The 71547-nt window shown below is 43.2% G+C and overlaps 2 protein-coding genes and 1 pseudogene across 4 annotated transcripts; 2 read left to right on the top strand and 1 right to left on the bottom strand.

Annotated features, from left to right (window-relative positions):
• Positions 1 to 26133: 26133 nt before the first annotated feature.
• On the top strand, positions 26134 to 26869 carry LOC308354583 (malignant T-cell-amplified sequence 1-like; annotated as a pseudogene). The gene is made up of 2 exons: positions 26134 to 26211; positions 26420 to 26869. The product of its transcript is annotated as a malignant T-cell-amplified sequence 1-like (transcript).
• Positions 26870 to 36427: 9558 nt separating this feature from the next.
• On the top strand, positions 36428 to 49993 carry ZNF502 (zinc finger protein 502). The gene is made up of 3 exons (XM_080806373.1): positions 36428 to 36511; positions 46020 to 46130; positions 46670 to 49993. The coding sequence occupies exons 2-3, from the start codon at positions 46076 to 46078 to the stop codon at positions 48241 to 48243; spliced, it is 1629 nt and encodes a 542-aa protein (XP_080662499.1). The 5' UTR covers positions 36428 to 36511; positions 46020 to 46075; the 3' UTR covers positions 48244 to 49993.
• Positions 49994 to 53403: 3410 nt separating this feature from the next.
• Positions 53404 to 69214, bottom strand: KIAA1143. Of its 2 annotated transcripts, none has more exons than XM_080818175.1 (4): positions 69046 to 69210; positions 64424 to 64568; positions 63533 to 63743; positions 53404 to 54224 (listed from the first exon to the last, which is right to left on the bottom strand). In XM_080818175.1, the coding sequence occupies exons 1-4, from the start codon at positions 69151 to 69153 to the stop codon at positions 54035 to 54037; spliced, it is 654 nt and encodes a 217-aa protein (XP_080674301.1). In that variant the 5' UTR covers positions 69154 to 69210; the 3' UTR covers positions 53404 to 54034. The 2 variants fall into 2 exon arrangements, with proteins under 2 accessions (XP_080674301.1, XP_080674302.1); XM_080818176.1 differs by lacking the exon at positions 53404 to 54224 and adding an exon at positions 60292 to 61166 and having other exon boundaries at positions 69046 to 69214.
• Between the last annotated feature and the right edge of the window lie 2333 nt (positions 69215 to 71547).

Raw genomic sequence — 71547 nt, 5'->3', positions numbered from 1 at the left:
CTTTTCCAGTAATACTTACCTGAATGGACTGCAATCTTTAGGATAACCTTTTGTTTTATATAGTGATAAAACTCAGTCAAAGATGATATCAGTGATTTGTTTCCCTGCTCTTATCAAGCCCACAGTTACTGTGATTCTTGGTGTCGTTCCTATGTGAATCAAGCTAAATCATTGTCTCAACTAAAGCCTTTCAGCATGGATTTTACTTATTAGGTGTTTTGACTTGTATGGATTAGTTTCAAGGTCTCCAAAACGGGGGGGGGGGTGTTTGTTTTTGGTAGACCAGCTATGGGTCAATCGGTCTTTGTATATATAAACTAATCATATGCTATCTATGTCCAAAATGTCCATTATGTCTATGTCCAAAATGTTCATTATTTTTGAACATTCTAGAGCGCACTGAATGTTATGATAAATCTACCTTTCTCAGAGACAATTGTTTTTAAACACCTAGGTAATTTGAAATTGTGAAATCAAAGATTCCAAAGTTTCTTTATTCAGAAAGAAACAGAATATCCTGTTTAATTGGACCATCTTTTTTTTAAGATTTTTTATTTTTTTATTTGACAGAGATCACAAGTAGGCAGAGAGGCAGGCAGAGAGAGGGGTAGGGAAAGCATGCTCCCTGCTGAGCGGAGCACCCGATGTGGGGCTCGATCCCAGGACCCTGGGATCATGACCCAAGCGGAAGGCAGAGGCTTTAACCCACTGAGCACCCAGGTGCCCCAACGTTTTGAATTCCGAAGCAATCTTATTTCAAAAAATGAGTCTTTTTTTTTCTGTACGAATATTTAGGGACAGTTGCTTCATCCCTCTCTGGGCTCCTATGGCCTCTTCAAAGATCATCAAAGTGTTTTGGAGAAACAGAAAGTAAATTTCTACTTTACTATAATTGTTTTCTCCGTTCTAGTCTTCAATGCATTTCCAAATTAGAGTACTTCTTCTTGTCACACTTTGAAACTGTGATCTTATGGCAGGCCAACTTAAAAAAAAACCCAACTTTATTTTATTAGAGCAGTTTTAGGGTTAGGCAAAATTGAGAGAAGGGTACAGCAATTTCCTATACATCCCCTGCCACCATACATACACAGCAACCTAATTACCAACATCTCTCACAATTGTTACTAATAAACCCATTGCGTATAGTTCACCTTAGGGTTCGCTCTTGGTATTGTACATTTTATGGATTTGGACAAATACAGAATGAATGTATCCATCATTATAGTATCATACAGGGTAGTTTCACTGCCCTACAAGTCCCCTGTGATCTGTCTATTCATCCCTCCTCCCTTCAACTCCTGGGAACCACTGATCTTTTTAGTGTCTCCATAGTTTTACCTTTTCCAGAATATCTTATAATTGGAATCGTGTGGTATGTACCCTTTTCAGATTGCCTTCCACTTAGTAATATGAATCTATGGATCCTCCTTATCCTCTTATGGCTTGATATCTCATATTTTTTTTTTTTAAGACTTTATTTGACAGAGGTTACAAGTAGGCGGAGAGGCAGGCAGAGAGGAGGAAGCAGGCTCCCCACTGAGCAGAAAGCCTGATGCGGGGCTTGATCCCAGGACCCTGGGACCATGACCTGAGCTGAAGGCAGAGGCTTTAACCCACTGAGCCACCGAGGTGCCCCGATATCTCATTTCTTCTTAATGATGCATAATATTTCATTATCTGGATGTACACCAGTTTATCCATTCATGTACATCTTGGTTCTTCTGAGTTTTGAGTTATGAATAAAGCTGCTATAAACATCTCTGTGCAGATTGTTTATTAATGACTACACGGTGACTTCTAATTAATTTTCAGTTTTGAGAAATAGACATGTAGCAGTGTGTAAATTTAAGGTGTATAATGTGACTTGCTTACCACAATATAGTTAGTGAACACCACTTTACCTCACCACTTTTTTGTTGTTGTACTTATGGTGAGAACATTAAAGCTCTACTCATAGCAACTTTCAAGTATACAATATTGTTAATTATAGTCACTAGGCTGTACATTAGATACCCAGAACTTATTCATCTTGTAGCTTAAAGTTTGTACTCTGACCAACGTTATCTCCACCACTCAGCCCCTGGCAACCACCATTCTACTCTCTCCAGTTCATGTTTTTAGATTCCACACATAAGTGAGATCATACAGTAGTTGTTATCTGCCCGACTTATTTCACCTAGCATAATGCCTTCGAGGTCTAAAGGTCCATCCATATTGCCACAAAAGGCAGGATTTCCTTCTTCTTTATGACTAATATTCTAATACATACATATCTAATACATTATGAATTATATTACAAAGTGATAGTAATTCATATAATCTGAATTATATGAATAATCTCACATTCTAGTTAGTTGTATGTATCACATTTTCTTTATCCATTTATTTGTTGATGGACACTTTGGTTGTTTCCATGTCTTGGCTATTGTGAATAATGTGGCAATTAACATGGGTGTGGCTATTTCTTTGAGAGAGTGGTTTCATCTCCTTCGGATACATACCCAGAAATGGGATTGCTGATTGTTCTATTTTCAATTTTTTTCGAGGAGCCTTCATACAGTTTTCCATAGTGGGTGTGTCAATTCACAATTCCCACCTACAGTGTACAGGGGTTCCATTTTCTCCACACCCTTGCCAGCATTTTTTATCTTACGTCTTTTTTATAATAGTTATTCTAACAGGTGTGATGTGATATCTCAGTGTGGTTTTGATTTGCACTTCCCTGATGATTAGTGATGTTGAGCATCTGTTGGCCATTTGTATGTCTTCTTTGGTAAAATGTCCATTCAAGTTTTCTGCCCATTTTCTAATTGGATATATTTGCTTTTCAGTTGTATGAGTTCTTTATATATGTTGGATATTAACCGTGTGTGTGTGTGTGTGTGTGTGTGTGTGGTTTGCAAATATTTCCTCTCATTCCATGGATTGCCTTTTCATTTTATTTCTTTTGCTGTGCATTTTGGTTCGGTATAGTCCCCCTTGTTCATTTTTGCTGTTGTTGATTGTGCTCTTGGTGTCATAACCAAAATATCATGGCCAAGACCAATGTTGAGGAAATTATTTCCTATGTGTTCTTCTGGGATCTTTATGGTTTCAGGTCTTGTTAAGTCCTTAATCCATTTTGAACTAATTTTTGTGAGTGGTATAAGACAGGGGTCCAACTTTATTCTTTTCCATGTGGTTATCCAGTTGGTCCCAGCACCATTTATTGAAGAGACTATCCTTTTCCTCTTGACTATTCTTGGCTGCCTTGACAAATATTAGCTGACTGTATATGTGAGGGTTTATTTCTGGGCTGTTTCTGATCCACTGGTCTTTTTTTTTTCCTCAAAGATCTTATTTATTTGGTGGGTGGGGGGAGAGGGAGAGGGAGAAGCAGACTGCCTGCTGAGCTGGGAGCCTGAGATGGGGCTTGATCCCAGGACCCTGAGATCATGACATGAACTGAAGGCAGATGCTTAACGGACTGAACCACCCACGCACTCCTCCACTGGTCTATTTGTTTGTTTTTATGCCAGTATCATACTGTCTTGATTACTATCACTTTGTAATATAATTTGAAACCAGGAATTGTGATGTCTTCTGCTTGGGCCTGTTTTAGGATTGCTTTGGCTATCCAAGGACCTTTGCAGTTCCACACTACTTTTAAGATCATTTTCCTACTTCTGTGGAAAATGGCATTGCAATTCTGATAGATTTTGCATTGAATCTCTAGATGGCTTTGGGAAGTATAGACATTTTAACAATATTAATTTTTCTGATCCATGAACATGGGCTATCTTTCCATTTTTCTGTGACTTCAATTTCATAAATCTAGTTTTCAATGCATAGAGCTTTCACTTCCTTGGTTACATTCATTCCCAGGTATTTTAGAGTCTTTAATGCTATTGCAGATGTTGTCTTTCTTTTTTCAGATAGTTTGTTGTTGGTGTATAGAAATACAACTGGATTTAGTATACTGATTTTGTATTTTAAAACTTTCTTGAATTTGTTTTAGCTTTTTTAAAAATAGAATTTAGGATTTTTTAATGTAAAAGATCGTATCAACAAACACAATTTTACTTATTCCTTTCTGATTTGGATGCCTTTCATCTCTTTTTCTTGCCTGAGTAGGACTTCCAGTGTTATGTTGAAAAGGAGTGGTGAGAGTGGGCATTCTTGTTCCTGATTTTAGAAGGAAAGCTTTCAAACTTTCATCATTAAGTAAGATGTTGGCTGTGCATTTCAATATATATAGCCTTTATTATGTTGAGGTATGTTTCTTCTATATCCAATTTGAGGGTTTTTCTAGCATGCAAAAATGTTGAATTTTGTCAAATGCTTTTTCTGCATCTGTTGATATAATCACATGATTTTTGTCTTTCCTCCTATTAATGTGGTATATCATATTTATTGATTTGTATGTGTTGAACCATCCTCTCATCCCAGGGAAAAATCCCATTTGATCATGGCGTATGATCCTTTTAATGTGGCTGTTCAGTTTGGTTTGCTAATATTTTGTTGAGAATTTTTGCATCTTTATTCATCAGAGATACTGGCCTATGTGTGTACATATATACTTGACAGGTGGCAAAACAACACACCAGGCATTTCTTAGGCTGCATTTTTATTGTTTAAGTCAATACACAGTACTATGTCATATTTGATAGATTCCATGCTTCTATAATCAGTTAATATTTGTTGGAAAACACACAAAGATTAACAGTATTTATTCATCCTAACTGAAGTTCCTTGGGTAATAAGTTTTTCCATAATTTTAAATGAACATATTAAATTAACAACTTGTTCACTTCAATATTTTCAATAATTCCTGTTCTTTTTTAAAAAATATTTATTTATTTATTTATTTATTTATTTATTTATGTAATCTCTACACACAATACAGGGTGTAGAGATTACATACAGGCTGGAATCTACATCCCTGAGATCAAGAGTTCCATGAAGCTCCCCTGACTGAGCCAGTCTGGTGCCCCACCCCCTCTCTTTTTTTTTTTTTTAAAGACTTTATTTATTTGACAGAGAGACACAGCGAGAGAGGGAACACAAGCAGGGGGAGTGGGAGAGGGAGAAGCAGGCTTCCTGCCAGAGCAGGAAGCCCAATGTGGGGCTCAATCCTAGCACCCAGGATCATAACCTGAGCCGAAGGCAGACACTTAATGACTGAGCCACCCAGGTACCCCACCCTCTCTCTTTTCAATTTCAGATAGCCATAACAAATCTTTGTTGAGCAAAGTAAACTTCAGTTTAGTCCAAGTGGAATAATTAGAAATATGGGACAAGCAGTGTGAATTAATGAGTGTTTACTGTGTTCAATATAATTCTAGAGTATGAGAATATAAGAGATCTTAGTTTAATGTGTTAGATTCCTTCAGGTTAGCTAAGGAGACAGGAAGAGAAAGAAAAGAACACCAAGGGCCCTAACCAGGCCATGTGGGGCCTAAAAGGAAAGTCATTCACAGAGAGCCCTGGTATGGCTTTCTGACAGCAGCTCACCCCAACCCTAACTCTCACTTTAGAGTACTGTATTCCCCAACAATGAAGGTGAGCACCCCAGGATATTGGGCCACAAGGCAGTTTACTGTAAGAAAGATAATTCTGACCTCCTGTCCATCTGGGAATGAACCAGCATTCAGATATGCTTAGAAGCAGCCCTTCTGCTCAGATGCCTGATGGATAGTTCAACCTTGGATACTGATTGACCTACAGATAAAATGAGTGTCTGGGCTGCTTCATGCCTGCTCTGGTAGAATGGCTATTGTATTTAGTCTCAGAATAATATACTTTTTATGAACTGAAATTAAAGTAGTTATCATACTAGTAATTTGTAAGACAGGAACAGATTTTCCTAAAGGTATATTCGTATTATTGTGGTCATCTTATCTTCTTAAACATAATAATGCCAACCGTTATTCAAGTCTGGTAGGTGACTTTAGAGCTTATTGACACATAACACACTGGGCAACGTAAAGCCATCGTCTAGTAGTTGTTTTACATCAACCAGGTGAAGTGAGACTTCAAGTTTCTGGTAAATCTGAGACTCTTGATACGGAAACATCAGGAAATTTATATACCTGGATTTCCTTATTGTGATTTTGGGCAGAGAAATAACATGACTTGGTTATAAAAATAAGTGTCATGTAGAAGGAGCAAAATACACTTACCTTGAACCCAATGGAGAGCCAAGAAATATCCCATGCATATATTGTCAACTAACCTTTGACAAGGGCACCAAGAATGCACAATAAGGAACGGATAGTCTCTTTAGCAGCCTATTAAAAACTAGGTATCCACATGCAAAAGAAGGAAATTGAACCATTATCTTACACCATCCAAAAATTAACTTGAAATTGATTAAAGACTTTAGTGTAAGACATGAAACTATAAAACTCCTAAAAGAAAACATAGGGACAAAGCTCCTTAACATTGATTGGTCTTGGCAATAAACTTTTTGGATCTGACATGAAAAGCACAGGCAAGAAAATCAAAAATAAGCAAGAGGAACTGCAAAATAAGCCTTTCTCATTTTTTTAAAGAATACCGCCAAAACAAAGCATTTAAAAATATTTTTAATATAATATTATATATTCATTTTATATAATATATAATATATATTCTATATATAAAAATATATTTTATATTATATTCTATATATATATAAATATATATTCTATATATATTTTAAGATTTTATTTATTTATTTGAGAGAGAGAGCACACAAGCAGGGGGAGTGGGAGGCAGAGGGAGAAGCAGGCTCCCTGCTGAGCAGGGAGCTATATGCAGGACTTAATCCCAGGACCAAAGGATCATGATCTGGGCTGAAGGCAGAAGGCTGAGCCACCCGGGTGCCCTAAAAATATTTTTGATAAATTTAGGTTGAGAAGTTTATCTATAGATCCTGGGAGTTTTGAAAAACCTGCCATAGTTTGCTTCTGTAGAAATAGTCAAGCACTCCATCTGTCATTCCCAGGACTTGGAGATTTCCGTCAAATGCCAAACTGACCCACCAATCTTGACTGTTTATGCTAACAAGTGTGTTTTAATGACCAGTTATAAACATTAACTAAAAGGTATTTTTTCTTGCAGGAGATGTTAAGCATTTAAAAGATTACATGAAATACTGCTCCTGATGTCTGTTAGTAATATTGCTGTCATCACCTACAAAACCTCACCATAATAATAAAAATCAGATAAAAATAAAATGACCATTGTGGAAATAATAAGATTATTTTGACACTAAATATGGGGCATCTGGCTGGCTCTGTTGAAAGAGCATGTGACTCCTGATCTCAGGGTCTTGAGTTCCTGCCCCTCATTGGGTGTACAGATTACTTAAATAAAAAACTTTTTTAAAAAATCTAAAAAAAAAAAAAAAACTAATCAAAATTCCTGCACAGTTCTGAAAATGGAAATTGAAAATCTGATTCTAAAATGCATATGAGATGTAAAGGCCCAAGAAGAGCCAAGTTGTTAGAGAAGAACTATATAAGAAAGACAATTCTATAAATCTAAAAACTTAATAAAAGGAATAACAGTTAAAGCAATGATATTGAAATGAGACTAGAAAACAGAACAATGGAAAGGATTACAGCCCCAAAACAGACCAACATTTATGGGGACCTGTGAGCTATGACAAAAGTACTGTAGATTACAGAAAAAAATGCATTTAAAAAATTAATGGTGCTAGGTTAATTGGACAGCTGTATGGAAAGGCAAATCTATCTATCTATTTATTTATTTGAGAGAGAGAGAGTATGCAAGCAGGGTGGTGGCAAGAGGAGTAGAAGGAGAGGGAGAAAGCTCCATGCCCAGTGCAGAGCCTGACATGGGGCTCAACCTCAAAACCCTGAGATCATGACCTGAGCCGAAATCAAGAGTTGGACGCTTAATCAACTGAGCCACCCAGGTGCCCCAAAAGGCAAATCTTAAAACTATCACATACCATTCACAAAAATCAATTCCAAGAGAAATGTACATTTAAGCATGAATGTTAAAAAATAATCTTTAATAAATTATTCTTATGATCAAGAGTTAGGGAAAGATTTCTTAAAAAAAATTCTTCCTTTTTTTAAAATTTTTTAAAGTAATCTCTACACCCAATGTGGGGCTTGAACTCACGACCTTGAGATCAAGAGTCGCATGGTCTTCCAACAGAGCCAGCCAGGTACCCCTAGTTAGGGAAAGATTTCTTAAACAGATCACAGGAAGCAATAGCTATAAAGGAAGAGCTTAATAAATTGAACTACATTCAAATTAAGAATATGTGCCTATTGAAAGACACCATGAAGAGAGTGAAGAGGAAAGTAAAGAGAACAGATATGTATAACACATATAACTGATAAAGGGCTCACATTCAGAATATGTAAATAACTCCTGTAAGTCAATAGGAAAAAGACACTCTAATAGAAAAATGGGCAGAAGACCTGAATATGTAATTTACAAAAAAAGATACCAAAGTGAGTTCAACTTCCTTAATGATCATGTACATCTGAATTAAAATCACAATGAGACCCTACTCCACATCCTCCAGAATACCAAGATTAAAAAGACTGTCAGCACCAAGGGTTTGTGAGGATGTGGTGCCATGAGTACTCATTTGCCGTAAGAGGGAGTGCACTGTGTTTGACATTGTACACTAGATCTAACAGTGAACATAGCTTAGGACCAGGTATCTCACTCCTGAGATAACAGAAAAGCATGTGTGTCAAGAGACATGTACAAAAATATGTGTAGCATCGTTATTTGACATAGGAAAAAAAACCTGGAAAAATATTTCAATGAGACATCTGCTTTCAGCTTGGAAGCGGTCATTCCTGTCCTCACCATAAGAAAAAAGCTAAACAAACTGAAAATCAACAACTCTTTTTTTAGATCCATAAGGAAAAAGATAGCAGGGCAAACTACTATCCCCCCCAAAATGGAGAGAGGTGAACACAATCAGCTTGCAAGGGTCACAAGCAGCTGTTAAGAGACAGTGGTGGGGTAAGAAACTTACCCTGTAATTCACGAATTAGCATGCCAGAGGCTCCCTATGCACAAGCTCAAGAGTTAAAAATTAAAGGGGTGGATCCCATACTTTCATGAGCTTACTTCTAGAAGCCCCCTCGGATTCTCCTTGAAGATCAGAGAAAAACTTCCTGCTTCCCTCAGGGGAAGGGAAAAAGTAACCATTTTGAAATATGCCCAGAGTATTCTGTTCCCCTTAAAAAAAAAAAACCCTGCCCTCAAGGAAACTATTTTACCAAGGTCTAACCATTCTGTATTTTACCAGACCCTCACAAACATGGGAAATGGGAAATAACCAACTCCAGTTCCCTGTAGCTTTCCAGTCTCACTGAAGCAGAGGGTGGGGAGTGGCCAAGAAGCGGTTGTAAAGGTCTCAGCCTGAGGCACTGGCTCACTAAAAGTTAACTGACTTAATCATAAGACTAGAGGACACTTCTCCTCCCTCCACCCCTCATCACCACATTGTTATGTATAGCTCTGAACGACAAGAGAGGATTACAATGGAAAGAATTGCAAGCCTCAGACTTTATTTCAGAAGCAGTCTCTAAGAAAACCCAAAGACAATAGAGGGCGGTGGGGAATCAAAGGACACCAGAGGACATTCTAGCCTCTAACACCAAAGCTTCAGCAGATGGTAAATAAACAACTTCTACACGAATAAATGTAGAACCTCACACTAAACGCATATTTACCTCAGGTCTTTTACCTGGTACATCATGCTCAGCTTTCAACAAAAACTACAAGACATACTAAAAGGCAAAAACCTATCATTTGAAGACACAGAGGAAGCATCAGAACCAGGATCAATACGGAAGAAATTTTAGAATTATCAGAGCAGGAACTTAAAATAACTATGATCACTATTCTAATGGAAAAAGTGGACAACACAGGAGAACATATGGGTAATGTAAGAGAGAGATGGAAACTCTTAAGAATCAGAAGGAAGTGCTAGAAATCAAAAACACTAAAAGAAATAAATAATGTCTTCGATGGGCTCATCAGTAGGCTGGACACAGTTGAGAAAAGAATCAGTGAGCTTGAAGATATGTCACTAGAAACTCCCCAGACAAAAAAGCAAAGAGAAAAAAGAATGAAACATTATATCTAAGAACAGTAGGACAATTTTAAAAGTGTTATCATGGGGCGCCTGGGTGGCTCAGTGGGTTAAGCCTCTGCCTTCCACTCAGGTCATGGTCTCAGGGTCCTGGGATCGAGCCCCACTTTGGGCTCTCTGCTCAGCGGGGAGCCTACATCCCCCTCTCTCTGTTTCTGCCTGCCTCTCTGCCTACTTGTGGTCTCTGTCTGTCAAATAAATAAATAAAATCTTTAAAAACATAATAAAAGTGTTATCATACTTATAATGGGAATACAAAAGGACAAGAAAGAAGGAATATATGAAGTAAAAATGGGTGAGAATTTTCCAAAATTAACGACAGACACCAAACTACAATGAGGAAGCTCAAAGAACAGTAGGCAGACAAATACCAAAAAAAAGTCTACATTTTGGCGAATCATATTCAAACTGCAGAAAAATCAAAGACACAGAGAAGATCCTGAATTGTAAGAAGGCAGGTGGGGGGAATATACATCTTATTTATAGAAAAACAAAGAAAAGATTTTCACTAGACTTCTCTGCAGAAACCCGCCAACCTAGACTTGTGTTCAGCAAAATATCTTTCCAAAAAAAAATGTAGGAAAAATACTTTCTCAGACAAACAAAAATTGAGGGATTATATAACCAGTAGATCAGCCTGTCAAGAAATGTTAAAAGAAGGTCTTCAGAGAGAAGGAAAATGATAACAGGTAAGAAACTCAGATATACATGAAGAAAGGAAGAGCATTAGAGAAGAAATAAATGGGCTTCTCCCACCCCTCACATTTTGGTGCCAAGCCCATACCTGGATCCCCAGGCCCGTGCTGAAGGATACAGACATGGAGCATGTGGCTCTGTGGGCTTAAAAAGAAAAAATAAAGCAAGACTTGCTTTCGTGCTCCATAGCTGCAACCACTACACTTAAAGACACCACAATGGACATAACAAGTTCTCACAGCAAGCTCACGGAAGGGCGAAATCTACTCCAAAGACTTGCGCAAAATTTGGAAATAAGAAACAAAAACCTGATGAACGCTATCTTCTCTTCAGCTTTACCGAAGCTGGTAATGTACCTTATTGTGTCTTATGCAACAGAATGATGCCCTACAGTGTTAAAGAAAAAACAATTTGGAAGAAAAGAGAAGAACCGGAGCTGGACACTAGTAGTTAAAGCAGGAAGAGCAGATTTTATTCCAGTAACTGAATATTGCAATAGGGGAAAAAGGGGCCTCAGTGTAGAACTGGGCCCCATCTCCAGGACAGCACGAAATGGGGATTTATAGCCAACAAACAGGGTCAGGGTGAGGGGATGGAAAATTGCTAAGAGGAAACCACAGGAAGAGAAAGATTCTAGTTAAACAGACCTGACAGGATTCTTGCCAAAGGCAGGTCAGAGCGGTCAGATGCTGCACCAGGGAAAACCCACAGCCCTTTCACCCGTGAGTCTTTCTCCTTCGAGTCTCCCTTACTACTCACACGAAACACTTCACTTCTGGTCACCAAATGCGTGGTTTTTTCCCCCTGCATGAAGCAATCCTCCATGACACCAGCTGGGGTGTTCTACAGTTCAACTCAATTCTGACATCGTCTGTCCAGAGACAGCATCAAGTTCAACAGGTTAAGGGTTCAGTCCCACACAACAGCCTCCCCACCTCACCCTCCCCAACTTCAGACGCCAAGTTCAGGTTATCACCTGTGCTTCTGACTGGTCAGCTCTAGTGGGGAAGTTCCAACAACCCCTTCCTTAGGTTCAATTCATTTGCCAGAGTGACTCACAGAGCACCATTTTATTAAAGGTTGTGATAAAGGATACGTGAATAGTTAGAGGAAGAGATGCACTGGGTGAGGTCTGGGAGGGTCCTGAGCACAGGAGCTGGGGTGCATCACCCTGCCAATGTGGATGTGTTCATCCATGTGGAAACTCTCTGAACCCCATATTATTGGGATTTTTATGGAGGCTTCCTCATGTAGATCAATAACTCCATTTCTGGCCCCTCTCCCCTCCCTTGAGGACTGGGCGGGGGGCAAAGGGGTAGTGGTGTGGAGCTGCATGTCCCAAGATCTAATCATGGCTTGGACTTTCTGATGACAGTCTCTGTCCAGGAGTCATCCAGGAGCCCACCCAGAGTTGCCTCATTAGAACAAGACATTTCTACCAAGAACAAGACATTCCTACCACCCAGGAAATTGCAAGGGATTTAGGAGCCCTGTGTCAGGAGCTGGGGTTGAAGACTAAATACTGAACAAGAGATGCTCCTAATGCTCTGAACGCTTGGGAAATTGTAAGGGTTTCAGAAGCCTGTGCCCAGAACCGGGGGCAGCGGGAAGGTGAGGCCGGAGACCAATATATGCGTTTTATTTTCTCAGATACCAAAGGGGGGAGATGAAGAATATTATCAGATATTGAGGGCAGGGAGTTCTCTCTAAACTGATTTGGCAAGATTCTTGCTATAGTTGGGTGGTATAGGATAGCCAAAGACAGACTACAAGGTTCAGGCCTAGAGGAGAATGACTGAGGTTTAATCAAGGAGAGTCTTTGCCCATAGCTTTTGTGAAGCCAGTTAAATTGTGGTATTATTTTGACACTGATCAGCCAGAGTTTCAAGAAAAAGAAACTGAATTCTTTTAAGTATGGACATCATGGCTTTCTTTAAACACCAAAAATCATGGTGGATTTCCAAACTAGACGTGAAAAGGCCACCAAAGCATCCTACAGGTTTTAATTTTTAGCACGGTAAATACCAATCACTATAAGCCACATAAACAAACAGGCCTTTGGGGGTGTTCCCCTCCCCCTTAATAAAGAGTAAAGGGTTCCTGAGACCCAAATGAGAGAACCATTGTGAATTATCCCTAGCTTTAATACGTCCATTTCTATCAAAAGAGAATCCTAAGTACCTCCCTGTATAAGCTCTTGGCCAGGCTTATGTTTTTTAGTTCTTTTAGGTCAGGGAGCCAGTGTTTGGTGAGCTGAGGGACTTTTGACCACCGTTAGCTTTTCCCCTTTGTTCTCTTTCTCTTTTGGTTCTTTTTTTTCTCATCTTGATGTAGTATGTTAGTACTGTTAGAGGGCGTTTCTAGTTAGTATTGCTAGCGGTAAGTCACTGAGCAGAGGGACCTCAGAGCCATCCGGGCGACCAGGAGACCCGCATTGACAACTACTGGCTCCTCCAGACCCTCAGCCAGGGCGGCTTTGACAAAGTGAGGTTGATCTGGCACAACCTGAGTGGGACAGAGGTGTCCATGAAGGTCATTAACAAGAGTCAGCTGAGCTCCTCCGGCCTCCACAGACTATTCCTTGAAGTCCAGAGCACGAAGGCCCTGAATCATGACCCTCAAGTCATGATACCACGCGAGGTGACTGACACCACGGAAACACTCTATCTGGTCACGGAGTACGCCATAGGCACTTGATCCCCCCCACACTGGACCATGCCTGCATGAGAGAGGAGCAGCCCTGGAGGCAGATTCTGCCAGATAGTGTCCACTGTGTCGTACCATCACCAGGAGGGTATCGTCCACAGGGACCTAAAGCCAGAGAACCTGCTTTTGGAAGCTGACCTGAACATCAAGGTTGCAGACTTTGGCTTCAGAAACGAGTTTGCTGTCGGCCATGAGCTGAACACCTTCTGTGGTAGTCCCCCTTATGCCAAAATACAATAGCCTCGTGGGGGCCGTGCGCAGCCTGGAGCCATCCTCCATACAATGACTATCTGGCGACCGGCAGGTCCCTGCCTTTACAGCACCTCAAGAAGCTGTGGGAGTGGGTACTGCACGCAACAGGCCACATTCCCCTTTATATGCCTGTGGAGTGTGAAAACCTACTAGAGAAATTCCTGACCCTCAGTCCCAGTGAGAGAAGCACTTTAGAGGAAACCATGAAGGACCCATGGATGAACATGGTCCATGAAGAGGAACTAAAGCCTTACATTGAGCCACTCCCTGACTACAAGGACCCCTGGCAGAATTGAGGTGACATTATCCCTGGGCTCCAGGTGGGACCAGATCCAGGACCTGTCAGTGGGCTGGAATGGACGTGATGACCCGATGGCCAACTACTTGATTCTAGGCTACAAGAGCCCCAAGGTGGAGGAGTGGACCACTGCTGTGAAGCCCCGGCCTTCAGCTGATCCTACCAGCAGCTGCTGTCCTCCCCCATCCTGTATGCTTCAGCCTAGGGCCTCTGCCAAGGCAACCACACTCTGCCAAGTGTGGTTTTGGGGAGACTGTCATTCCCACCTTTGTGGTATTCTGTAACTCAGAAAGCTGGCGGCACCAGGCCTGGAGACGAGGACCACCCCATTCCCCAGCAGAGTCCTGGGGCCTCCCCTCCACCCACAGCATCAGCCGCAGTGGTAGAACCCCATAAGGACCCAGTCACCCTCAGGGTTTATCCTATAATGGAAACTCCCTCAATGCTGAGTGGCCCAGTGATGGGACCCCAACCTCCCCCTCTGGCTGACAGGCGGTTGTTGGGAGCTTTTTCAACACCCTACTCAGACAAGATATCCGTGTTTCAGGCTGCCCGGAAAGAACTGGTGTGGCCCTTAAAACACAGTGAAGCCAGCGAAAGCTCACACGGTGGATAGGCGAGGCAGGGATATAACCAAAGATTGCTTTTAAAGAGGGAGCCAGAAGATCCTGAGTTCCACAGAGCCCCGCGACAGGTGTGGGAGCCGAGCCAGGACTGAGGCGACAGCTGTGGGGATGGGAGTGGTGCAAGGAGCTTAACGGCGCGTGTGCAGGGAAGCCAGGACTGCATGCAAGGGAGGAGAGCAGGTGAGGACTGCCGAGGTGCTGTGCATGGGATTCAAATCAAGGGAGTACCTGCGCTTCCACAGCATTCAAAGGCAATGAATCCAAAATGCTGGTGAGCTTAAAGGATGGCTGGGAGCCACCGGGGAGATAAGAGGAAGGGGTGGCCCTTTGCCCCAACCTGGATGAATCTTCAGAGACCAGACTGTTGTCCTGGGGCACTTTTTCCCTCCTGCTCTTCTGTCTCTTCCTCCATTGTTTGTCAGGGAAGGGAGATACTGCTGTGGAAATAAACATAATAAAAAAAATTTAATAAGGAAGCATTTAACAGCTATTTTCTGAGTTGCTACTTATTTATTTATTTATTTGACAGACAGAGATCACAAGTAGGCGGAGAGGCAGGCAGAGAGAGAGGAGGAAGCAGGCTCCCTGTTGAGAAGAAAGCCCGATGCGGGGCTCAATCCCAGGACCCTGAATCACGCCCTGAGCCGAAGGCAGAGGCTTTAACCCATCGAGTCACCCAGGGACACCTTCTGAGTTGCTTTTAAAGCTGGATTGTGGGAGGTGATTATTGATTCAACTGGTTCTCATTCATGGTTGTCTTACACAGGATTGTCACTCCCTTGAGCAGGTTTGACAATAATGGTATTAATACCAACAAATAACAATAGCATTTACTAGTGGCCACCGACTTTCTAGACCATTTCAGTTCCTTTTAGGTACAAGTGCCCAATGAATAGATTAGGAAATCAATGTTGAGTGGGGTTAGGCACTTGGTACAATCATGAAGCTGGTGAGTGGCAAAACGCGTGTTGGGAGCTTGTCCTCTAGGGCCTCTCGTGGTTCAGGCCCGGGGGCCCCCACAGTCCTGGTTTTGACATCCTGCCTGAAAGTGGGAGTGAATGTGGAGGGAGGCAAATCCAGAGAGAAGTTTTTAGATGGAAGAAGTTCTCGATCGTGTTTCAAAGGCAGCTGAAAGACTGAGAGAACAACCACTTAATCTTGAATTTAGTACAATGGCAATCATCGGTGACGCCCCTGAAAACCATTTTGGTGAAGTGGTGTGGAGGGAAGCTGGACTGGAATGGGTTTAGGTGAGGAGCTGAGGAGAGGTAACTTGAATGGAGCAGAGAAGAATGGGAAATGGAGGGGGGGGTCAAAGGAGATCTGCGTTTAATACACAACATTATGGCACGATTGTATGCTAAGGTTGGCAAAGGATCACCACTGACTTGGGACTGCAGAACTCTGAGGTCAGAATCTGAAAGGACTTCTTAGCCCCAACTCTACTAAATCTTTAAAAAGTTCCTTACAACTTACAGCCCACTGACAAGTCCTTGAGACAGGCAGAGCGACCTTCTTTTAGGAACTTAACTCAATACCTTGCTAGAAGCAAAAGGCAATCTTAGCCTAATGTTAGCCCCACCTCCAAGATCTCGTAAATCTTCTTTAATATATAAAAATTCCTTTGAAAGTTTCCTGTATCTCTACTACCCACCCCCACCCTGCCAAGATACATGTTTGCAATCATCCTCCAAGCATATGGCCCACTGATATACATCTGATGGGTCTCATGACTAAGGTTTCACCAGACAGTAGTAAATGCCCTTTTCCTAACAACAGCTGACCCCTGGCTTCCAAATTCCTTCAAGACTTAAGCTCTCTTTATCTCCCTCGCAACTTGAAAGTATTTAACCGGCTACTCCTCACCAGTGCAATTCTGCCTAAGGATCCTGTCCCCTGTGCTTTAATAAAACCATCCGTTTTGCAACAAAGACGCCTCAAGAATTGACTGTTCACTCTGAACCCCAACATTTTCACATCAAGTAAACTCTACCCCCAACATGGGGTTCGAACTCACAACCTGCAAGAATTGCAAGCTCTTGTGACTGACCCAGCCAGACGCCGAGAAATTGACAGGGTTTTTATTTGATGGACTTACTATGCCTTATAATTTTTTCTTTTTTTTTTTTTTTTAAACATTTTATTTTTTAATTTTTTTTAAATATTTATTTATTTGACAGACAGAGATCACAAGTAGACAGAGAGGCAGGCAGAGAGAGGGGAAGGGAAGCAGGCTTCCCGCTGAGCAGAGAGCCCGATGCGGGGCTCGATCCCAGGACCCCGGGACCATGACCCGAGCCGAAGGCAGAGGCTTTAACCCACTGAGCCACCCAGGTGCCCCGCCTTATAATTTTTTCTATTTAAAATAATGGGAAGTAAGATCTCCTTAGAATTTCTTCTCAGAGAAAGTCCTGACATTTCAGGCATAGACTATTAACAATCACTAATGGCATATGACTTCCCAGCTTCGCCTTAGTTTTAAGTTTTAATTACTTACCTTGGAAATTACTTAACTTCATTTCTTCCAAAACTGGCAGTAGGATTGATGCTCCAGAAAGTCGTACCATGGATATTTTGCTTTCTTTGCCTCCTCCCTGCACAGAATTGGAGCTTTGCATAAGTGAGTTTGAGGCGTGTGTAGTGATGGAGTAATTGTAGTCAGAAAAACTAAATGGAAAAATAACTTGGGAAATTATCACTATAACCCCCAGCAGCAACAAATTGTTCAATTATTTTGTGGTTCTGAAAGGATATTAGGGGTTCCAAAGGAACGGGACAGCAGGGCAGAACCTGTTGTTCTACCTTCCTCCACGAACTTCCCTGATCTTTTGGGAAGGACTAAAGGGAGTTTGTGGTCCTGCTGGCCTATGTGAATGAGGCCAAGAGGGCCACTATAGGTTAACCAGACCAGAGCGGGGAGTCAGAGAAGTGGCTTGGGCATGGTCCCCAAGAGGATTAGGAGGTCACTGACCTGCCCGCCTAACTTTCCCAACTGCACCATGCAGCATTGGGCCTGTCCACCGTCCTGTTTCTCCTTTTTCCAACACCGGATTGGGCAGTCCCCCTAAGAGGACTGACGAGATACGGTCTGTTCAGCCAGCCCAGGGGTACAAGGGGCACTCTGGGCAGCCACACCACTTAGGGTCCATGGAGACGATTATGGTAGCCCCGACGCACAGAAGTGACGGCGGGAAAGGTGCCTTTGAAAAGGTTAGGTTTCCAGGTACCGGTATTTCCATCGTAGTCGGTGAGTTTACGTTTCAAATACCGGCTTAGGAGTTTCCACGCGAGTTCCACGGACCCTTACCAACCGCCAGGTCTGCTCCAGTCGTTAAGCCCCACCCCCACAAGGGGCGGCCTCAACGTGCGCGGCCCCGCGGTACAACGCATGCCCGAAGGGGCGTGGCTCGGAGGGCGTGGCGAGTAGAGGAGGGTGAGAGGAGGTGGTAAGGGCGGTGCGTGCTGAGCCCTGGAGACTGGGTTGCACCCATGGCCAACCCCTCTCAGGGTGTCCGGTGTGCCGGCCTGCGAGAAATCCGGCTTCGGCCGCAAGAAGTGGCGCCATCCGCAATTCGTGAAGATGCTCTATCACGATTACAGCGCTACTCAGGCGGTCCGCTGGGCCGCGCTGTGTCTCTGGGGGCAGGGCTTGGGGGAGATACGCGCTCCTCTGGGCGTGGCGGGACCGCCCCTGTACGCGGAGGGGCGGAGCAGAAGGAAAGGTGAACCTCCGGGCATTCTGGGAGCTGTAGTCTTTCAATTGCCCCCAGCCGGCTGCTTTCAGGGTTGCAGGACTACAACTCCCAAGATGTGCTGGGGGCGCTGGGCGCTCTTTGTGGTTCACTGTCCCCGACTGAGATTTTGTGGCTCTCTTTCTTTACCCCATTCCCATTCAGTTGCTTTGTTTGTCGTTTCCTAGGAGCCGTTTGGTTGTTTCTATATCTTGCAGTGTTTTTAGGGAGTCTGCGCTCAGTACGGAAGTCACTGTACAGTAAGAACAATAGTTACCTAGTTGTAGCTCTCATGTTTGTCCTCTCCAATGGAGATGAGAAGAATCTTTGTGGCTCAGTTCTCATTCCCATGCAAATAGAGCCACTTACAAAGCTGGACATTTCATCTTGGGTCTCATTGATGTTATTCTTTTCATCTATTTTGAAATATACTTTGCTAATAACATGGACACTGACAGGCATTTTTACCTAACATCTCTATGAAGGAGGTCTATGATCCCCATTTTACAGTTGTGGAAACTGAGGCTCAGAATGGTTAAGTAGCTGCCTAAACCTCACATAATTTCTTTGCACGTTTTGAATCTTAACCTGGAGCTCTGCCTCTCTGGTGTATACACTCTGTGTGAAAGAAGATGAGTGTTTGCAGAATTTTGGCGGAAGGAGCTGAAAGCAACTTAAATGATTTTAATTTGAATACAGCTTTGCACAAGTTCTTTATGTCTTATTTTAACCTCCTGAATGCCTGTAACTCTCAAATATGCATTGGGTGTTTCAGGAATTCACACACTTTTTTTTTTTTTAACATATTCAAATGGCCTTACATGTTGTGTTTTAAGGTGCAGGAGAATCAACAGTGATGTTATAATTTTTCAATTATCAAATTTAGGGCCATCAGCCAACTTAGTACTTTGCAGCTGGACAGATCTGCAGTGCCTGATGCTGCTGGGCAGTGAGCTCTGGGAAAGGGAGAGATGTCTTATAGCGCTGGCAGCTGCTCCTCTGGTTGGGCACTGTCTTCAGTGGCCTATGGGTATGTGAGCTCCTGGATCTTATATGGCTCTGGCTGGCTTCTTGTTTTGTTTTGTTTTTTAAATAATGTTTTCTTTCTTTCTTTCTTTCTAAGATATTTATTTATTTATTTGACGGGAGAGTGAGACAGCGAGAGAGAGAACACAAGCAGGGGGAGTGGGAGAGGGAGAAGCAGGCTCTCTGCTGAGCAGGGAGCCTGATGCTGGGCTTGATTCTGGGACCCCAGGATCATGAACTGAGCTGAAGGCAGTTGCTTAATGACTGAGCCACCCAGGTGCCCCTTGTTTTTTATTTTTATAAGGAAAGTGAAGTTTAGATGTTTTGTTATTTATTTATTTATTTGACAGAGCGAGATAGCTCGGAGGGAAAGGGAGAAGCAGACTCACTTGCTGAGCAGAGAGCCTGACCTAGGACTTGTTCCCAGGATCCTGAAACCGAAAAGTGATCATGAAAGTGATCATGCGGTAGATATGTGTTTTCTTTTACGTGTGTGTGTGGGTGTGTGAGAGAGAGAGAGAGAGAAATAATGAGCCCAGTAATTTCATATGAACCCATGGCTGTTCTCAACCGAGGACAGTGGTGGAAAAGTTGATTTATGTATAATCACCGCCTTCGTACTTCATACAGAGAAGACTTGTCTCCTACTGGAACAGCTGTGGTGAGAATTCTTTGCCGTTTATATCTTGCTCGTCTGTGCCTATGTGCTATTTTAGGGGCAGTGCTAATGGTTCAGCTTGTAGAGTTCCCTCACATACATTTCCAGTTTTTCCCTTGTTTGGGCTTAAAATGCAACAACATTATTATCTTAAATGGCATAAGTATCTTTGTTGATGAAGAAATTCTATTGCAAAATACTTGTCCTTTTAAAATATTTATTTATTTGACAGAGAGAGAGAGAGAGCACAAGCAGGGGGAGGAGCAGAGAGAGAGGGAGAAGCAGTCTTCCCTCTGAGCAGGGAGCCTGCCGTGGGACTCCATCCCAGGACCCTGAGATCATGACCTGAGCTGAAGGCAGACACTCAACCGACTGAGCACCCAGGCAGCCTCAAACACTTGTCCTTATGAAAAGAAAAAGCAGAGTCAGAGAATCTTGATGCAGTGTCCTGCATTCTGCATGACCAAACAGGCTTTATATACTGAAGGATGGTCCTAGCCTGGCCCTTTCTGAAGACAGGTCTCTCTCTCCTATTTTCTCTGGGACCTTACAGCTACCACTGTCACTGTTTCTTTTATAACTTCATCCTCTCTGTTCACAGAGTAACAGAAACCTTTTTCAATGAATTCAGGTCTCTCCATTCCTTCAAAACTAGCCAAAAAAATTTTTTTTGTTGGGGAGGGACAGGGGGGAGAGAGAATCTTAAGCAGGCTCCACACCCAGCTCAGAGCCTGATGCAGGGCTCGATCTGACAACCCTGAGATCATGACCCAAGTGAGCTGAAACCAAAGAGTCAGATGCTCAACTGACTGAGCCACCCAGGTGCCCCTGGCCACATTTTCTAAATTTTCTTCTACCTATTATATTTCTTCTCGATGCACTTCCAAAATTAAAAAAAAAAACTATCTATAGATTACTGCCAGTTTCAGAACAAAGATTAGTTATAAAGGGGCAAAAATGGGTGGTTTGGAACAAGGATAAAGAGAAGTATTTTCTTTATATTTTTTAGAGTTTTGCCAAATATTCAGCTGTATTCTAAGAAAACAAAATTAAAATTGAAAAAAAAAAAGCAAAACTGACCCTTTATTGCCCATTCAGGCCCAGTCCTTCAGAAGTGCCTCTCTTCCTCCTGCTCCCTCCATCCTGCACAGACTTCATGGCAGCACATGGAACCCTGGACTGACAGAACTCACCTGCCGATGCACCTGCCTGCCCAACTAGACCTTGAGTATCTGCACTTACTCATTCTTCCCACCTGTGTCCAAAACATGGCCTAGCTCACTGCAGTCAGAGATGTGGTTAAGGAGTCTGTCATTTCTATATCAAGGCCATGATCTAGAGAGAAAATCTAACCTCTCATATTCCCTCTTTGCAAGCATAGCCTTCATGGAGACTGGGGACACCTTAGTACAAATGTTGGAAAGGAACTGATTTCCCCATCAGTCCCTGACCCAGTACAATCATCACAGAGACATGGGACAATGACCGTAGCTCAGAGCCTTGGACACCTTCCAGATGCGCTTAGAAGATGTATTTGATCCAAGTGGAGACACCTTCCTATCTACTGGAAACAAGTTTTCAATTCAGGAGAAGGAGAAACGCCCTGCTGACCTGTATGTGACAAGATATTTCATGGATAGAAGTAGAACTACAGATGAGTTGAAGAGAGAGACATCCCAAGGACAAGAGCTCTATCGGCTCAGTCTGTCACCGTCCTCAGGAAGCTCAGGCTCATCTTTCTCTCTCTCATTGAGTCCATCTGCTGGTGTCTCTGTTACTGTTACTGACCTCTCTTCCCATATGCAACTTTCCCCAGTCCATGCCCTTCTTGTCTTAAAGGCCCCTTGGGCTTCTGAGACTCTTCCGCCTCATTGACCTCAGGTTTATGCCTCAGAAAAGGTGTGTGGGAAAGTATTTTTTTAAAAATATCTTAATTTATTTATTTATTAAGATTTTTTTTAAGATTTTTATTTATTTGACAGAGAGAGACACAGCAAGAGAGGGAACACAAGCAGGGGGAGCAGCAGAGGGAGAGGGAGAAGCAGGCTTCCCGCCGAGCAGGGAGCCTGATATGGGGCTCAATCCCAGGACCCTGGGATCATGAACTGAGCTGAAGTCAGACACTTAACGACTGAGCCATCCAGGCGCCCCAAGATTTTTATTTATTTATTTGACAGACAGATTACAAGTAGGCAGAGAGGCAGACAGAGAGAGAGGAGGAAGCAGGCTCCCCGCTGAGCAGAGAGCCCGATGTGAGGCTTGATCCCAGGACCCTGAGATCATGACATGAGCCGAAGGCAGAGGCTTTAACCCACTGAGCCACCCAGGCGCCCCGGGAAAGTATTTTTGAGCAGGGATTTTTCAAATGGCCTCAGGACAAGTCAGGTTAACCCTGCTTCAGAGGGAGAGACTTGGAGCAGGTGACAGTGATCCTTTGAGCATGTTAGTCCTCAGGGTAAAGCCCAGAACTTGATATTGGAGCAGATCTCTGACACTGAATGAGCCCATTTAACTTTATGTATGAGAAAACTGAGCCCAGAGAGGTCAGGTTACTTGCCCATCCTCACACAGCCTGTATATGACCTTGCACCCAGGAGTAAAGTGCCCTTCACACTCCATTGGCCTGTGTGCTTGTCTTCTTCCACACCTTTACCTGCTAAAATCAGATTGAGATGAAAACTGGTTAAGTTCTGGGGTACAACAGTGGTTCTGAAACTTTGTTTCAGACTAGAATTACTTGGAGAGCTTAAAATAATATTGACATCTGGCTGCATACAGGATCAGTTAAATCACAACTTCTGGGCTGAGCTCCAGGTGACTGGGTACCGGAACCAAGGCAAATAGCTTGACTTGTCTGTGCCTGGGAGTGGGGAAGGGTAGGAGAGGACAAGTGGCCTGGAGGGTCCAGTCCCCTTCTGGCATCCTGTGGGCCTATGATTCTGGTAGAGGGGAGCAGTGAGGCAGGGGGATTGCTTTGGTCTACTGGGATTTAGGACTGTTTTCAAGTGGGATCTGCACCTACCAGAGAATTTTGATGGTCTACAAATTATTTCTGCATCCAGAGGAATTAGACCAGTCCACCAGGCTCTCTCAATGCTGCCATTTAGAAATAAACACCCTCACTGCTTGGGGATAGAGGAAGGGCTGAGTATGTGACAGGAAATTTCTCCTTGACCTCTGGAGAATATTCTGACAGTGTCTCTGAAGATGGAGACAAATGTCTTCTTTGGTTAAGAAGCCTTTAGATGAGGGGCGCCTGGGTGGCTCAGTGGGTTAAAGCCTCTGCCTTTGGCTCAGGTCATGATCCCAGGGTCCTCCTGCTCTGCTCAGCAGGGAGCCTGCTTCCTCCCTTCTCTCTCTCTGCCTGCCTCTCTGCCTACTTGTGATCTGTCTGTCAAATAAATAAATAAAATCTTAAAAAAAAAGAAGCCTTTAGATGATTTGAACATAGGTTTACAAGTACTTTTTTATTAAGGTAGAAAACTGTAGTATTTAAAAATTAAGAGCCAATTTTATGATTTTAGAACCAAACATCCTTAGATTGATAAATTGTTAAATGCAGACACTGGTAAGAATAAAAGCTAAGGGATAAGGGACTTTAACAGTCATTTCTATTTTTGTAAATTTTACATTCATTATAGTCTAAAACTGGAGCCTATCTACCTCTATATATTTCTATGTATCTCTGTATCTCTATGTGGCTTTGAAATGTGTCACTATATGGTAGGTGCCAATTCTCCTGCCTCACCCATATTTTCTTCCCTTTGGAGAAGTTGTCACACTTGTTCATACTAGTGTAAGTAAAGAGATAATGTTTGGAGTGGGCTAGGGCCTCTGTAATGTGGCCAAAGAAGAGAGGGAGTTGGCTAAGAGGGCTGATCCCTGGCTCTCTGGGCTTCTGCTTGGACACCCGGGAAACCCTTATTCATTCTTGACCAAGTACCAGGGCACCTAGAGGAGTGGGGTGAACAGCCCTAGCCAGCCAAATGTCCTCCATGCAATTCTCTCAACTTACATCATAGATGTGGATTACCCTCAAAGATCTTCAAAGTTCTGGGTTCTTCTGATTTTTTTAGTTTTCCTGGGAGTCTTGCTAGGGATGTCACAAACTAAACCAGTCTACCGTAAGATTTTGTAGAGTGATTATATATTTCCATGTCTGCCATGATCATCTGCCCTCTCAGTCTCTGAGTTAGCTCTTTGCTCTTGGTGAGAAAATATGTTAAAGAATGGTTATATAGGGACGCCTGGGTGGCTCAGTTGGTTAAGCAGCTGCCTTCGGCTCAGGTCAAGATCCCAGCTTCCTGGGATCGAGTCCCACATCGGGCTCCTTTCTCCGCAGGGAGCCTGCTTCTCCCTCTGTCACTCTGTCTGCCTGTGCTTGCTCGCTCTCTCTCTCTCTCTCTGACAAATAAATAAATAAAATCTTTAGAAAAAAAGAATGGTTATATATTATTTTACAATGTACAATTTTATATAGTGATTATCTTATGTTATTAGTCTCATCTTTTTTTTTTTAAAGATTTTATTTATTTATTTGACAGACAGAGATCACAAGTAGGCAGAGAGGCAGGCAGAGAGAGAGGAGGAAGCAGGCTCCCCACTGAGCAGAGAGCTTGATGCAACCTGAGCCAAAGGCAGAGGCTTTAACCCACTGAGCCACCAAGGTGCCCCTTAATCTCATTTTCTAGAGCAATTATGTACATATGTATTTTTGACAGAGAGAGGGAGACCACATGAGTGCTTCCTGGGGGTGGGGAGGATGGGGTAGAAAGAGAGAGAGAAAGAAACAGAGAGAGACAATCTGGGTGGGGCTGGATCCCACGATCCTGGGATCATGACCTGAGTCAAAATCAAGAGTGGCATGCTTAAACTGACTTAGCCAGCCAGCCACCCCAATTAATATTATATAATAATATTATAATATTATAATATTACAGACTTTGCTGCAGGCTTCCTTCAAAGTCAGCTTCCATCCACAGGGCAGCTTCACCCAGGGATGGGGCCTTTCCTGAGGCTACTGAATCCAATGGTCCAGTGTGGTGTGACAGTGGCCCAGTTGCAAAACTGTCAGCTGTGATGGCTACAGGAGTCAGCCTTCCATAGGCTGCACCACAGATTAACTTCACCCTCTGATCAATCCTGCTTCCTCCCTGCCCTGCCACAGAGGTCGAGAGCTAACCCATATCCTGCTTGCCAAACATCAATCTCAAAATCTGCTTCCAGAGAAACTAACTCGAGACAGCTGAGAGTGGGAAGGAAGGCAATTTGGAGGCATTTTGAAGCTAGCTTGCATCCCATCTGGCTGGCAACGAGAACCCCTTCATGGACTAGGTGGAACAACTATGGCCCAGATACAGCTGGTAGTCTAAGCATTAACACTGTCACGGGCAACGGGATAGTAATTGCTCATTGCCACTGAAGCCAATAGAGATGCTTTGTGTAGCAAGAAAGCTGAGACCCAGACCCAGGATTAATTAGAGTGGTCAAGCTCTGCTAAGGTTAGTCAGCTACCCACAGGAGACCTGTTAGGCTGTGCGGGGTGTGTGTGTGTGTGTGTGTGTGTGTGTGAGATAGAGAGAGAGAGAGAGAGAGAGAGAAAGGGAGAGGCCCTAAAACTTGCTCTGGGGTCTTCAGGTGGATGCCAACCACCTCCTCTGAGCCTGCGGCAATGGCCCACCACGTCCCTATTAAAAACAAGTGCTGTCTCTCCATTTTCTTCCTACAACCAGAACGATTGCTCTAGCTCTTCTTTATTCCTCAAATCCTGCCCTTTGAGCTACCGGTTAGGGAGGGAAATTGGTACCCCCACATAAGCAAGCGAAACGGGGTCGGATTCAGAGGAGCAGAAGTAGAGTTTTCGTTAGAGCCGTAAAGTGCGACTGACTGTTTCCCTTTCTGGATAATGACATCTCCCACTGTCACTGTGGGCTTTCCGGTGTCAGGGGAGCTGCCTGACCCTTGCAAATTCCGTTTTTCCCATTCCAGTCTTCTCCCTATCGTCTCCCCCTTTGCCCTGGAACATGCTCAAGAAATTTGATGAGAAAGAAAATGTGTCTAACTGCATCCAGGTGAAAACTTCAATTATTAAGGTTATTAAGAATCATGGAGTGCCTGGGTGGCTCAGTGGGTTAAAGCCTCTGCCTTTGGCTCAGGTCATGATCCCAGGGTCCTGGGATTGAGCCCCGCATCAGGCTCTCTGCTCAGCGGGGAGCCTGCTTCCCCCTCCCTCTCTCTGCCTGTCTCTCTGCCTACTTGTGATTTCTGTCTGTCAAATAAATAAATAAAATCTTTAGAAGAAAAAAAAAGAATCAATTGATAGAGCAATTTCCAGTTGTGGAACCATGGCTTAATCATAATGCCTAAGAAAGCGGCTGTCAAAATAGTGTGGTGCCATGAACATATAGAAATCCTTACAGTGAATGGAGAGTTACTATTTTTTAGACAAAGAGAAGGGCCTTTTTATCCAACCCGAAACTTACTTCACAGATACCCTTTTATCTTGCAGCACCAGCAGGTTGATAAAGGAGCTTTCAAATTTGTACTCAGTGGAGCAAATATCATGTGTTTGGGCTTAACTCTTCTCCTGGAACAATAGGTAGGATTGTCGCAATCATGGCAGAAGGAGAACAGCATGCTCTGTGGGTTGGAGTCATGAAGATGTCTGCAGAAGATATTGAGAAAGTCAACAAAGGAGTTGACATTGAAGATGACCATTGTTTAAATGATGGACTGTGGCATATAAAAATATATAAATGAGCCTCAGAACAAATACAGTTGGGCAAACTGTGGATATGGTGCTTTATCCGTGTTTTTGTCTGTGTGTGACAGCATGAAGACAACACTCCTGTGGTTATGCTGGATAAATTCAATGGATGCTAAAAAAGAAAAAAAAAAGAACTTGTTATCACCTTGCTTGGAGACAATGCAGGCATCTCTCTGCAAGGCAGCATCACTTTCTATAAGACCTGTACCTGTCTTCTCTCCCAGCCATCCGGCTATACTCCCCCAAAAGAGCTGCATGACCCAGCTGGGAGAAGACATGTGGGACTGAATTCTCAGGGTACTTGACCTTTGTGGCCATACCACAAAGATGGGAAGCTCTCCTGAAATACAAGATTTAACACCTTGGCAAATGCCCCAGAAGATAGTGTGATCTCAGTACTGGGGATGGCTCCTGGAAGGAGGGGGCAGAGGGAGAGGGAGAGAGAATCTGAAGCGCATAGTGAGTGTGGAGCCTGATGTGGGGCTTGATCCCAATACCCTGAGATCAGACTGGAGCCAAAATAAAGTTTCAGCCACTTAGCCAACAGTGCCAGCCAGGTGCCCCAAGATTATTGTATTTTTATTTTTGCCGGGAGTAACTTCACTTGAAACCAGTGGCTATTTCTGGAAGGGGTATGAATTAACCAGCACACTCTGGAATGAAAACCATCTTCCTTTTCAGAGGACTCAAACAGGCCATTCTGAGGTATGCCAGAATATGGCCTACAGAGAAATGCATTTTGTTTAAAAATAAGAATAACAGGGCGCCTGGGTGGTTCAGTCATTAAGCATCTGCCTTCTGCCAAGTCATGATCCCAGGGTCTTGGGATCAGCCTCCCTGCTCTGCAGGGACACCTGCTTCTCCCTCTCCCACTCCCCCTGCTTGTGTTTCCTTCTCTCACTGTGTCTCTCTCCGTCAAATAAATAAAATCTTTTAAAAAAATAAATAATAAAAATAACCAAAATCCATCAGGGAACTGCTTTTCTGTTTAGCAGAAATTTCTGCAGGGCCAAAAAGCCTTAGCCATCTGATCTGCAAATCAGGGTTCTATGCTACCAGAGACCGGGAGGCTGGAACTGCCTTCAGGCCAGGGGATGAGCCTCTCAGGAATGCTGGGAATTCAAGGAGGGCCTGTCCAAGGAAGGTAGGTTCATCCAGCTGATAAAAATGGTACTATGTGTTTTAATCTTTGAAGACTTAAAAATCATGTGTTTAATTTCTTGAAATGTCTGAAGAGTTTATAATGCATATGCATGGTATACCAACTCTCCTCTTTGCCCAGGACCTCCTCCCCTTCATATTAGCTACTGTGGTTGGTTTCCTGGGTACCCTCCAGAATGTTGTGTGTATATGCAAGCAGGTATGATATATTTTATATATCATATATATGTGTGTATACATATATACACATATATTTTTATATATTATATATTATATCTATATATCTATGTCCTTCATTCCCTCCCATTTATTTTTATTTACTTATTTTCATAGATTTTATTTATTTATTTGACAGACAGAGATCACAAGTAGGCAGAGAGGCAGGCAGAGAGAGGGAGGGGGAAGCAGGCTCCCCGCTGAGCAGAGAGCCTGATGCGCGACTCGATCCCAGGACCCTGAGATCATAACCTGAGCCGAAGGCAGAGGCTTTAACCCACTGAGCCACCCAGGTACCCACCCCCTCCCATTTAAAGGCACAAATGGTAGTATACTAGGCACAGTTTTTTAAAAATCTTGCTTCTATTCATTTGATAATATCTTGTCACTCTTTCAGCACACAGTTTATCATTTTCTTTTTTTTTTGTAAGATTTTGTTTGTTTATTTGACAGACAGATGTCACAAGTAGGCAGAGAGGCAGGCAGAGAGAGAGGAGGACGCAGTCTCCCTGCAGAGCAGAAAGCTCGATGTGGGGCTCGATCCCCGGACCTTGGGATCATGACCTGAGCCAAAGGTAGAGGCTTTAACCCACTGAGTCACCCAGGTGCCCCTCTTTATCATTTTCTAAGGCTGCGTGGCAGTCCACTGAATAGATTTACTGTGATTCATTTTAGCAGCTCACATTGGAATAAGCACTCATAGTCAATAGCTTTTTGATATTACAAACAATGCTGCAAGGTACAACCTTGGCTTATGTTATTCCACTGCTGGCAAATCTTTTTTTTTTTAATGATTTTATTTAACAACTTTTTCCACAAAATATTTTCTTTTCACAAAATCTATTTTTACAAATTTTATTTATTTACTTGAGAGAGAGGGAGAGAGGGCATGAGCATGAGCAGGGGGGAGGGGCTGAGGGAAAGGGAGAAGCAGACTCCCTGCTGAGCAAGGAGCCCGATGTGGGGCTCAATCCCAGAGCCCCAGGATCATGCCCTGAGCCGAAGGCAGATGCTTAACTGACTGAGCCACCCAGGCGCCCCTTCAAAATTGTTTTTAAAACGTTATATTTATTTAACTAATCTCTACACCCAACATGGGGCTTAAACTCATGACCCTGAGATGAAGTTTCACACTCTTCTGACTGAGCCAGCCAGCCGCCCCTCTATATGAAAAAGTTCTAAAATATTTGTAACTTGGGGTATTTCTAAATAAACGAGTAGTTGATATTACCAGTAAGATATGCTGTTCCTGAATCCTTCTGAGGCTTCTAGCAACAATCCTTTCTCTCTTCAAGGTCGATCTCTCTTCTACCAGATTGTTTCCCCATCTGTGTTTAGAAACATTGTCTAATCTCCTCTACCCTCAGAAGCCCTCCGTAATCTGCCCTTCTTCTCAGCTACTGCCTTTGTTCTCATACCCATCACCAACTCACCGGGTCCATGCTTTCTGTCTCTACTTTTCCCTCTGCCCATCACTCCTCAACCCACTCCTCTTGGAGTTAGAGTCAACATGGCCAGATAACTTCTTGAACCTAGAAAAATAGATCATGGATGATTCTGAGCCATTGAATCTGGGTACCCAGGAGAGAGGGGCCATCCATGGGGGAGTTTGAAGTAGCTGGTGGAGGAGGAGAGGGAGAGAAGTGTGCTTTTATCCGTGATGATCATTCAGATGAAGATGATACAGAGCCCAGATGAGAGGGATGGAGAAATCAGGGTTGGAAGATAAGTACTTGGGGGTCGGGGCCTAGACCTTCACAGGTACCAATACTTCTCTGTCCTCTAGAATGTTCTGATTCTAGGTCAATCACAACTCCCACACTCATTCCATGTATAACCTTTGGCCTGAAGCCTGGCCTCCAGGAGCCCATTTCTTCATCTGGGAAGTGTGAAAACTCTACCCATCTTATGAGGTCTCTGAGGACTTAGTGTCATTGTACCATCATCATTGTTAATTGCCCTTTCCTCTCCATGTGGAGCAGAGGAGAAAACTCAGCACATTTCTTTCCTCCCTTGAGCCTCATCTCCACTCTGGTCCATAGGCATTATCAGTTTCCCATATGAAGAGACAGAGGCCCAAAGAGGGACAGTCTTGTTCAGGGGCCCACAGTGCAGAAGCCATTGCCCCTCCCTGCCAGAGGCCATGCCCCAGATACCTTCACCCTACCCCCAGCCCCACCACTGATGAGAGTCCTGTTCATTGAGCTCTTTATGTGTATCCCGAGCCAAGCTGTGGATGGAGTGAGATGGGGTGTCTTGGCAAGCTGGATGAGTGGCATCTGCCTACCCCATCCTCACTGGAGTCTCTGGCCCCCAGGCTGGAACTGAGGCTATGTCAAAGTCTTCACCTCCCTGGAGAACCCCTTAAGCCGTGCTCTGCCCTGTGGAGTGCCTCAATTCACTCCAGAAAATTTCCAGATGAGTAGGTCTCTCCGTGTAGAAGAACCAGAGTAGATGAGGAAGAAATTCTTGAAGATTTGGCACTCCTGAGTTTGGGAAGAGAATGAGCTGTGTGCTGGGGAGCTGGAGCCTTATTTGTCCTAGCTTCAGTTCCCCTCAATTTAAATCATCTCTCCTGGATGCCCAGGGAGTCCCAGAAGGGCCTATTCAGGACCCAAAGAATAACACTCCCAGGCAGAAGGATTTAGCTCATGCCAAGGAAGGAGCCAAGTAGGAAGTGAGCATCCCACTGCTGGGACATGCAGGTCAAGGTCAGGATGTCCCCAGAAGGAAGAGCCTAGAAACAGTGCAGGGGCTTAGACAAGAGGCTTAAATCTCAAGAGTTAATAAAGGAGAAGGGGGCAATTCCCAAGCCTCAGGAAAGCAACTTGGCTAGGTCTTCCATAGCATACCCTGGTCACCTTTATCCAGTGTTCCATCGCCTTGGAACTATCCTTGCTTGGGTTCCCAAGGCAATTGGCCACACTGTTGAACTGGGTTATGGTGACATGGACTATGGGTTCCAGGTGTTCCTTGCCAGGCTTATTCTTCTGGGATCAGATGGGGCTCAGGCACTTATGTGGGCACCACCTTGAACAGATCCTGTTGAAGATCCCTTGAACAGCTCTGCGATACCCCAGCTTAGTGTCCCAGGCAGGGGTCACAGGTCAAAGCTGGAACTCAGGAAGCTGAGGATGTAGTCTGAGCCTTGTGGGAGTCTCTGAGTTTAGCTCTCTTTTCACGGTAAGCACCCACTACAGGACAATCCAGGACCCATTGCTGGCAAGGAAGGGAGAAAGACATTCGTACCCTGGCCATTCTCACTAACCCCAAGCTCCAGAAGGTGGTTCAAGTCAGCTCTTCCCAAAGGGGCATCTCCCACTCCTCCTGATCACCTCTCTGGTCCTACCCCCCATTCAGATGCACATTACAGGGTGGCAGCTACAATCCTGGGGTTTTTTTTTTTTTTTTGTAGGTCTTCCTTGTAGTTAGGTGCACATCAGATGCCTAATAAGTGCTGAGGCTGTTGAGTGGGCAGATGCATGGGTGACCCTATGGACCTGGTCGTGCACAGTGAGCCCCCCCGCCCGCTTTCTATTTGTTCTTCCTCATTAAATCTGCACAGCCACTCTGTACAGTAGGTTCTATTAGTGTCCATCTCTCCTGTATGCAGGCGGACAGTAGAGGCTTCAGGGTTAAGAATGTTGCCCAGGTCACACAGTTGGTAAGTGGTGAAGCTGAGATTTGGACCCAGATCGTAAGAGTCTGGGTCAGGGAGAGACAGGTCTGGGGCAGCTTATAGCAGAAGGAAATCCTGCCCCAGGCCCTTCCTGAGAGCCCAGATGCTCACTGCATCCACCAAGTCGACTACTCTGTCAACAGATTGGGAGGGAAGTCCATGAGGTCAGAATTCCATTTTAGCTAGTTCTTCCTGGTAACAAGCCAGGGGCAGGGAGGCCCTGGGGCTGCAGCTGGCTCTGTCTCTATTTTTGGAGCTAGAGATGGAATTCCCACTACAGCCAGTATTTGAGCTGACTCCATCTCAGGACCTGACACAAGCATGCTGAAGAAGATGTTAGCACTTGCCCCAGTTCTGGAGAGCCTGATGGAGGTGACACTAGCTCTGACACTTGGGAGTCATGGTAGAAACAGGTCTTGAGGTTCCTCTGGCTCCACAGTAGGCCCTGTTTCTGGCTCTACATTTGGAAGGAGACCCAGAACTGGTGCTGGAGCAGAATAAAGAGAAAAGTTTACCTACATAACTGACTTTCTATGTGTCCTTCCCCAAACAGGAATGATCCTACCCCCTTGAAAGGAATACCCACCCCGTGAACCCCACCCCAGGTGGCCTCTCCAGTTTACAATCCCCTTTACCCTGTGACTCTGCCTCAGTGGGCTCTAGAGGTTCCATGAAAGGAGCATGGTTCTTCAGGTCTTAGTTACGCAAATTGACATGCACAGGGGCCACCTTTAGCTTGAAATATGGATGGTGCAGGGACTGCTAGATATCCTGCAAATTCTGGTCAGGCCAGGTACTCAAGATGGGAGTGAGGGCACTGAAGAGAGTCATGTGTAGGGCAGAGTCAGAGGTCTGGCCTGGCACTCCTCACTAGGCTCTTTTAGCACATTTTTATCAGTATGGGTCCCAGAGGACAGAGTTAGCACACCTCCTCTGAAGCTGTCCTTGTGATGGAAGTCTTGGTCTTTCAGCAGACCTGACAGAGAACCTGTGGACATCTGGTCTTCCCAGTGACATTCTTCTCCCCATGGTCATGGAAGAACCTACCCCACCCTTCATGCAAACAGACATCAAGACAAAGGTTTGAGGCAGTTTTGTGAGCAGATCACTCACCATACCTCTGTTCTGGGCCCCAGTGGTGGAGGCTAGGTGATGGAGAGGGGCAGCCAGAGCAAGATGGGACTATGGAAGGGATGGGTCTCTCAGGAACCAACTCATCCCACCCTGCACTGTGCTTCCTGGGGTGGGGTGTTGGAACCACATTCATAGCTCTTTTTAATTCATTTCCTCATGCAGGGAAAGGCCCCAGACCTCAGCCCTCCCATGGAAATCAGTGAGATTTGATCCATGAGATCCAGGGTTCTGCCAGTCCCTCCCCAACTAGAACCCCTATACTCTCCCATCCTTCTCTGTGGAAACAGGAGGTCCCATCCCCTATCCAAAGCTCAAATACCAGCTGCGGATATGACTACTTACAATGCCTAGAGTAGTTGTCTGAGTCCCAAGGATTGTGTTGAATTATCTTAGCGTCTAGGAAAGTGTCTTCATGTCATTCATTAAGTGCTGATTGCCACCTTTGTATGAAAAAAGCAACACATGATGTTATAGTGATTATGTTGTGCATTATATCCCCAGTACTGATTTAACTTACAACTGGAAAATTGTACCTTTTGACTATCTTCCTCCAATTCCTCCTCCTCTAGGTGTGGTTATTACTTTTTAATTGTGTGTTGAGTTTGGGGATATCTCATCATATCTTTTAATACTTAGTGCCTCAGAAGATCTAAAATCTAGCACTGACTATATTCTGTGTTGTCCTCTTGGGAAGAAGACCTGAGTTACTAGCATGGGTATCTCACTTAGATTTTACATATATGTATATAGTGTGTTGTTCATATTACTTGCTTTGATGAAAACCAAAAACAACCCCTCCCCTGGGTTTTGAGTCATTGTATCCTACAGAAAAATTCCTCTCTGTGGACTATATGTTTCCTGTAACCTGGCTGGGTTGAAAAGCTAAATTACAAGTAGTTTCATCTTTTTTAGAGAAAAAACTTTAAGGTGCACAGACCATACCTTTTCATATATTCTCCTTGTGGAAGTGAATCAGTTGGGAAAGCATTTGGCTGCATATAAAGAAAACTCAACTAGGGCAGACGGTCCAAAATAGGTTAATTTTTTATCACTCGGTAGGGTGTCCAGGAGAGGCAGTCTGTGGCTGGTGTAGTAACTAAAAGACCATGCTCTTCTTTTCCTTCAGTCATCCCATTCTTCCAATGTGATTAACATCTTCATATTTGCATCTCATGGTTACAAGATGGCTGCTGCATCATCAGCCTCAAAACTGTGTTCCAAGAAGGGAAAAGTGAAGGAAAAAAATTTTCCAACTCAGTCTGCTCTTTTTAATTAGGAAAACGGTGGTGTTCTGGAAGCTCCACCCATAAGCCCATATATTTATCTCTTAGTCCAGAACTGTGTCATATGGACAGCTCTAGCTGAGAAGAAACTTGAGAAATTTGGGCACAGTGCTACACTGAATAACAATTTGGGTTGGTTAGTAAGGAGCATTATGAGAATGGATACTTTATGGGCAACGTGTAGTGTTTGCCATGGTATCCTTGCTGAAATGGTGATCATTGGATCTAAAATTTTTGTACATAGTTCTGGCCCCTTTAGAGATGGTGTAAGGAAAAAGGAGAAGATCTAGACAAGGACAACTTAAATCATGGAAAGGGAAAGGGAATTGTCTGCTGTAACCTGCAAAGGGCATTGGATTTGGAGTTAGAAGTTCTAACCTTCTGATCTTATTCTTTAACTTACAATCTGTGTGATATTGGTTGCATCCACCTCTCTTAGCCCTTTTTCCTTGATGGTAAATTGGGCACAGAGTGTTAGAGAGAGAGAAATAGATATTGAGTAAGCAACTGTGAATGGTACTGGTGGTTGCATCTTGCAAGATATCTTCATGGCATATTCTTCATATAATCTCTTTTGAATGGTGGTTAAATGTGATTTACCAGGAGTTTCTATTTCCCAAAGGGGAGTGACATTCAACTATTTAGAGTGTGTGCCTTAGGTAGTATGGGGGAAGAAAGATGATATTCCCAGCAGTTTTCTCTCCCATTTACAAGAAAAACACATCTACTTGGAGGAACTACTTCATGTAACTTGTTAGAACATAAACTGTAACCAGCTATCATATCCTCTATGAATCTGGTAATGATGCATTTGAAACTCTTTCTCATGTATTGTTGGTGTTCCTCAAAAATTTCATGATTTTAGTGAGCTACTTATGTTTAGGGTTGAAACTCTAGTAGGATCAGTATCAGTAATGGGAATGTAATTCCTCAGCTCAAGGAAGAATTCTAATTTTGGTGGTTTAGTCAGTCATTCACGAAATATCTACTGAGTGCCTACTATATGTCAGCCACTGTTCTAGATGTAGTTAGTCAGTGCAATAGGAGAAAGAAGGTCCCCACCTTCATAACGCTTGTATTCTACTGAAGGATACAGCAGATGTATAAACAGGTCAGCTAGATGGTCCTTCCTTTTGGATGTTCAGAAACTTGTTTCCTGGATGGAATTAATGACATATTTTTCAATTTCTCAAAAATGCAAATATCTGAACTTTACTTTTGTATTTGATTAACAGATTCAACACTTTGCCACACACTGCTAAACACTGGGATATGTATCTGCTTAGAGTTGTATAGAGATGAATTGGGTCCTTTATAGTGACCCTTGGGTGGAATATTACACGTATTGCTCTCTAATAATGTTTGAAAGTGGACAAGTGTGTGTATTTATGAGACCAGCTAGAGCTGGAATTACTCCTAGGGTGACAGTGGAGAGTAAACACTAGGGAAGGTCAAGTAAAGATTGGCCCTGGGTCTTGAAGAACCAGTATGACCTGAATGGCCAGCGTGGCAGACAGTAGGTAGAGGGGAGGGAGAATATTCCAGAAGGGCAAATCCTGGAAAGAAGATCCAGTGTCAAGAACAAACAAGAGATTTCAGGGGACCAATGGGAATTCACTTAAGATGGAACGTGAATAATAGCAGAATAAGATATATTGCCCGGTAAGGTCAGTGTGTGGGGGCCTAGAACGGGAATTTGCCCATTATTCCCACTAAATAGTGGATCCTTCAAGATTCTTAATCAGCGGCTATCCTTTAGCAGCGGGAATACACTAGTGCCTCGATGAGACAGCCGATTCCGACTCCTACTCAGCAGTCTCTCCAACCCTAACGCCCACCCCAACTACAGTTTTCTTTAGGGATGGGGTGGTCGCCGTGTTCCGAGCAAAGGTAGCGTTTAATGGGCCCTCAGGCACTTGGTTGGGAGGGTTTGGAGGGAAACCAGGTCCCCCCGCATCGACCTTCCTTGAGGACCCCATCGAGACTCTCCTCCCGCTTCCTAGAGAAGCGGCGGAAGGATGCGCGAGACGAGGGGCGAGGGTGACGCACTACCGGCCGCGCCACTGCTTTTCCGGCTTGGGGGAGGGTAAGCCTGTGCCCTGGGCCTGCGCGCACCTGTGGGACCAGAGTCGCCACCCCGCGGGGAGCCCCCGGACTTCACGGTGAGCGGGCGGGGCCTCAGGGAGGGGAAAGGAGTGGCTCCAGGCGCCTTCGGCTGGGCCGGCGGGCGGGAGGCTTTTGTAGGAAGCCTGCCCCGGACCCGAGCTCCCTCGGACTGCTGTCTGCGCGTGCGGCCCGGAACTCCCAGCGGCCTCCGCACAGGGCCCGGCACAGAGCTGGCGTCTAAGAAGATGGTGGCGGGAATGAACGAATGAGTGATGACTGAGTGATGGATAGATGACCAAGAGCTAGGACCCGTGTTCGGAAACGAAGGCCCGGGGCTCAGAGTTCTCGGTTTGGATACCACCTACTCCCCCGCCATTAGTCCTGCTGCTCAGAAACTTTTTTAGGGACCGTCGTACTAGGACCCGGCAGTAGTGTAGAGCGCACTAGGTGGCGAGTCTCGAGTCTCTGAGTTATATAATTCCTGAGGACACAGAGCCTGTTGCTTCATTTCTAAAGTTGGACTGTCGAGTAGGCCTTGCCTGCCTTTCTTTACAAAGTTCAGTTGACAGCATGTCTGGGATAGCACGTATGGAAACCGTTATTGTTTTGCAACGGAATTTTACTATGCGTAACTTGCCAAATAGTATACAGAGCTCGGGGGCGGGGCTACAGAATGAGTGACATTGGAGCCTGCCAAATGGGAAGATGCTTCCAGTCTAGCAATGGAGGAAGATAGATAAATATGTGAGAAGATTTTTGTGATAATTTAAACTTAGTGCAAAAGAGCACTGTTCGAAGCAGTTGGGCTCATCTGTTTAACTCGCACTACTATTATCTGTAGTTTTTAATGAGGATATTGAGGTACGGAGAGAATAGATGACTCTCTAAGGAGGCATGGCCGCTTAGTGACCCAAGACTGCAGAAGAGAGAAATCTAGTGCGCTGCTGCAGCCTGGATGAGTATGTACTTTTGGCCAACCCACAAACCCAAGAAGGGCTTCAGAGAGGAGTACGTATGAGTGTGGTCTTATTGAAGGAATTGTGTTTTCAAATTAGTGAAATATCCCACCTGGCTTGTCTACAATCCTTTAGCTCATTATTGAGAGGTAAGGAGGTGGCAGGGAGGAGAAGGCGTTTACAAGGTAAGAGGAGAGAGCTAGGTCCCTGTTAATCTTAACAGGATTAAGCTATTAAAAAGTTTACTTTTTTCCTTTTATCCTTCACCATAAAACCTATCTCTCTCCTAAACCTGGATTCGGACAGATCCTTTTATCATCTTAAAATCACTGACAATCAGATTATTCTACACTAGGCATTGGTGGAAAAACCTTCCTCTGTGCCTTCCTCTCTGGGGAATTTATAGGCTAAGAGTCAGTACACTATGGCCCACAGGCCAAATTTGGTCTGTCACCTGTTTTTCTTTAAAAAAAAAAAAAAAAAAAAAAAGTCTTACTAAAACGCAGCCAAGCTCATTTGTGTAGGTATTGTCTAGTTGTTTTCAAACTACAAAGGCAAAATTTAATTGTTGTGACAGAGACCACATAGCCCATGAAGCCTAAATTATTTATTTTTTAGCCCATTACGAAAAAGTTTCCAGTTTGACATAAACTGCTGACAGCTCAGATAATTCACAGTAGGAGGAGAGGGTTGTCACCAATATGTCTTTTCTTCTCCATAGATTTTAGTATCAAACATGATAATTCCTGACCCCTGTGGAATGCCTGCCATGGAGCAGATATCTTTATAAATGCCTTACATGAATTAACTCATTAGTTAAGGAGTCAACAGAATGTTAAAGCTGAAAGGACTCATGGATACTCTCTCCACCCCAATTAGGATATTTTTAAATTTGTCAGCTTTTTGAGCTAGATAGCTAGTCATGTAGGTCCATTCACATGGGCTATGGCAGAGCAGTTTCCTGACTCCCATTTTAGTCCACTTTAATCTTACTTGAATAAGATCTTACTTGATTAAGATCCATGTTCATTGGATCTAGCATTTTTTGTTGTATTTGTTTTTGTTTCTGGTTTTTTGTTGCTGAAACCCATGAGCAAGGACTGTCATTTTTTACATGTTTATTTCTTTAATTATAAAAGTAATACATGTTTATTTTAGGGAAAGTGAAATATATAGACAAGTATAAAGGACAAAGGAAAGTAACCCATTAAATGTTCTAGTCATCAATATGTTAACATTTTGGTGGATTTCTTCTGTTCTTTGTGTCTTGTATATATCCATGTATTTTTTTTTTTTAAGATTTTATTTATTTGGCAGACAGAGATCACAAGTAGGCAGAGAGGCAGGCAGAGAGGCAGGCAGAGAGAGAGGAGGAAGCGGGCTCCCTGTGGAGCAGAGAGCCCTATGTGGGGCTTGATCCCAGGACCCTGGGATCATGACCTGATTCGAAGGCAGAGGCTTTAACCGACTGAGCCAGCCAGGTGCCCCAATATATCCATGTATTAATAATAGTTCCTGTTTATTGAATGTTTGCTTAGTGCTGATGTGTGTATGCATATTTATTTTAGTGTTTTATATTCTGTTTTAACATCCTGTATTTTCTCATCGATATTCTTTGAAAGCATGTTTTTTTTTTTTTAAAGCTAAGGAACTCTAAGAGAAGGAAAAGGTGTAATTCATTCATTAAAAGGATGTTTAAAGAAGCAAATCCTCCCACAAAACTACCTCATGTATTAAGGATGTAAAAGAACCCAATATATACATTCATCCTGTTGCCTCATACTGCAAGGCTGAGGGTTAGTTGTGTAGCTCACCAAAATGATCTTTTTAAGGTCTTTTCTTCCAGAGTATAGCTCTTATATTAACAACCATTACATCTACATATCAAGACAGATTGTTCCATTTAGTCAGTGAGGTCCAAGTTTTTGAGGGCTGTTAATATGTACATGAGCCATCACTATAGCAAAGTTAAAAGGTGTTCCTTTGGGAACTTTAGATTATTAGTTTCATTCACGAACTAAGGCAGGAGCCCTGAGAATTACGTGCTTCATTTCTCTGCAGATTCATTGACTAGAAGGTCCTCCATTGCCCATATACAAAAGTTTTGTGAAGATTCCAGATTCCTCCTCTCTGCTCCAGCCTCACCCGTCCGAGAGCAGTAATCATTGAGAATCAGTCTTCCTCTGTAAGCATTGAGAACCAGACATTTTGATAGCATTGGAAATTTTGTGAACAAGACATACAAGTTCCTTGACTTCATGATACCTAGGACACCAGGAGAGTGAGTCTCAACCAAAATTTACATCAAAATCAAGCAGGCATTTAAATAATTTTTCCAAAATCATATTTGCATAATTTTCACTTGTTCCTTTTTATTTATGATTCTGGTATTGTTAGCATTCAGTATTATATTCATTTCAGATGTACGATATAGTGATTCAGCAATTATCTGCGGTGACTCAGTGATCATCGCAAGTGTACACTATAATTCCCCTAACCTCTTTTATGCATTCCTCCCATCCCCTCCCCTCTGGTAACCATCAGTTCTCTGTAGTTAAGAGTCTGTTTCTTGCTTTAGCTCTTTCTCTCTCTCTCTCTCGCTCTCTTTTTTTTTTTGCTTGTTCCTTTTTTCTCAATCCCACATTGATTTCTTAAATCCCACATCTGAGTGAACTCATACGGTGTTTGTCTTTCTCTGACTTATTTCACTTAACATTGTACTTTCTAGCTCCATCCATGTTTTTGCAAATGGCAAGGTTTCATTATTTTTTTTTTTAAGATTTTATTTATTTATTCAACAGAGATCACAAGTATGCAGAGAGGCAGGCAGAGACAGAGGAGGAAGCAGGCTCCCTGCTGAGCAGAGAACCCGATGCGGGGCTCGATCTCAGGACCCTGAGATCATGACCTGAGCCGAAGGCAGAGGCTTAACCCACTGAGCCACCCAGGCGCCCCGGTTTCATTATTTTTTATGGCCGAATAATATTTCATTGTGTGTGGATATCACATCTACTTTATCTGTTCGTCTGTTGATGGACACAGGCTGTTTCCACAATTTGGTTATTGTAAATAATGCTGTAGTAAACAAGGGTGCATGTATCCCTTTGAATTAGTGTTTTTGTATTTTTTTGGGTAAATACACAGTAATGTGATTATTGGATGGTAAGGTAGTTCTATTTTTAACATTTTGAGGAACCTCCATACTGTTTTCTACAGTGACTGCATCAGTTGGCATTCCCATCAACAGTGCACAAGTGTTCCTTTTCCTCTACATAGTCTTCAACATTTGTTTCTTGTGTTTTTGATTTTTTATTTTGTATTCTCTTGATTTAACATACTGTATTTTCTAATGAATATTTTTTGAAAACATGATTTTTAATAGTTACAAAAGCTATCCTATTGCTGTGCTATCAATATTTATTTGCTTGTTGTTTTACAATTATAGTAACAATGTGATCTTTGTACATACATTTCTGTGTTCATCTCTGATCGTATTTTTTTACTTTAAAAAAAAATGTGATTACAGAAGCTGTTTATTCCTACAGGAAAACTTTGAAACATTACACAAAGATAGGCCCTAACATAAAAGTTTGCCATAATCCTTTTCTTCAGAGATGGTCATGGTCAACAATTTGATACATATTCTTGAGATTAGAGTTAGTTTTTAAAAAAGAAAGCATAAAAAAATAACATGTTTTAACATACATATATATGATGTACTTGAAGTCCTCCATTTTTTTCATTTACATAGAGATAAGTATTTTTCCAAATGATCACGTATTTTCATTTTTAGTTATCTTAATGTCTGTATAATTTCCACCAAGAGGAAGTACCATAATTTCCTAAGCCTTAGTGTCCACTGGTAGGAAGATTGTGTTTTCCAGCAACATTGCAGGGTAATTTTTTTACAGGTAACAAAGGAGTTCAGTTTTTTTCTTCTGTGGGAAATTACTTTTTCTTTTTCTTTCTTTCTTTTTTTTTTTAATTTATTTATTTGACGGACAGAGATCACAAGTAGGCAGAGAGGCAGACAGAGAGAGAGGGGGAAGCAGGCTCCCCGCCGAGCAGAGAGCCCGATGTGGGGCTCGATCCCAGGACCCTAGGATCATGACCTGAGCCGAAGGCAGAGGCTTTAACCCACTGAGCCACCCAGGCGCCCCCTGTTTTTCTTTTTTTAAGTAGGCTCCGCATTCAGCATGGAGCCCAGTCTGCGGTTTGTACTCAGGGCTTTGAATCAAGATTCAAGCTGAGATCAAAAGTCAGACACTTAACTGACTGAGCCACCCAGATACCCTGGGAAGTTGCTTCTTTATGAAAAAGTTCTAATAGTAGAATTACTAGATCAAAGAATATAGGTATTTTATAGGCATCTTGATGATTTTGAGAATCTTCTGAGATACACTGTAGTTGTTTTATATCCTTAGTATTCTTTTCTGAGTTCCGATACTTATAAAATGATGATCCCAGGATTCCAACTGCAACTCAACCTACAATTTTAAAACCTGACGTATATTGCCAAATTATCTCTAGAAGGATGGTACTAGTTTACGTTCCCACTGCTTGTGTATGAGAAGCTCTCTTTCCCCATACCTTTGTCAGTGTTGACTTTTAACACTGAAAAGAAAATTTCTAATTTGATATAAAAATAGATTCTTGGGGGGCGCCTGGGTGGCTCAGTGGGTTAAAGCCTCTGCCTTCGGCTCGGGTCGTGATCCCGGGGTCCTGGGATCGAGCCCCACATCGAGCTCTCTGCTCCGTGGAGAGCCTGCTTTCTCCTCTCTCTCTGCCTGCCTCTCTGCCTACTTGTGATCTCTGTCTGTCAAATAAATAAATAAAATCTTAAAAAAAAAAAAATAGATTCTTGGGGCGCCTGGGTGGCTCAGTGGGTTAAGCCTCTGCCTTCAGCTCGGGTAGTGATCTCAGGGTCCTGGGATCAAGTCCCACATCGGGCTCTCTGCTCAGCGGGGAGCCTGCCTCCCCCTCTCTGCCTGCCTCTCTGCCTACTTGTGATTTCTGTCTGTCAAATAAATAAATAAAAAATTAAAAAAAATAGATTCTTTATTCTTTCTTTGATTACCACCAAGATGGAACTTTGTTTTGGTGTTTATTGGCCTTTTGTAATTTTGCTGTATACGTTGTATATCTCGTTGTTTTATGAGTTTTTCTTTTTTTCTTACTCTTCACTTTATTTTTCAAAGATCTTATTTATTGATTTATTTATTTGAGAGAGAGAGAGTGAGTGAGTACACAAGCAGGTGGAGCAGCAGGCAGAGGAAGAGGGAGAATCAGACTCCCCACTGAGCAGGGAGCGTGACGTGGGGCTCCATCCCACGACTCTGGCATCACGGCCTGAGCCAAAGGCAGACCGTTGACTGATTAAGCCACCCAGGCGCCCCTTTCCTTACTCTTTAATAAGAAGTCTTTTATCCATTAGGTGCATCTACTTACTCCTTTTTTTTTTTTAAAGATTTTATTTATTTATTTGACAGAGAGAGAGAGGAGGAAGCAGGCTCCCCGCTGAGCAGAAAGCCCGATGTGGGGCTCGATCCCAGGACCCTGGGATCATGTCCTGAGCTGAAGGCAGAGCCTTTAACCCACTGAGCCACCAGGCACCCCCTACTTACTCCTTGATGTATAAATCAAAAATACTTTCCCTAGATTGTCTGTCATTTAATTTCATTTGTATTTTGGATAGAGAGATGTTGTCTTTCTGTGACCAGATTTATCCAGTTTTGTCCTTTGTGGTTTGTGTTTTTTTGCATGTTGCTTAGAAAAGCCTATCCTATCCCTAAACTCAATTATTTCTTAGTATTTTATTTTGTGATTTCATTTTTTATATTTAAACCTTTAACTAGTTTAGATTTATTTTGGTATGTGGTATGAAGTAGGAATCTCACTAAGTGTTTTTTCCAGGTAGTTAAGCAACAGTTCCAACATAATTTATAAATACTTAATTTTTTATGACTAGGGATGCCAATTTATCACATATTAAATTCTTTTATTTCTCTCAGGGGATTAGGAATCTCTAAAATCAAAAGCCAGAGTTAAATTTCCTTTTAATATGTAAAGTTGTTGTTGAGGTTTTCCTAGCCACACTCCTTTGATGTTTTTATCTGTTACTTCCAGAATGGTAGTTACTCTCTTCATGACAGCTCTCTCCTCTATTCCAGATATGTATGCCTACTTTCTCTTTGGATATTTGAAAACTAAATGTATCTTCTTTTTCCCTAAACCAGTGTTCCCATTCTCTCTAAAGGTTGCTGTCATCACTCAAGCCCCAAACCAGGAAATTATCTTGACTTCTCCCACTCCCTCACACCTCTACCCAATATTCATCCAGTCCTGTGGATTCCGTTTCTTAGTTTGTCCATTGTACTTACTGGACTGCTGAAACAGCCTCCCAGCGGGGCCTTCCAGTCTTCACCTTGCCTCCCCACCTTCCACCATTCATACACAGTTTCCCTCTTTGCTATGGGCAGAAGGATGTGTTTTTTTATTAACAGCAGATATGCTCATGTCACTTTTCCCCCCAAACCTTTTCATATTCTTTTTGTGGCTTTCTACTCACTTAAAATAGTTCACAGGTTGTATTTGATCTGGCTTTTGCTTGCTTCAGTGTCCATGTCTCATTTTTGGTGCTTAATACTTTGTCTAACTGGATCTTTTTCATTTTTCCAAAGTACTGAGCTCGTTTCCTTTTGTATATTTTTTCGTATCTCTGGTCTATTCTTTTCTATCTTCACCTGTTTCCTATTTACCTTTTTTTTCAGGAAGGCTTTCTTGCCGAGACTACATTAGGTCCCCTTTTCTCTACATTCCCGCATCCCATATTTCCACTTTTATAATTTCCAAAATTGTAACTACACTTTAATGTCATTGTCCAACTGTAATGTAAGTTCTAGGCAGGTGGGGGTGTGTCTGACTTTGTCCGCTAACTCTGATTATACTGAAACCCTACTCTACTAAATGGTTTTCTGTAGGATTGTATGGTGGGTTCTTTTTTACGCTTAGAGGATAGGGGAGGGTCAGAGGGAGATGGAGACAGAGGATCTTTTTTTAAAGATTTTATTTATTTATTTGACAGAGATCACAAGTAGGCAGAGAGGCAGGCAGAGAGAGGAAGGGAAGCAGGCTCCCCGCTGAGCAGAGAGCCAGATGTGGGGCTTGATCCCAGGACCCTGGGATCATGACCTGAGCCGAAGGCAGAGGCTTTAACCCACTGACCCACCCCGGCGCCCCGGACACAGAGGATCTTAAGCAGCCTCCACTTTGGGCTGGATGCGGGACTCCATCCCACAACCCTGAGATCATGATCTGAATTGAAATCGAGTTGGATGCTTAACCCACTGAGCCACCCGGGAGCTTCCGAGATAGGATCCTCCTAAACCTTTAAAACTCAATGCAGAGGCGCAGACTTTGATGAGAAGCCCATAGTACCAGCCTTATTACGTATGTACTTCAGCAGACTCATGCCATTTTAATTGCCTTCTGAGCTCTTGATTACGGTAAAATAATCTTTCTGTCTTCCTTTTTCCTTGAAATAATGCTGCTGATTCTGCTTCTCAATTCAGGATTATATGGAGAGACATTTTTGGAGGAACAGTTGTGATTTAACATTCCAAACTTCAGAAACTCTGTACTATTTTTTGTAACTTTCTTGTATGTCAAAAATTATTTCACAGTATAAGTGTTTTTTGTTTTGTTTTGTTTTTTAAGTAGGTTCCACACCTAGCATGGAACCCAATGTGGGACTTGAACTCATGACCCTGGGATCAAGACCTGAGCTGAGATCAGGAGTTGGATGCTTAACTGCCTGAGCCACCCGGGCACCTCTTTTTTCTTTTTTAAACTGCAGCCTACACTCTTAATGTTGAGCTGTGCCTGAAGAAAAACTGTTTAGTTGATCTGACATCTAGAAGAATGGGCAGTCAGTGTATCTCTAAGTTGTACAAATAGAGTTCCCTAACTACTGTCCAGCTCCTTGGCAGATAGTGAAGATGGGTGGATCAAACTTATTGCATTAGCCTTGTTATGAGTCCACTTCCCCATGCAACAACTTCTTTTTTTTTTTTTTTTAAGATTTTATTTATTTGAGAGAGAGTAAAAACAGGGGAGGGGCAGAGGGAGAGGGAGAAGCAGACTCCATGCTGAGCAGGGAGCCTGATGCAGGGCTTGATCCCAGGACCCAAGGATCATGACCTGAGCCAAAACCAAGAGGCGGATGCTTAACCAACTGAGCCACCCATACGTCCCTACCAGTGCAACTTTTGATTATGTTCATTGGCCTTTCGTATTGATTGTTGTGTAAAGACATGAATACTTATATCTACTTGATAGGTAGCTTTATCATTATAAATAGTATTCTGATTTATCCATCCAGCACTTGAGTGTTTGCTGATAGATCACTCTGGCTATCACTTTTTACACAGCTGACAAATGGAATTTGTGAAGCTAGAAGGCTGGAAGTCAACCATGCGGTCACACTGGTATCCGAACAGATTTTGTGTGAATTATTAGATAGTATCCCTAGGCAACAATTCTTTGTCCTTTTCCTGTTTATTGGGACAGTGATATCCCCTTCCCCACCTTTTTTTCCCCCTATGAGCAGGGCTCCCAGTTTTCCAACTCTGAAGTGTTTTCCAGTCAAAACAAAGAGGTTTGTGGATGTTGAATATGCAAGGAGCTGAAGAGAGAGCGCTTGGAAGAGAGGTTTGTCCAGGTGAGTGAGTAAGGAAAAACCAGTGGGAGAAATAGCAGGGCTTTGGAAATTTTACGAGAGAAACTGATTGAAACTCAGGAAATACAATTATCCTCCTTTTAGGGATGTTGGAGGGCAGATGTGGGTGAGCTTCTCTGGGGGCCAACTTTTCCCCAGTATTCATTTTGTCTCATTTCCAGCATTTGCTTTTACATTCATTCGCCCACTGTCCACTCTGAATACAAACCACCCATGTTTCTTCTTTTGACCTAATTCTAGCTTTCTGCTGTTTGTTATTTTCCCTTTATTTGTATTGTCTCTGATTCTGTGGCTTCCTAAATATCTGTAAGTGCCCATTCCATGGGGTTCCTTATTAATGGTGAACTCCACCCTGATACAGATCTCTTCTAGCCCTTGTAATTGAGTTATGTGCTCGATTTGCTTTTATTGGGCCTTGTTTGTATGCCAGTATTGACATATGTTAGAGTTAGGCCCCTGTAACCTCAGGGGCTTCCATTCTGTCCTGTGTAAGAAATACCCACTCTGATGTTTTCTTTCAGGTTTGATGGAAAAGTCTGTTCCAGAGGAGGATGTCTCTGAAATTGATTCACCAGGGAGAGTAGCAAAGGGATTACCAGAGGATGCAAACCAGGGTTCTGTATTTGAAAAAAAATACACATGCGAAAGCATGAAGGAAAACCCTTCTGGAGAGGTTCCCAGACCATGCCTTTTCCAGGAAGGAGGTTTTGGGAAAATAACTTTTATCCACAAGGAAGCATCTCCTGAAACAATGAGCCAAGAATATGATTTTGAGAGAAGCTTGCTCTTGACCTCCAGCTTTGTTACACATCTCAGGGTTTCTACAGAAGAGAGCCTACATCAGTGGGAGACAAGTAGTATACACACTGATGAGATTTCAGACCAAAGTAAATGCCCAGCTCTCTCTACTCAGAAAAAGTCTTGGGAATGTAATGAATGTGGAAAAACTTTTACTCAGAGCTCATCCCTTACCCACCATCAGAGAACTCATACTGGAGAAAGACCCTATGCATGTGAGGAATGTGGGAAAGCCTTTAGTCGCAGTTCCTTCCTCGTTCAGCATCAAAGAATTCACACCGGAGTAAAACCATATGGATGTGAGCAGTGTGGGAAAACATTTCGATGTCGATCATTTCTTACTCAGCATCAGAGAATCCATACTGGAGAGAAACCTTATAAATGTAACGAATGTGGGAATTCCTTCCGCAATCATTCACATCTCACTGAACATCAGAGAATTCACACTGGAGAGAAACCTTACAAATGTAATAGATGTGGGAAGGCATTCAATCAGAACACACACCTCATTCATCATCAGAGGATTCACACTGGTGAGAAACCTTATTTATGCAATGAATGTGGCTCTTCTTTTCGCAAACATTCAAATCTCACACAACATCAGAGAATTCACACTGGGGAAAAACCCCATAAATGTGATGAATGTGGGAAAACTTTCCAAACAAAGGCAAACCTCTCTCAGCATCAGAGAATTCATACTGGAGAGAAACCCTATAAATGTAAGGAGTGTGGCAAAGCCTTTTGTCAGAGCCCATCCCTTATTAAACACCAGAGAATTCATACTGGAGAAAAACCCTACAAATGTAAGGAATGTGGCAAAGCTTTTACTCAGAGTACCCCACTCACTAAGCATCAGAGAATTCATACAGGGGAGAGACCCTACAAATGCAGTGAATGTGGTAAAGCCTTCATTCAGAGCATTTGCCTCATTCGGCATCAGAGAAGTCACACTGGAGAAAAACCCTATAAATGCAATCAATGTGGGAAGGGCTTTAATCAGAATACCTGCCTCACTCAGCATATGAGAATTCATACTGGAGAGAAACCCTATAAATGTAAAGAATGTGGGAAGGCCTTTGCCCATAGCTCATCTCTTACTGAACATCACAGAACTCACACTGGTGAGAAGCTCTATAAATGTAGTGAATGTGAGAAAACTTTCCGCAAGTATGCACACCTTAGTGAACATTACAGGATTCATACTGGTGAGAAGCCTTATGAATGCATTGAATGTGGAAAATTCTTCAGACATAGTTCAGTCCTTTTCAGACATCAGAAACTTCACAATAGTGAATAATCCTGGCATTCAGGCTGTGATAGCTTCTCTAGAAAGAGTGGCTGGGAATCTGGCTGGGGGCAGTGGGGCAGGCAGAGTTCCTGGAGGGAAGGATGAAGGAACACCAACTATTACACTCGGAAGAGTATTTCCACTTATGGAGGCAGGAGCTTGGAGAATGCAGAGCCTACTCCAGCTGGGCATCTGGGAATACAGGGTAGAAAGGAAGTTCTTGCTTTTCGGATAAATCCTGGCTACCTACCGCTCCTCCTTCCCCTTGTGACTCTGATGACTTTAGGGGCCATTTGTTAAGTTAGCACCTGTGTTTCCCTTACTGCATTCCTGCCCCACCTTCCCAACTTGTGACCTGTGTTCTCTGGCCAGTAGGCTGAGGTGCTTTTCCAAATGTTCAGTGTGCATGTGGAAGCAATTCTGAGGTAGTGCTAAGTAGCCTTCTGATATCTGAGAACATGCCATCTGTTAGAAGCGGTCTCATGAAGGGGCATTGGAAATAAGGGAAAACGAAGAATCCTTACTCATTCATTCAACAAATAAGGGGCTATGTGGCAAGAACTGGGCTGATGTCTACAGATAGTTCGTGAAGAAGGCTTTTATCAGGGCAAGAGAGATCTTTCCTGAGCCTTTCAAGCTGGAAGGCAATTTGGAGCCAAAAAGGAAGTAGGAGGTCAAGAGAAACTTAACCTTAAATGATGCCAGTTTGTGGGAAGAGAGTCAGATCTGCTCAGAGGGCCAGGAAGAGGAAGGGCCAACCTTTGTCCCAGAGGAACACTCACCCATGAGGAGGATGGTTTGTGCTAGACTGCTGGTGCCGAGGCTCAGAGCAGGAAGTCTGTGTTTGAGCACGTTACCTACATATCCCAGGCCTGGACTAAGGTGTACACCTGTCTCTTATAAGTTTGCCTGGGCCATCGGTTTGTAGGGTCCAGGGGAGAGAGACCCACCAGGGTTAACTATGTCCAAACAACTGTTAATTGATGTTTAGGGAGGAGAAACCATTAGTGAAGAGAGCAGTCAGCTTTTTAGGTTGGCCGGATTTGGGGCTGCTGGACTAGTCCCTAAGAGAGTGTTGGTCATTGTAGCAGGGAGGGTTAGGTTTCATGTAATTATGCCATTGGAGGCTATAAACAGATCTGTTAGATTTCAGATATTCCTGATTTTATTGGAACTATCTTATTCTTGGATATTTACCCTTCCCTGCAGGTTAGGAGTATCTAGGGAAAGACTTTCATGGAATAAATTTGGAAAATATTCTACCTCTTTTTCAAGTCCCTGAGTATTGAGATAGTACAGTTTGCCACTATGATGGTGTTTTATTCTTTTAAGAGAAAGGGCATGGTTTTCCCCTTTATTTCCTTACTCCCTTTCATGTTCTTTACTGCTACCCAAAGTTTGAGCTCTGAGAGATTAGGTGAGGATTACCTTTCACTGCTATTTGGAATAGTTTCTATGCCCTGAAGCTTATATCGTTTTAAAAATAATGACTGTTAAAAAAACAAAGTCAGTTGATTCTGGAATGGTTAGTTATTTAGAACTCAGCATTAATTTTTTTCCAGAACAGCTATCTTGTAAGCAGTGGTTTGAGCTATTAATTACCATTAATAGGAACATGGCAGAAACAGCACTCTCTCCCTCTGCAGCTGTGAAGATTCTATTCCCAAAACCTGCCACAGGGCAGTTCATAACTGAGTAAATTAATACCCTATGGACAAAAATAACCCTGTTAGAATTTTATGTTCATGAAAAAATTATAGTACTCAAAGGAGATACTGATGTATTTGTACTTTCTTTTTTTTTTTTTTAAGATTTTATTTATTTATTTGAGAGAGAGAACATGAGAAGGGAGAGGGTCAGAGGGAGAATCAGACTCCCTGCCAAGCAGGGAGCCCATCCCGGGACTCCAGGATCATGACCTGAGCCGAAGGGAGTCGCTTAGCCAACAGCCGCCCAGGCACCCGTATTTGTACTTTCTAAATGAAAATGACACTAGAGAATTCATTGCTGGCACACAGGAAATATTTAATAAATATTTGTTGAGTTAATATATTTTAATCAACCTGTGCCCACCAGAAACTTTAGCAACTTCCTGATATGTAGGTATTTAGTGTTAATATTTATACAATACTGTCTTTAGAGTTCTTGAGTTGAGATTAGAGAGAGTTGGGAGAGTTTTCCTAGAGAAGAAATGGGACCTCTAAGGATGAACAATATCTCTAACGTCTTGTTAGGAGATTTTCTAAAAATCCAAAAATGTTTTAATCCTCAGGTTTAGAGTCTGATACCATTTTCACTTCCTGGGAAAACAGGAAGGAAGAGAATTTGTCACCTTGCTGCTGTCCTCATCCCATAGTCTCACACTGGCAAATATTTGTTCTCAGTTTTCTCTCAATTACTGGACAGCCAAGTGCCCAGTCACTCTGGCGCCAAATCTTGGAATTGTTCTTGGTCAGTCTAAAACTCAGTCCTCATATCCAAGCAACCACTGTATCCTGCTTATATCTCCCAAGTCTGGAAGCCATCTCCACCGCTACTGCTTTAGTCCACATCCTAGTTTATTTCCTAGACCATTTTCCTACTTTCCCTGTCAGTATTCCAGTTGCCTGCCCCATGAGGCCATTTTCCACATTTCTTCTGGATGGTCTTTGCAAAGCACAGCTGGCAGCTCTGTTATCTCAGAATATCTGAGCTCCTTAGAAGGCATCTAAAGCTCCTCCACATGCACAAAAAATAAAAATAAATAAATAAATAGAGCTCTTCCAGGGGCCCATGCCTACATCTTCACGCTCAGCTGCCTTCCCTGCATTGCACACTTCCATAGTGTAAATTCCTGTGATTCCGTATCATTGCTGGCCTTGACTTTGGTGCCTTTTGCACAGCCTCTTCCTGTGGCCCCGATTGCCTGTCTGCCTTCTGCTTGCCTGGAAAGCTCCCATGAGTCACTTAGGAATATGTTCACGCAACACCTGCTTTGAAGCTGTCTCTGACCTCACATGTTTTTTATTTCGGTATTTTATTTTATTTTTCATTTTATTTATGTTCCATTGTAATGGCTAGTTTCCAGATCTTTCTCTCCCCACTGAACTGTCAGCTCTGTCAAAGCAGGGGCCCTGTGATATTTATTCATCTTTGTATCCACAGTCCCTGGCACTTCAAATTTGCTCAGTAAATATTTGTTGAGCTCAACTAAAATACCCAAGTCAGACACTTCGCCACGCCTGCCTGCAGGTTGTGACTTTAGGTCCACAGCTGCCAGCAGAAGGGAGGTATAGAGAGGATATGAGTGTGTCCATGAAGTGTTTGCCAGGTGGAAACATTCTGAATCTTTCCTCAAGATACAGATTGTGTGGTTATATTAAGCAGAGGGTCCCTTAAGAAAAAGTAATATTTTGTACAAAACAAAACCCTTGTGTTAAAAATGAGCTATTTAAATGTCGCATCACAGTTTAACAAAGTACTTTCAGATATGTTAATGTCAGCATCACCAGGAGGAGGCAAATGCTTGCATCTCTAGAAGCAGAACCATGTCAGCTGGAATATCTCTGAAATAAGGAGCAGGAGCTGAATACTGATGCTGGTGTAGCAGGAGAGTTTTTGAGTTTAACAGTTCCAGTGTGGAAGCACTACCTGAGCTCACAGCTTTCTTTGGCTCCAGATGATAAAGAACTGGAATGTGGTGCTCATTCTCAGTGTGCTGAAACTTAATTTGTGATTTCACAAGGACATGGGATGAGGCCACATCAGATCCTCAGAACAACAGTAGAGAAAACAGGTGGTTGTACTTGCCCAAGGTCACACAGCTAGTAAGTGACATGTGAAATGTAAACTCCCATGTCCTTTCTTACTTTTCCTTCAGATTTCTCTTTATTGGTCATACCTCTGCTCCATGATTCCTCTTTAGTTGTGTTTATTATAGATTTGACTGCATAGGACTCCAATCTTGCCCTGCTTGTGAGGATGGGAGGAGCTCATTTTAAGATTTTATTTTTAAGTAATTTCTACACTCAACATGGGGCTTGAACTCAAAACCCTGAAATCAAGAGTCCTGTGCTCTACCAACTGAGCCAGCCAGGCAACCCTGGGAGCTCATTTTAGATCAAAAAGCTTTTTTGCCCTCAGACTTTCCAGGGTGTGAGTGTGAGAAATAAATTGGTTTCACATTTTCATTTCACCTTTCTGCCTACTTAATGCAGAAGTCTAGCTTTGACTCCAGGTGGCTTCAGTTTCACTCCCCTTTAGCTACTGGCCACTGCAGGGCTAAGGTCACTTCAGTTTTGTGGAATGGTTTTGGTGTCCACTCTTCCCCTGCCCACCCCATTTCCTCCCCACCCATTTCCCACCTCAGTGAAAGAAGCTCACCCCAAATTGTGTTAAGTCCCAGACTAATGTTTCTAGTAAATTGCTCTACTTAGGGTACCCCACTCTAGAGTTAGTTCTACAGAGCAGAGCCTGCTGATTTGGATTCTTTGAAGCTTAAAGGTTAGGGAAAAAATGATTAGGCCTAGGCTCTTTGGCCTTTGAGATGTTAGGGCTTGGGCGGGGGTGCGTTGGACAGGACGAACTTGCTATCTGATTCCAAAGAAGTGCTGAGAATGTGACTCTTGGTAAAAAGCAAGGTGAGCTCAAAATTACTGTTTCCTGTCATGTCAGCTGACAGTTCTACGAAGGGTCCTCTTTTAGCTGAACAGGGTTAATAATGGCCTTAATCTGGGGCATCTATACTCCTAATTTCAGCCTCCTAAAGGGACTTCATTTTGTTAAACTAGCCAGTCTGGAAGTTTAAGCAGATAACTTCTCTGCTGCATCTCATTCATTTTTTTCAAGAGTTTGCTGAGGGCTCCTTATGAATTGTACAGTAGGGATATGGTAAGCAGACAACTGTATTTCCCACAACGTGCACATCCTAAGAATGCCTGGAAGTAAATCAGGTACCCTGCTACCCATGCCTTCATCCCGGGAACACATTGTCAAAAGGAGCCTGTATGTGCAAGTATTCCCTGCGCGAGTCTCAGCACGATCTGAAGTTTTGCAGCAGTGGGAATGAGGGCCTTGAGGGCTGGCAAGGTCCCTTGAAGCCAATGCAGAGGACTGGAGCTGGAATTTGCGGAGCATGACAGAACAAACATTTACTGAACTTTTAAAAGATGTTGGAACGTCTTAGTAATTACACACATTAAGCCCATTTAATCTTTATGATAACCTTTGAAACTCGGTACCATTATTTATTTATGTTCTTTAAGTCAGGAAACAGGTACAGAGAAATAACTTGCCCAAGTTTACACGCTGATAATCTGGGACTTAAGCTGAAAACAGAGCTCTTATGTTCTCAGGGCCAGTTGTCGAAAAAAACCTAAAGCAGAGGGTGTTTGGGGTTCCTATGAAGAAACCAGTTTTCTGGCTGGTGATAATGTAAGGAAGGTTAAGCCAGCTCTGTGAAACCTTTGGGAAGGCCTCCAAAAGGCAGTGACGTGGAAGAGTTTTTAGAAAGATCAATGTGGCCAGGTTGCAGAATGAATAGTAAGAGCGACTTGTGGTCGGCCACGAGTCTCCAGTTCGGTTTCCTTTCTGGGAAGGAGCGCGGTGAGGTGGGTTTGTGGGATGTTTCTGCAGCAGCGTCTGCGGCGTCGGGCTGAACCCCCAGCTCTGGGCGGGAGAGGAAGCACCGAGATGAAGCCGCTCCCGCCTTCCTAGAGAGGAGACCGCAGTGTTCTGACCGCGGCGCGAGCTGCTGACGTCACGCCGGCGCGGCGGGGACTGGCTCCGAGCTGCCAGGGGTCTCCCCGACGCCCGAGTGCCGCTAGGTGTGGCGGAAGGCCTGCGGGAAGCGCTCTGTGTGTCGAGTAGCCGTGCTAGAGTGCGACGGTCTGATCTCGGAGCCCGGTCTGGTCTCGAAGCCCGGGCTGGTCTCGAAGCCCGGGCTGGCCCGCGGCTGCTCCTCTTCCCGGCGCGCGGGAATCTTTGGAGCGAGGGGTCGGAGCCACCTGGCCCTGAAGAGGGAAGGGAGAAGCTTGTTGGAGAGCCCTGTTCTGGGAGTCGGGAGACCTGGGTTCCGTTTGTATGTACTTAAGGGAGGAAGTGAACTTCTGATTGCTTCAGTTGTCAGATTTCCAGAAGCCAATGCTATTCCTTGCTTTGCCACTTGACAAAGTTGCGCGGGTTGAATGACTATATGTGAGAGTTATCAACTTCCTTTAAGCTCTTGTCTAATAGCAACAGAATAGGTAATGTATGAAGACGTAGACTCAGTACTGTAATAGCAGATACTATTTATTGACGGCATTTTCCTAAATATTTCCCATGTATTATTTATGCATCATCACACCCCTATGAAATAGTTATCTACTCCATATAACATTTGAAAAAGGGCCTCAGAAAGGTAACTTACCCAAGGTCACTTGGAAAATAAATCTAGAACAGGGATTCAAACCAGGGAGTTCTGGTCCCAGAGCCCATGCCATACTTCGAGTTTACCGGAGGACGACATGTAATCATCAAAACAATGGGAAGGATGGAACTGAAGGGTATTACGCTGAGCGAAATAAATCAATCAGAGAAAGACAATTATCATACAATCTCTCTGATATGAGGGATTTGAGAGGTAGGGCGGCGGGGGTTTGGGGGGTAAGGAAGGAAAAAATGAAACAAGATGGGATCGGGAGGGAGACAGACCTTAAGAGACAATCTCACAAAACAAACAGGGTTGCTGGGGGGTAGGGGTTTAGGGATAAGGTGGTTGGGTTATGGACATTGGGGAGGGTGAGTGCTGTGTAATGTGTAAGCCTGATGATTCACAGATCTGTATCCTGGGGCAAATAATACATTATATGTTAATTTAAAAAATGGGAAGTGCTATGGTAGAGCCACGTAAAATTCTTTGAGACTATAGAGGAGAAAGGGCCTTGGAAGTGAAGAATTATCCACCTATAAGATGTGTAGTGGTTCACATTTGAGCTGAATATTAAAGTTGAGTAGAAGTTTGAAAAGAAGTAGTTTGTTCAGTGAAAAACAGAGGGGTGCGTGGGGTGCTAGTGGATTGGGATGTCTTAGACTGGTTACCAACATTTTACTAGTGTTCAGAGGGAGTTCTTAAAAGTTTTCCTCCTAGGAGGGGTCCTTAACATCTTCCAAAAGATTCCCCCATCCTTTCTTGGAGATTCTGCTTCACATAGATGTGGTCTTATTTTCCTGAAATTCCTCTACCTCTGGTTGTGGTAAGATTACTGTAGGGGAGTTTCCTTGATGTTGACAGCCTATTCTCAGAAGAGCTAACCTCCTTGTTTGACACATAGTACCTGACCAGTTAGTATTTTTAAAATAAATGAATAACCATCCCCAATCAAAGATGGACTGAGGTTTTTGCTCTTTTCCCATGCTTTTTTTTTTTTTTTTAAGATTTTATTTATTTGACAGAGATCACAAGTAGGCAGAGAGGCAGGTGGGGCGGGGGTGGGAGAAGGAGACTCCCTGCTGAGCAGAGAGCCCGATGTGGGGCTCGATCCCAGGACCCTGGGATCATGACCTGAGCCGAAGGCAGAGGCTTTCACCCACTGAGCCACCCAGGCACCCCTCCCATGTGTTTTTAGAATTAAAGGATCACAGAATGTTGGTACTAGTTTTCCACTTTCATTTCACAGATACGAAAACAAATCACAGGCAAGACCAAGTGACTAGCTTTAGGTCATTGAACACATTCAGAGCCCAGACTCAAACCTAGACTTCTTGACTCAGGCCAATGTTTGTTCTAATGCCCTCTACCATAACCCCAGTTTTTGACTTTTGAAGTCAGTGGCTTTTCCAGTAGGTTTTTTTGGGGGGTGGGGCTTTGGCTCCAACTTTCTCTCTTGTGGAGGATATTTCACCCCAGGATAGTCCTTAGGAGCACCTGCCCCTTTTCTTTGTGCATTGTCAGGTCTCTTGGAAGACAACCCACTTACTGACTTTTGTCATTGGTCTTACTTTTTTTTTTTTTTCCAGATTTACTTGAGAGGAGTGCCTGTGGGGGGGCAAAGGGAGAGGGATTGAGAGTCTTAAGCAGATGCCATACTGAGCTTGGAGGCCAATGCAGGGCCTCACCACCCTGAAATCACAACCTGAGCTGAAACCAAGAGTCGACCATTCACCCAACTCTGCCACCTAGGCACCCCATGGGTGATAGACTTTTAAGAGAATAATGATATTCTTCATTCAGACTTAAAATAGTTATTTCATTAGGCACTGGCTATTCCTGAGTTCCTCTGAGTTCAGAATAGGAAGGAAGTAGGCTGACAATTTATGGGTGCTTTTTTCTCCTCCCTCCATGCCTCAGATTCCTGCCCTTCCTCAAAAGAAGGCCCCAGGAGACAAACTAGTGTCGCTTGTGTTCCTCACAGCTTATCTCTGGGTAAGTGAAATCTAACTAGAGAGCCCAGGATGGGTTGTTACGGGGGTGCTCATTCTAAAGTGGTGGCAGACCTGTAGTGGGATCCACCAGTGACCACTACACCTAAACCCTGCAGACTGAAAACACAGAACCACCAGAAACGGCCCCACCTTATTAAAATCAGAGTGAGTGTGGCCCATTGTGGAAGCAGGCAATGGAGTAATTGGTTATAGGGCAGATCAGAGAATGTACTAATTTTATATCACATGTACTTAAATTGTAGCAAGAACAGCTCCCCCTGTGCAGTTACCTGGTAGCTGCTCACTGAACTGCTAAGGGTAATGCCTTAACGGGGTAGCAGTCAGACGTGGGAAACCTGATAGTAAATTACTAGAAGACTTATAGCAAAGGTGATTTAAATGTTTCCTCAGAGAATATGAATGGGATCCTGGCTCTGTTTGGAATAAAAGCCTAAGTAATAGCAACTTACTGGAGATCAGAAGGCAACATGGAGCCTGCAGATCTGTTAAATTCAATAAGAACAGTACTTTATGAACTGGATTCTTAGGCTATGGGAATTCTATGAATAGATTGTGACTATTTATGGCCTGAAGAATTCAGTCTAGTTTAATATGTATGCATTATATATGTACATGTGTGTCTGTGAATGTGTATATGCACTGGGAGATGCCTAGAACAAAAGACTGTCAAAAAACTAACTGTATTGGGACGCCTGGGTAGCTCAGTTGGTTGGGCAGCTGCCTTCGGCTCGGGTCGTGATCCCAGCGTCCTGGGATCGAGTCCCACATCGGGCTCCTTGCTCGGCGGGGAGCCTGCTTCTCTCTCTGCCTCTGCCTACCACTCTGTCTGCCTGTGCTCGCTCGCTCGCTCTCTAACAAATAAATAAATTAAAAAAAAAAACCAAAACAAAAAACTAACTGTATTTTCATGAGGTGGTAGGATTTTAAGTAATTTCCTTTGTGGACTGTTTTTTAGAATGAATATGCATTCTTTGTATGGCAAAAAAAAAAAAAAAAAAAACCAACCAAACAAACAAACAAAAAAACCCACCCCCAAACCAATTTTGAGACACTAAAAATAAAGGAAATAAAAGCATGGTTAGAGTTTTGGTTTTATGTTTAGCTATTTAAACCAGCTGGCATTAACTTTTGTATATACTATATCTACACTGGAATTTTATACAGAAGATAAAGATAGATACGTTCTGGAAAAATATTCAATATATTTATCAATCAGTGCAGTACAGTACTGCCTAATCAGATTGGTCTCTGACTGTAAACAATTTGTGCAGAAATACCAATGTGTACCAACTAAGTCTTAGCCAGGGTAGATCTGTATGTACCAACAAGAAATTATCTCGGAGACACATTCTTTAGTAGGGGGGAAAAAAGCAAATAGCACAAAAGAACCTATAGAATAACTTTATTTATGTAGAGAGAATCAAATGGTGTGTGTATAAAAATATGTAGAAAAAAGACTGAAAAGGGGTACCTGGGTGGCTCTGCCTTTGGCTCAGGTCATGATCCCAGGGTCCTGGGATTGAGCCCCACATCGGGCTTTCTGCTCAGCGGTGAGCCTGCTTCCCCCTCTCTGCCTACTTGTGGTCTCTCTCTGTCAAATAAATAAATAAAATCTAAAAAAAAAAAAAAAGAAGAAGAAGAAGAAAGACTGAACGAATATACTCCAAACTTAATGATAACCTCTGGGAGGGAAATGGGCTTTGTTCTGTTAGGGTGGGATGGTGATAAAAAATGACTAATTTATCATATATCCTTCTGTAGTATCTAAATATTATAAAGTGAGGCTATACTTATGCATAACTTATATTAAAAAGCTAAAATTAAAAGGGGCCTCACAGAATCAGAATGTGTCAATGTCTCCAGCACCATCCAGGGAAGACGGTGGTGACATGCGATACCTGAGTATCTGTTCTCAGATTCTGTGTGCCCTTTCTTGGAGCATCAGGGTTTCAAAGTCTGATGCCATTAAGATCATCTAAGTATTTCTCTTTCTCGAGTTCTAAGGAGTATCCTGATGACAGTGATTTGGTTCCTAATAGATTTTTTTTGTAGTGGAGAGAGTGTGTCAATGTCGGACATTGAGCATATAAATTTTTCATCGTAGATCAGTAAAGTAACTGTTTTCTACATCATTTTGTGAATTTGATTAGTGTGTATCAGATTCTGAAGCAATTCATTATTGTCCAAGGTGAGGGCCAGATTCTGGGAATCTCTTCCCCAAGGACCAACCCAATCCTACTTTTCCTGTAAATAAAACAATGATATCTTACTTTCTTTCAGCAAGCAGGGCTCTAGTTTTCAAACCTAAAGATCTTCCAGTTGGACATAGTGGGAGAGCTACAGATGCTGTATGTTTTGGAGAGAGAGGTCCAAAGAGACATCTATCAAGGCGAGTGAATAGGAAGGACTGGTGTGATGGACCTGGTAGAAGTTACAGCCTGGATAGCCTTTAAAAAAATTATTTATTTTTAGAGAGAGGAGAGGGGAAAGGGGCAGAGGGAAAGAGAATCTGAAGCAGATTCCCCACTGAGTATGGAGCCCCATCCCAGGACCCCGAGCCAAACCCAAGAGTCAGACACTTAATCGACTGAGCCTCCCAAGCGCCCCACCTTTGAAATCTTAAAGAAACTCTAATTGTCACTAGACAATGATGTAAATCTATACTTTCTCAAACAGCATGAGCAAGATACTGCTTACAGGCAACCTAAGGAAACATAATTACTTTTCACCTATTCTTTGAATAGACTGTAGGTAGGTAGTACTTTTCCGTTAACACTAATTTACCCAAGATTAGTGTACTTATCCTTTTTTTAAACAAATTTTATTTATTTGACAGACAGAGATCACAACTAGGCAGAGAGGCAGGCAGAGAGAGAGGAGGAAGCAGGGTCCCTGCTGAGCAGAGCGCCTAATGCAGGGCTCAATCCCTGGACCCTGGGACCATGACCTGGGCCAAAGGCAGAGGCTTTAACCCACTGAACCACCCAGGTGCCCCAGTATACTTACCCCTTTCACATTCTACTATTTATCACTCTGGATGATCCTAAATTACCTGGATCCGTTTTTAGTACTTAAGTATTCCAGAATCAATCATAATAGGGAATTTTATAGATTTCCCAACATCTGTCACTACTTAAATCTCTTCTATTATGTAATTTTTTCTCCAGGTCAATGTGATCTATCTCAATTATTGAGAAGAGGATAAAGTAAAGATTCCACAATGCAGGTCCCCCGTTCTGCACAGAGGACATTTTCCTTCGTGATATTTTTTTCAAACAAGAAGATGAAGTCTGATGCAAGTGTTAAGTGACTTTTGGAAGACGTGCAGGGTCAGAAAACCTGGTTGTCCAGGGTTTGCGTTTGGAGAAGGTGAAAACACATCTTGAAGAAGGAAGAGGGGTATCCTGTAGGAATGCCCGAAGGGACAATACACGCACACATAAACACCCAGAGCTTCCCCAGGACAGTGTTACTGTAACCATAACTATCTTTGAGAAAGTTCCTTGTAAGTGTCATGAATTTGAGAGTTTCCCCTAAACCTGCACCTACTGGACAGACATTCTTTGTGTCACAAGCAGCATGAGTTCTAGCCAGATTTCACTGCAAATGAACCCTCAGAGACTTAACATGCAGAAAAAACCTTCAAAGTGTAGTGAATGTGGAAAATTCTTTACTCAGAGATCATCTCTTACCCAGCATCAGAGGATTCACACGGGAGAGAAGCCCTATGTGTGTAGTGAATGTGGAACTTGTTTCCGTAAACAGTCAAATCTTACTCAACATTTGAGGATTCACACAGGAGAGAAACCGTATAAATGTAATGAATGTGAGAAAGCCTTTCAAACGAAAGCAATCCTTGTCCAGCATCTGAGAATTCATACTGGAGAGAAACCCTATAAATGCACCGAATGTGGCAAAGCCTTTTGTCAGAGTCCATCCCTTATCAAACACCTGCGAATTCATACTGGAGAGAAACCCTATAAATGCACCGAATGTGACAAAGCCTTTAGTCAAAGCATTTGCCTTACCCGTCACCAGAGAAGTCACTCTGGAGATAAACCTTATAAATGTAATGAATGTGGGAAAGCCTTTAACCAGAGTGCATGCCTCATGCAGCATCAGAGAATTCATTCAGGAGAGAAGCCTTATGCATGCGTGGAATGCGGTAAAGCCTTCACTCAGAACTCCTCCCTTGCTGAACATGAGAGAACTCACACTGGAGAGAAACTTTACAAGTGTAGCGAGTGTGAAAAAACTTTCCGCAAACAAGCACACCTTAGTGAACATTACAGAATTCATACCGGAGAAAAACCTTATGAATGTGCTGAATGTGGGAAATCCTTCAGGCACAGCTCGGCACTTGTTCGACATCAGAGGCTTCATGCTGGAGAATAAAACCTGGCGTATAACCAGTGTGGAAAGAGTTGTGTGAAAATGCCATTCCTACCCGCCCCCAAATTCTTAGGAGTTTAAGACTCAGTCTTCAGCCGGGATGAACGTTCTGTATGTTGAACAAGATGCAAGGTGTCCTGAAAGTTAAGAAAATAGACTCAGAACTAGACAGTCTTGAGTTTGATGACTTCTCCGCCACTGAATGGGTGTAAGACTGGATTCTTACTTTGAGCCTGTTTTCCCCATCCTCCTCAGAAGAATAATGAGGATACTTACTAGGGTTGTCTTGAGAATAAAATGAGTTGTATGTAACAAATAACTACCATTCATTGGTTTTGAGTCATAGATGTTCCTAAGGTATATAAATCTGGCTACTGAAAACAAAGTACAGCATTAGTTTTTGGTTCTCAATGTGTTTTTTAAGAACTTTTTTTTTTAAAAGATTTTATTTATTTGACAGAAAGAGACAGAGTGAGAGAGGGAACACAAGCAGGGGGAGTGGGAGAAGGAGAAGCAGGCTTCCCGCAGAGCAAGGAGCCAAATGCGGGGTTCGATCCCAGGACTCTGGGATCAAGACCTGAGCCGAAGGCAGACACTTAACGACTGAGCCACCCAGGCGCCCCGGAACTTTTTTTTTTTTTAAGAACATTCTTGAAATTGGGCTATGATTTCATGCTTACTCTACAGAAAGTTATTTAAACTATGTTGATTTAAATAGAACACAATTTAAGACCAGTTTATCCTTGAGAAAATTAAGATTTAATCAGAGAAAAAAAATTATTGGGATTTGATTGGACACTGTGAGGTGTACTTCTGGGTACAACCTCCACTGTTAGATCTTAGTTCACTTCAAGCTCTAGAACTCTCTTTCCCATGAAAAGGGAAGCCTTCCTGACACTAACTAAATAAAAACTTGTGTTGCAGGACTTTTGTGTGTTTGCGGTGGGGGGAGAGGGAGTTGGTAAGGAGAAGTCATATGAGAATAAAGAGGGGTGGAAATAGAAGAGAACATAAGCATGTTGATTACTATGTGGCTGTACTTGTTTCAAATTTGTGAAACTAAATAAAGAAAATGTCAGTTAAAATAGAGTTGGGAGGCCAGAAGGAGGGAGCTTACACATATCATACATTGCAGCCCTTTGCAGAACCAAAAGAAAGAGCCACACCTTGCATTCCTAATAAGAAGCCTACTTTACTAACTCCCAGCAGGAAGAAGGAAGATTACCTCCTTGCCTGTCAATAGCCTAGCCAATGAGATGGTTACAGCTCAGCCAATGAAAAGCCATAATGTTTCAAACTCCCAGTGTCCTCCAAGGGACATTTTGTTTCTAACAACTCCTCCAATTCCCCCTTCCCTCTGTAAAAGAGCAGTCCCCCTCCTTTGTTTTTCTGACTTGCCTACAGTTTTGTTGTAGCCTGTATGTCCTGAATTGCAATCGTCCACTATTCTCAAATAAACCCATTATGCTGGTAAAATAATTGGCTTTTATTTTTGAGGTTGACAGATTCTAGGAACACAACACTAAAGGGGGCCTCTTAAGGGAATAGGAGGGCAGGAGACATTGAATTCTCAGGTGTCAGCAAGCAGTATTACTGACCACAGCTTTTGGTTTATTCTCATGTATCAAGTCCTGAGGTTGGCAGTCCCTGGCTGGTGCAGCAGGTCCTTGAAACATGCTATCAGGATCCAAGTGCCTTGAGTCTTTCCACTAAACCAGCCAGAGAAAGGGTCTGCCTTCCTTAGGCCAAAAAATGGCTCCAGTAGTCCTAGGTTTCATGTATGTGCTCCTGGATGTAGCAGGATGTAGACAGGAGGACAAAGGTTCATGCTTGCCAGATCTGCTTTCTTGTATCAAACAACTCATAGCTCTATAAAGCAGACTTCTACTTGTATCTCTCTTTTTTACAGTGTATTAACTACAGTCTCCATGTTATACATTAGATCCTCTCTTCTGTCAAGATCACTTGTGTTAGAAGCTCACTTGTACAAGATCTACTTTTATCTCTAAAATTGCCAGAACTGTGATATGGCTACCTTTAGCAGGAGCTGGGGAAGTATTCTTAACTAGGCATATTATCATCTTCCTCCAAAGTGTGCTTCTGCTAATGAAGATGCAAGAGGTGCTCTGTTCAATGACAAAATCCTCTGTAGCAATTAAGTTTCTGAATTTAACCAATCTGGAAAAAAGCTCAGAATATAAAGTCATGGGAGAAGCAGGACAGAAAACATACACAAAATAATCTCAATTTTGTTTAAAAAATATAATTTACATACATACATACCCCACATGTGGGAGTTCCAAAATATTAATAATAGTTAATATCTACAGAGTTAGCCTTGTGTCAAAGGGGTATTGATAGACAACATTTTTATCATACTCATTTTTTTCTGAATTTTCTATAATGAATTTGTGTCATCTTTAAATAGAAGTAAAAAAGTGTCACTTTAGAAAACACCTTATATACTCTTAAGGAAGACTAAGTCCAAAATATTTGCACTTACTCAGTTTCATCCTCATTGTCAAAAGAAAGGAGGCAACTGTTTTTGACTTGCTTTTGCGAGTTCTTTTTAACCGAGTCCTGCTTATTTATTTCATCTTCATTTGCCTTCTTCTTTTTTGAGCTTGCTGTTAGACCCGAATGTTTTTCATCCGAGGAACGCTTGACTGGTTTTCGATACATGATTCTTCCATCAACTACAGTCGGTTCTTCATCTGCAGCAAAAACAAAGTTAAGGAACTTTCTTCTCTCATTATTTTGTCTTTATTAGAGACTCCAATGGCAAGAAGATCTCAGATGGCATTTAAGGATGTCCTGAGTCAGTTCAGTCCGGTCTTTTCCACTGTTTCTATTTTCTAGCTATACCCACAAGACATGCAGTCCCTTAATAAAAATTCATTTCCTAAAGTAGTCCATCATATTGCCAGTCCCCAATGAATGACAATCAGGCTGTATTTTCATGTATTATGAAGTGATTGTTCGGAACTCCAGCATTTGTCCTTAAAGCAATGTAATAAGTATTTAGGAAAAATGAAAACTATACCGTGTAGCGTATCTCACCTCAGGCACTGATTAAATACACCTCTGTTGACTAATGTGTAAACCTAACCATCTATTTTTTTTTTTAAGAAAACAGGATATTTTAATTTAAATTTGCACTTAATCCTCATAACAACCCAGTAAGATAGGTACCATTATAGTCCCCATTCTACTGATGAGGTAGCTGAGGTTGGGAGGCAAAATAACTCATTGAGGATCACACGCCTGGTGTGAATTAAAGCCAAAGTTTGAACCTAGGACTCTCTCCTTTGAACATACCATACTATTACATATGACAATTTCATATTCCAGGCTCTCTACAATGTTAGAAAAACCAGATTACTTTCGGACATACCTGCTTTGGCAGCCTTTATTTCTGCTTTAATCTTCATGACTTCTTCAACTGACAGGTCTCCCTTTTTTAAAACCACCACTTGCGGCTGTTCATCTTCTTTGTCACTATGATCACCATCTTCCTCTGGGAGCTGAGGCTGGATTCTCTAGGAGAAAACACAAACACAATATGGAGGCTGCTGACCTTGAACCGAATACAACTGTTATCTCCATGAGACGCTGTGATAACTAAGTGACAAGGGTAACCTGAATCACTAAATATATTTGGCAAAGAATTTTCAAGTAACTCTTAAGGGCCTAACCTTGCCACACTCGGAAAGCGGTCTACCGGCCAGTTACCCTGCAGTGCCTGCCCAAGGGGATTAATTTCCTTCTCAGCAGGACCCCAGCACGCAGTTCCCAGTGGCAGGGGCCTTGGCTTCATGGACTGCCAGCATTCCCAGCCTCCTCAGGGCCTGCCGAACCACATCTTTCTCTCTGCTCTCATCAACTGTTTTCACTTCCATCTCTTCTCAAAGCCTGACCAAAAAAATAACCCCAAAGTAGAGAAGGTAAAAGGTCGTCTTTCCCCCACCTCTGATGATCTCTCCTCCTTTCCAAGGGCTTCAGTTTAGTGGGCATCCTATCAGCTGTTTTCTAAGTGTATAAAAAATGAGGAAGTAGAGAAAACATTCTCTATACAAACAGGATATTGTACATAGTACTGTGATTTGCTTTCTTTTCTTTATGAAATTTCCCAAACATAAAAAAAATACAGAGAATACCAATAGAAACCATGTATTCAGTATATATATGTAACAAGGGGTAACCTTTGGCCAGTTGATTCAGAATTTCGAAAAATGTCAGATACCATAAAAGCCCCCTCCAACTTTTTAACTCAAAAATGTATTTGTAGGGCACCTGGGTGGCTCAGTGGGTTAAAGCCTCTGCTTTCGGCTCGGGTCATGATCCCAGGGTCCTGGGATCGAGCCCCACATCGGTCTCTCTGCTCAGTGGGGAGCCTGCTTCCTCCTCTCTTTCTGCCTGCCTCTCTGCCTACTTGTGATCTCTGTCTGTCAAATAAATAAATAAAGTCTTTTAAAAATATATATATTTGTATAATGCCTAGGAATTATCTATTAACATGGAATTATCTATTTTAAAGATTTTTAAAAAAGACTTTATTTATCTGTCAGAGAGAGCGAGTGAGTGAGTGTAAAAGCAGGGGGAGCGGCAGGCAGAGGGAGAAGCAAGCTTCCTGTTGAGCAAGGAGCTCGACACAGGGCTTGATCCCAGGTCCTGGGATCCTGGCCTGAGCCAAAGGCAGATCTTAACTGACTGAGCCACCCAGGTGCCCCTGGAATGATCTATTTTAAAAATTATCTATTTTAAAAATCACTGCCCGGAAATCAGTGCCTCATCTTCTCGTTCACACTGTGCATAGCTCACAGGGAGCAAGCGCCACAGCAAATTATCCACATCTTTCTATCTTGTTCCACCAGGTGAGCTCCTTTGAGGTGCTATGTGCTTCATCTCTGTATCTAGAGGCACAGAGCCTAGCAAACAGCAGGGACTCAAGGAGTATTTGTTGATCTACTCATGAATGACTAATAGGATGAAAAATGATGAACCACCCAAAGCCCTGGCTGGGAAGTCACTCACAGGCACATTCATTCATTCTGTCCACATCCCACGTCTGCTCAACCACTTGACACAAGTGCATTCTCTTTAATGTTAGCTCATTGATTACTCACGAGTTTTGCCTATTTTTTTCCTGAAAGATTCCAATGGGTGACCACAAACTACCAGGTAATTAATAGGTGTTTTTCACTGATGGAATGGGAAAGTGAAATAAAATAATTCCTGTGGTGCCTGCCTGGCTCAGTTGGTAAAGCATGCGACTCTTGATCTTGGGGTTGTGAGTTCAAACCCCACAGTGGGTACAGAGATTACTTAAAAATAGAATCTTTATTTTCTTTTTTAAAGATTTTATTTATTTGACAGACAGTGATCACAAGTAGGCAGAGAGGCAGGCAGAGAGAGAGAGGGAAGCAGGCTCCCTGCTGAGCAAAAAGCCTGATGCGGGGACCGATCCCAAGACCCTGGGATCACGACCCAAGCCGAAGGCAGAGGCTTTAACCCACTGAGCCACTCAGGTGCTCCTCAAAATAGAATCTTTAAAAAAACAAAATTCTTGGGTCATTAGCTTGAGAAACACTAATTCTGCTCCTCTCTTTTTGATTCTATGACTGGCCGGAAAATAAGAGAAACGGTTAAAGAAACAGTGACTATTCAAAGCCACTCCTGAATTAACGCTCAAGAAGGCGAATAAGGTAATTTAATTCAATTATATAATCATGTCCCATGAAACTCTTCTTTTTGTTAGCACATCACTAGAACGATGCTTATACTGCCAACCTGATTAAGAGTACAGCTGGTTTCTCAAACACAGAAACAGGGGTTATCCCTCTATGGAAAAGTCTCTTGATTAAGTCACTCAGTCTAAATCACTGATATGAATTGGAAAGTGCCCCACCCCAAGTTCTCCTAAAATAGCATTCCAAGCCAGAATCTTCAAGGTGTTAACTATGTACACACAATCATCACAAAGACTTCAAGGGAACGATAAAAAGGTCTCATATTTTCTTCCTTGCTAAATCCATGTCTCTTTCCTCAAACCTCATCCTCTTTGTCATTCTCACTGTTGTTGGGCCTGAGGAATCAGTCACTCCCCAATCATGTTATCTCTAACCAAAAATGACTCCTTGTTGGCTACTGAATTGGCCATGTGGCCTCCCCTCCAACAATTCCTCAATCACCTCTACACACAGTCCAAGACTGACCATCATTTTTTTCTTTTTAAGATTTTAGTTTTAAGCAATCTCTAACACCCAATGTATGGCTCCAATCCACAACCCTGAGATCAAGAGTCACACGCTCCACTGACTGAGCCAGCCAGGTACCCCATTGACTCACTATCTTTACACCTTCATCCATCCTTCCTCCCATCTCTACCTGCTGTTCTACTCATTCTCAAAATTCAATCTTAGTATCCCTTCCTCCGTGAGGCCTTGCCTGAGAAGCACAGTCAATACAAATGGTCACCTACTACCTGGTGCCAGGCACTGTGCCAGGTGCTGGGAAAATACAGAAAGATTAAGACACTAACTTCAAGAGTTTGGTTTAGTGTTGGAGATACCTAGGAGAGCAAGTAGTTGCACTGCAAAATGATGAATACCCCAGATATGGGCAAAGTGAAGAGAAACACAGAGGAAAGGTAACTGTTTGGAGGGATTTTGAAGAGGTTCACAGAAGTGTAACCTGTGAAGGCAGAGAGGAGGCAGGAAGGAAGGTTTTAAAAGAGAATGCAGTATTTTGGAGATCGATCTCTTTGTCCTTTCAGAGCCCTGCACAAAGTCTGGATTGAGCACATACTCACTGGCTTGAGTAATTTCACACAAGTCAATCTTGTTTCCTTTACTAAGCTCTAAGTAACTTGGGGAGTGGGTATTAGTGAAAGTACTAGACACAGAGTGCTAAATAATTCTTTATTTAGCCACACAATCCCTAAGCCTAACAGTCTCTTCCCATTAAAAGAAGTAGGGCAGGTTTGGGTGTGAACCAGTCAGACCCTGGGAGGGCTCGAAGTTGATTCCCACCGATCCTCATCCCTAAACTGTCCAGGTGTTGCTCTTTCCTGAAGCTCCTATTCTACTTAGATCCAGGATATTCTTTTTTTTTTTTTAAGACTTTATTTATTTGACAGAGAGAGATCACAAGTAGGCAGAGAGAGAGAGAGAGAGAGAAAAGCAGGCTCCCTGCTGAGCAGAGAGCCCGATGCGGGACTCGACCCCAGGACCCTGAGATCATGACCCGAGCTGAAGGCAGTGGCTTAACCCACTGAGCCACCCAGGCGCCCCTAGATCCAGGATATTCTTTTTTTTTTTTAAAGATTTTATTTATTTATTAGACAGAGATCACAAGTAGGCGGAGAGGGAGGCAGAGAGAGAGAGAGGAGGAAGCAGGCTCTCCGTTGAGCAGAGAGCCCGATGCGGGGCTCGATCCCAGGACCCTGAGATCGTGACCTGAGCCGAAGGCAGGGGCTTTAACCCACTGAGCCACCCAGGCGCCCAGATCCAGGATATTCTTAAATATGCTTTTTTTTTGGGGGGGGAGGGAGCGGTAAACAACAAAGCATAAAACAGATCCAAGGCACTCTCCCAAAGATGCTCCGGACTCCAGGCTTAGGACATCAGATCATTTGACCGAGTGGCCTCTGTTCTTTACCTGGAAAACAGGACTAAGTTACCACTCACCCTGCTAACTATAGGTTTTGGGTTTAGCAAATAAGACGAGAGAGAAAAGTGATCCTTTAACCATCTACCAGGGACAAAGCGCTTTACCGGGGTGAAGTCATTTCCAAGAACACAACAGCACTACGATAAACGACAAACAGCTTCCTGGGCATACAAAACTATAGCTGTTTGAAGAAGACCAGTCTGGGGACTGAGGCCCATCCGGATTCTGGGCTGGGCGCAGGTTGAGAGGAGGGATCCCTCACTGCCCGGCCTCCAAGTCAAGACAGAAGCCGGAAGTGGAAGCGCAGCCCGCGTTTCTGAGATAACGCGACTGGCCTGGGCTCACCTTGGTTTCCACCGTAGGGCCCTCCCTGTAGCCGACCCGTTCCTTGAAGCGAGCCAGGAACGCCGGTTCGGCTGGCCGCACGTACGAAACCTGGTTCCGCTTGCTCATAGCTGCTCCGGGGAAAACAGGTTCCCGGAGCCGCCTGGTGATGGTACATTGGCGACGGCGCCTACTCGTGACGTCACGTGGTCCCCGCCCCCTGGCCAGAGGCCGGGCAACATGGCGGCCTCCTTGCTGGCGTCAACGTCCGACCCGAGCGCCAAATTCAAATTTGCGGCCATCTTGAGCTGGCGGACTCCCGGCGCGCCTCGCGGTTGGAGGTGAGGGTGTCCGGTGCGCTGGTCTTGGGATTCAGGGGTGAGGGCGCCATGGCGCCCGGCTGCAAAAGTAAGTAAGGACCCCCGGGCTTCATGACCCCATACCGTCCCCTAAATACAGCAGTGAAGGGCGGCCCTCCCCGCCCAGGGTTCCCGGCTGGGCGTGAAGGGCAGGAGCGGACTGAGCGGCGCGGGGCGTTTGGGATCTCTGTGTCCCTCAGAACGACAATGCTTCGCTGGAACACTTGTCTTCCCTTCCATCTGTGTTTTGGGCCCGTGCCACGAGCCAGACACAGTTGTAGACGCTTGGGCTGAGCGGTGAACCAGAGAGCCCTCCTGCAGGAGCTTGCGCCCGGGACCTGCAGATTTCTTCCTTCCCGTTCTCGGTTCTGCTCTTTCGTCGACGCCCTATTCCGGTGTCCCGACTGCGGCTGCCTGTACGTACCGCTGCCTGAGGGTCTCCGCTCCTCCTGGCTCTCACCACCTTCTGCGTATTTCCACACTACTGACTATCCTGAAGGGGAGAACTTACTCCTGTTCCAAGCACATCTTTCTCTTCTGGAGAGCCTGCTGTAGAATCTTTTTATAGATAAGCCCAGGGTTATCACAAATCCCTATTTTCTTCTCAAGGGGACCCGTCGATTTCTTCCTGTTATCTTGGAGAGGAGCACTGCCAGTTTTCGCTTTTGAAAACCCTTAATTTTCACTAAAATCTTAGTATTTTGCCGTTCTTGTTTACGTGCTCCGTCTCTTACGTTTCCTAATCCTTTAAGGAATTTGTTTTTTAAAGCCAATTTTGAGCTAATTCGGTGGGTCTCGGTGAATGGTACTATTTGGTAATGAGGAGAGGCCTATGTTAGAAGATTGGAGAAACTGCATTTTGGAGCTCTAAGGAGACTTTCAACAACGTTAATGCTTCAAGTTGTCAGTTGTAATTGTGTTCCGATGTCTTTGTTGTTTCATTAACTTTCTAGGTCATCACAGTATTCACTGCCTACTCACCGTGCTCTCTTTTTCCGTCTAAAATGTTTCTCTTCTGTCGTCATTTTCAGTATGCAGGGAATAGTAGCACACAAATTTTTACGTTTTTGGACTGAAATGTGCACTGGGGTTCCTGCACAACCACAGTATTTGTTCTGCAAATCTGGACTCAAACAAGAGGATTTGATACCTGTGATATAATTATAGCATCTGCTTACATAATGGAAAGTGATGTTTGTATGTCACTGTCTATTAAAGGACTCTGTCCGGCCTGTATACATCACTTTCTGGAAGTGATGAGAACAAGGGTATTGATAACTTCCCTGTGTGAAAATGATCATTTCCATGGGGGAACTCTTCTGTTCTTGCAGTCTGTAAGCAACGTTGAGGTTGATGACATCCCACCGTGCTGCGAATGTTGCTTGAATGTTCGTGCTGCGAGCATTCCCAGCAGTCCAGAGATCTGGAGCCTGCATTGGGGAACTCACCTGGTGCTGTTCACAACTTTTACTTTTGTGCCGGTGAAGGTTATTTCTTTTGATGCCGTTGGCACCATGGGTTGCTGACTGAAATCAGAGAAATGAGAATGTGAAGTACAATCCTAATGGAATTAAGTTTAAGGTTCTGTTTCTGAACTTAATCATATTTGGTCAAATGATCCATAGGTATTTATCTAGACTGCAGAGTAAAACATGTTTGTTTTTTTTTTTTTTTAACAGCAGGAAGACTTAAAAAAAAACAATGTTTTTGAGGATTAATACAACAAAGGACACAAATCTTTTTTTTTTTTAATTTTATTTATTTATTTGACAGAGATCACAAGTAGGCAGAGAGGCAGGCAGAGAGAGAGAGAGAGAGAGGAGAAAACAGGCTCCCCACGGAGCAGAGAGCCCGATGTGGGGCTCGATCCCAGGATCCTGGGATCATGACTGAGCCGAAGGGCAGAGACTTTAACCCACTGAGCCACCCAGGTGCCCCGAAAGGACACAAATCTTAAGACTACTATGTGATGAATTTTTTTTTTAAGATTTTGTTTATTTGTCAGAGAGAGAGAGAGAGCACAAGCAGGGGGAGGAGCAGCCAGAGGGAGAAGCATCCTCCCTGCTGAGCAAGGGGCTCCATCCCAGGACCCTGGGATCATGACCTGAGCAGAAGGCAGCCGCTTAACTGACTGAGCCACCCAGGTGTCCTATGCAATGCATTT

This window comes from Martes martes, assembly GCF_963455335.1.
Source record: "Martes martes genome assembly, chromosome: 1".
Lineage (NCBI taxonomy): Eukaryota > Metazoa > Chordata > Mammalia > Carnivora > Mustelidae > Martes > Martes martes.
This window is presented reverse-complemented; position numbering and strand designations above follow the sequence as displayed.

Coding starts and splice junctions, on each gene's coding strand:
- ZNF502 (XM_080806373.1), top strand. CDS start 46,076: ATGTTGAATATGCAAGGAGCTGAAGAGAGAGCGCTTGGAAGAGAGGTT. Junction 46,131..46,669: donor TGGAAGAGAGGTTTGTCCAG/GTGAGTGAGTAA, acceptor GTTTTCTTTCAG/GTTTGATGGAAAAGTCTGTT.
- KIAA1143 (XM_080818175.1), bottom strand. CDS start 69,153: ATGAGCAAGCGGAACCAGGTTTCGTACGTGCGGCCAGCCGAACCGGCG. Junction 63,744..64,423: donor AATAAAGGCTGCCAAAGCAG/GTATGTCCGAAA, acceptor TTTTTGCTGCAG/ATGAAGAACCGACTGTAGTT. Junction 54,225..63,532: donor GACAATGAGGATGAAACTGA/GTAAGTGCAAAT, acceptor TTCCCTCTTCAG/GGCCAGGTGGCTCCGACCCC.